At 43.5% G+C, this 56154-nt stretch overlaps 1 long non-coding RNA gene across 2 annotated transcripts; it reads right to left on the reverse strand.

The window, feature by feature from the left end:
• Positions 1-259: 259 nt before the first annotated feature.
• LOC146026014 (uncharacterized) lies at positions 260-20795 on the reverse strand. Of its 2 annotated transcripts, none has more exons than XR_014454341.1 (3): positions 20403-20795; positions 17093-17232; positions 260-1858 (listed from the first exon to the last, which is right to left on the reverse strand). It is a non-coding gene; the product is annotated as an uncharacterized LOC146026014 (long non-coding RNA). The 2 variants fall into 2 exon arrangements; XR_014454340.1 differs by lacking the exon at positions 260-1858 and adding an exon at positions 14464-15897 and having other exon boundaries at positions 20403-20790.
• Between the last annotated feature and the right edge of the window lie 35359 nt (positions 20796-56154).

Raw genomic sequence — 56154 nt, forward strand, 5'->3', positions numbered from 1 at the left:
TACAGCAAGAATATAACAAAATAATAAAAAATAAAAGACTATTAAAGAAATATAAAAATGAAAAAAAAATGAAAAATGGAAAATTCAAAAGTTTTTGGCAAAAAAAAGCCCAATTTATAATCCACTGATGTCGGTTAGTTAAGTTAAACTGTTATTAGTTGTTGGATTAGTGCACAAGCAGTATATTGAGAATGGTAACAGTCAATGATGGTAAAAGTATTGCAGATTTAATAATCTGTTAAAGTTACCAATCCTCCAATTAGATGACTGGATCGAACATGCAGGGAAAATGAAACTTAGATACTAGCTGCAGTGAGCTATACATATACTCTGTTTTTATCCCAGAGTACCTGGATAGTTAGAGACCATACCCTGGTGTTAGTCCAGACTCTTGTGTGACGGCCGGCGTATTTTGCCGCAGAAGCAGCGAGACTCGCGGCTAAATGCAGCGGCTCCCTGCATTAGCCGCAAGCCTCGCTGTTTGGCAGTGACAGCGAGGATTCCCCTGGAACATTGAATACCAAGAGAGACCAGCACTGGGGTTATATAGCGAGCATCGCTGGTTTTCTGCGATCCCCGCCGTTTCACCCCCTCGCCGGCCGCTCGCTCCTGCATTGAATACTGCCCTATATGTAAGTGGCAACTTTAATCATGTATATATAAAGCATGGAAGTAAACTATCTACAGTACTTTAGAATCTTTTAAAACTCTACTTAAATGTTTTACATATGCATATTTATTATATCTCTATAAATTCATGAATATTCCTAGAATTAAGATATCCTATACAGCCTGTAAACATACTGTACACTTTAGCATTTTAATCTCTCTTTCATATTAAAATTGTGACCTTTATATAAAAACTATGTCTCTCTTCTAAAAGGTCTTATGAGTTGTTTTTAAGTATAACGTTTCTATTATTCAAATTGATTCAAATGGATTCAGATGTAATACTGAGATTTCAGAAATTTAAGATGTTTATATTATTTAAGCAATAGTATTTTTGAATGTATAGCACTTTATGAAAGAAAGAAAGAAAGAATGTATTTTGGTATTTTCTATAAAAAAAAGTCACTATAAATACTGTATATTCAAGTTTTTGAAAAGTATTAATGGATAACAGAACTTTAGTAAATAGACAAATGGATGATTTGTGTGAGGGTTGTGCTATTGAAAAAGTAAATCCCGTAGGCTATGGAGTTATCAGGGGATTCTTCTGTAAATTTAGACCAGGACCTATTTAGAGAATGAATAACTCCCTCATTAAACTACCAAAATAAATAAAACATTAAAATGAAATAATTAAAAGATTACAATCAGTAAGTAACAGACAAATTGAATAATGCCTATATCTAATTACCCCTCAGAAGTGCATATGGTTTTTTTTCCTCCGGCCCCAACATAACAGGGGTTGAGTTCCTAACAATATGTGCATTTTTTTTTAAATAAATGTTTTTCTAAATTTCTACTTCTACCGTTTTATTTTAAACATATGTTAAAGCTAACCTCCTATCTTAAGGGCAATACATCAAGGGAATTATTCTGCGTAATTCCTTCGCATGCAAATTCGAATGCAGGGATGATGTAGTTGAAGAGCGCATGCACATTTCTGAGCATGTGCATGCACTGGCCACGGCAAACAGATTGTTCGCCAGGTGCACATACCCAAGATTGTTGGTGGGAGCATGGGGCGGCAGGCCGGGAGATTCACCCATGGGAATTCCTTTTTCTCCTCCTACTTCCTTCTTCTTCATTCTTCTTCCTCTTCCTCCTTCTTCTTCCTTCTCCGCCTTCTTCTTCTTCCCTCTCCGCATTCTTCTTCTTTCTCCAGATTACTTATAGGAAACATAATTAGATTCTAAACATAAAAATACATTTATTTTAGTCATGTTGAAGGAAATGATTGATGTCCTTGCATATGACTGTAAAGTCAATTGATAGTGTTGACTACCGAGAGAAGAGGGGTCAAGATCCTCTTTCAGAAATTCTAAATTAAATAAGTTGTTATGGAAAAGGTTGTATCAATTGATGAGTCAATACCAATGCTTTTAAATTGGTTTAGGTTTATTGAAAACTCTTTGCAAACAAACGCTGTATTGGAAAACATCAGTTTAAATATGGCATGGAATTTGGTTTACATAAGTTGAATATTTGGTTTATGCAAGTATTTTTTTTTTAAGGCCTTGGATCTGCAATGCAGGAGGACGTAAATACATTGATATGTTTAAGCACATCTCCATTGCAATATCAGAATCTAACATTTTGCTAAAAATAAAAATTATGCCAAATAATAATTAGAATATTATGGGGAACACCACTTTTATTTCTGAATGTACAGTATTTTAACTAAATAATCAGAAATGGGACAGAGTACTAGGAGGAGGCACTTTATTATGACAAAGTGGCACAGATATGTAGATTGCAAAGGAGCCTAGGCCTCCACCAACTACAATGTTGGGGAATTTCCATAAAATTTATAATTTGCCTTAAAATGTGTGTAATTTAGGCAAAGGAAATAACCAAACATCACCAACAATTTCAGTTTAAAGTCTCCAGACTGATGGATAATAATTCATTTTATAGGATAAAAATTGCCATTGATGTCAAGGAATATGTGACCATTTCACTCCTACTGGAAGTAAATTCCCCCTATAAGTGTAAAAATATTATAATTCTATAAGATGTATATAATGGTAATGGTGCCTTATATAAGTGAATTCTTGCAAACAATTTAAAAAAATCTGGAAAAAACAGTTTGAGTAAACAAGAGAAACCTTGAATAACCAAGTTTAATGGTCTCCCTGGATGGAGACTATTTCTATAGCCCCGTTTCTTCAATCAATTTCTTGAATAAATGGTCTGTAACCACTTTTACTGGCAGTATTGAATCAAAACACATTTGTATTCATTTTATGTATCTTTTCTAACATATAAAATATGAATAAGGTAAATTACTAAAACTAAAGAGATGTTATTATTATTATTATTATTATTATTATTATATATTAATAATACATAATTATCTCTTCTAATTGACATGTCAGAGAATGAGAACTGTATTATTTCTGTAATAATGAGTGTTATGCTTCACTTTCAACAATTTCAGAGTTATGGTGTGTACACACGTTAGATGTGCCTTAAGATCCTATCCACGATCCGATCAGATAGGCTCGTTAATAGGATCTTAAGGCACATCCGATTTGCATCCTATCTTGACTATATATTGCAGATCTGCACTATATAGACAAGGCAGCCAAGACTTTCTGGCTTCCGATACGTGAACGCGCATCGGGATCGCAAGGGTTAAAACCCTTGCGATCTGCATCCGATGTTGATCCGATGCCGATCCGATGTTGACTATATCGTCAACATCGGAAAGGAAATCGGACCGTGTGTACACAGCATAACTCTACATGTTCCAATTAATAATAATGTATTTGTTCAATGTCAACAACATACAGTATGAGCTGGCAAGTCAATACAGAAATAAAAGGCACATTTTCCATTATTTAAAAAAGCAGTTGATTCAGAACTCAAGGGCCTTATTCAGATTTATTCGCTCCCCTGTGTATTAGCGCAGGGGAGCTATATTTTGTGACTGCGCATGAGCCTAGTCAGTTAGGCACATGTGCAGCTGCTGTGTGAGCACACAACAGCACGGCTGGGGGCATGGGTTTGTGGGCCGGTGGAATTCCCATGAAAATGCTGGGTGTTCTCATGGTAATTCCCCAATAATGCAGGTGCGGGCGGCTGATGTCAGTACTCAATTGCACTGCTCCTGGCGTGCCATTCAGCCTGCCACAGCACGAATGAGGCATGCGTGCATGTGAGACGCTTGTGCACCTCATTCGCGGCAATTTACTCATGAGCGTGGGAGAAGCTCGCACATCCCCGTTTCGTCGAGTGGCACGCCAAGATGGGTCGGCTCTACAGATGGGTGTGGCTTCATCTGTAGCTCATATTGGTGTATCAGGTCCTAGGTGGATTAGTAGCATGGAATCTTTTCCTTTGGATCGGCCCAGGAGAGTTCTAATGTGGTTTCAGGAGTTTACCTGGTACCTTATTGGTCGGAGAGAACAGACTCAGACACAGAGTGTGCTCATATATGTTCTCTAGCTTTCTGTGAGTACAGAAGATCATTATATAGTGCCCTAATCACGTTACACCTGTCAAGCAACAAATGATAGCAATAAATCATGTATACTGGTGTTGTTGTGTGGGCACACCACACCATTCCTGCATAGTTTCAAGATAAGGAAAAAGAAAGGGTTATACAATTTCTGCATAGTCCAGTCATTTACCAGAAACAGAACATTTTAAATAATAACAAGGGGGTTTATTCTAGTTCATTCTTTCTGACAAAATCCTTCTTAGATGGACAAAACCATGTGCACTGCAGGGGGGCAGATGTAACATGTTCAGAGAGAATTAGATTTGGGTGAGTTATTTTGTTTCTGTGCAGGGAAAATACTGACTGCGTGATTTTACACTTCAATATAGATCTCACTTTGAAGAAAAACTCCACCCAAATCTAATTCTCTCTGCACAAGTTACATCTGCCCCACCCGCAGTGCACATGGTTTTGTCCATCTAAGAAGGATTTTGTCAGAAAGAATGGACTAGAATAACCCCCAAGATGTCTGCTTTCCCTACACTAACTTTCACAGTTGAGCATCTTTTTCATTAAAAATGTGCATCTTATTCCCAAATAAAAAACAACTGGAAGCAACAAAACTACTTTGCTGGATTACACTCATCAATTGATATGCAACCCTTGTTCCTCTGTGTGCAAATAATTCTGCATATTTGGGGCGATTTCAGGGCATTTTCTAAGCGATCTTACTAGATCACTTAGAAAATGCCACTACTGTACATCACTCCATGGGCCTTATTCTGATTGAGTCGGATTGCTGCGTGTTTGTTCGGATGGCCGATGTATTGTGCCGTGCACGTCAGAATACGCACACATTGCACAATGTGCAATTACTCCCCCATATTACATTATATACAATTCCCTCATACTATAGTACATTATATACATTCACCCCATAATACATTATAAACAGCCCCCCCCCTATATTACATTATAAACAGCCCCCCCCCACACACACACACACACACACACATTGCACAATTTCTCTTCCATATATAGCAGCCCACACTCCCCAGTACACACACAGCACTCACCTGGCTGTGTTGATCCTTCTAGGGGAGTGCAGGGACCCTGTGTGTGGTGGAAGCAGGCAGTTTGGTGAGGGGGAAGCATAGGGCAGCCGGTGACAGGAGCAGGCAGAGCAGCAGGAGTAGGGCTGAGGCATGGAGTGTGGTGGGCGGAGCCAACCCCGGAAGCCCTGGCTGCTGCTGCTGCTGCTGCTGCTGACTCTCCTGCAGTGCTCCTTCTGACTTCCTCAAAGTGACAGCAGCTCACCACCCATATCCCCACGGTGGCCAGCAGTTATGTTACCAAGCAAGCCCTTCCCCCTACATTTTTGGACGCGCGCAAGCGCAGTCCAGATTTTATTGAGGGACCCAAAAAAACGGGAGGTGCCGGTATGGTTTCCTAAAGCAAATAGCAGGAGCCTCCCGCTGAATGTGGGAGGGTAGGCATGTATGCATAAGGTATATTAGGAATTTTTTGATGTGGAACTGTAGTTAGCTCTCTTGAGTTGCAACAGAACATATACTAAAGTTTTCATGATGCAAGAAAGAAAAGACATCTAGAGATTCTTTAAAATTACATAGCACAGCACATGGTAATTTACCCTATTAATCTGTCTTTAGAACATCTCTCCATGCCTAACAATCAGGCTAATAGCCGACCCCAAGAGAGCAGCAGCTGGAATACATTTCAAGCCCAGAACCAGCTGGACTTTAAAACTCTCACACAGTAAAAAATGTTTATTTTTAAAAAAAAAGTTCCTTAGTCTAAAACACATTTAACCATGTACAGTATAATATAAGGCCAGATGAATTGCATTGTATTTTCTAACACCATTCTTTCTAATAAGTACAAGAAATACACAGTATGCAGGTGTGTGTGTGTGTGTGTGTGTGTGTGCGTGCGTGCGTGCGTGCGTGCGTGTGTGTGTGTGTGTGTGTGCGTGCATATATATATATATAAAGATATAAAAGAATGTCACTCCCGGCTCTTAAAAGGTGCAAAAACAAGATTTTATCTGTGTTGCCAACGGCGTTTCGAGCCTGTGGCTCGTCTTCAGGACAATAACAGAGTATACATAAAAAGACATACATTTTATACCTTACCTTGAACAGATGCCTCCACGCCGCCAGTGCCGGGCAGAGGCAGGAGCAGGGGACAAGCGCCAGGAGGTCAGGAGCGGGAGATTGGCGCGGCCATGAGCAGGGGACCAGTGGTGCTAGCGGGAGTCGGGCACAGCTGGGTGGAGGGGAACGGTGCAAACAGGTAAATTATAATTAATTATAACAGTGGTGGCAGTGGCTGTATGAGCGAGGGGGCCAGAGGCTGCAGCCATGTGGGCATGAGACCAGCGCTGGGGTGAAGAGCAGTTGACCAGGAAGGGAGGAAGGGTAGCAGGCGACCAGCATTACAATGGAAGGGAATAAGGAGTGGTAAAAAGTGATGCCTGCCTCTCACCCTTTCAAACTCCTTCTCCCACTCCCCTTCCCTTACTCGCCCCCCTTCCCTTACTCACCACCTCACTCTCTCTCACCCCCCATTTCCCATCTTGGTCCTCTATTTTGGCCATCCCCCCTCTCTCTCTCACAGCCTCTCCTTTTTTCTCTGCCCCTAGTTTTGCTATGTGGCCATGCTGAAACTGATGCAAGGCATGCTGGGATGTGCAGTTCATCAACATCTGGAGGGCCGCAATTGCCCAGCCCTGTTCTAGCAGGTACTAAGAGACTAAGTAGAATCTGGCTGCTACGGGCAACATCCCATCTTCAATAGAACTCCCATTTTAGTCATTTTAGCCCTATGTTGAGATCGGGGCTCTGTGGGCTCCATATCTTTATTTCCAGGACTCCTTGAGCTTTTTTAATGACATTGGCTGTACCTTTTGAGGTCATTGTCTTGCTGCAGAATACATTTGGAGTCAATCCAATACCTCCCTGATGCCTACAGCCTGTTGAGCACTCAACAAACATTGATCAGTTGAAATAACATGATTGTTATTTATTTTGCCAATTATAAAATGAAAATCAATGTGACTTAACCTGCTGGATTTACTTTTTTAATTATTTTGTTTAAACATAATTGGCTCTGGTCTTCTCTCAGCACAAGGCGCATACAAGCAGTTTGTTCCACATATCACATGCTGATCTGATAAAGGCTGCCAAGTCGTCATTACACTAGTGGCAAATTTGACATTTCAGCTATGGGATTGCTGTCCCCAGGTAAAATGGTTATAAAAGGGTTGACAGCATCTAGGCCGACACTCAATATGTCGACATTCACAAGGTCCACATGAGCAAAAGGTCCACACAAGCAAAAACTTTTACATAGAAATTTTCGACACATGAAATAGTTGAGTTTTTCAGGTTTTATTGGTGTAAATTTTTTATTTCGTCATTTGGACTCCAATTTAGTGTACCACTTCCTTCTCCATGATTCGGGGAAGGTACCTTGCTCAGCTACCACTATGCTTAGCACATGCTACTGTTCCCAATTGGAGTTCACTTGGGTGGGAAAGTATGAAAAAGTTCAAAAAAGAAAACGAATTCCAAAAAAATGTGCAGTACAGTATGTGCCTATGCACATCCTTGCTGGCGGGTCGCCAGAACGTACGCGCTGGCGACCCGCCAGCATCCTCGCCAGCGAGGAGACTGAGACGCGCGTGCGTCTCACGCGCACGCGCGTCTCAGTCTCCGTCGCTAGCGTGGCGGAAACCCTGTCCGTCTCCGCCTCAGGGAGACGGACGGGGTTAGGGGGGGTTAGGGGGGGTGCGGGCAGGCGGCGGGGACCCGGGGTTACCGCCGGCAAGCCGGCGGGGACCCGGGGAAACGTTTGGAAGCGCCGTCGGAAGGGGGCGCGCGCGCCTCTCGTGCGCGCGCGTCCCCTTCTCACGATCGCCATGGCGCTGGCGGGGGATGGCGGCTGGCGACGCCAGCGCCATCCCCTGCAAGGATGGGAACAGACCCATCTGTATGTCGACCTTTCTCTTGGGTTTTCCTTTTGTCTATGTCAACCTTGTCAGTATCAATCATATGATGTCAACCTATTGACTGTCGATGTAGAGACTTTTGACCTATCAACCAAATACACAGTAAAATTTGCCACCCTAGTGATGGGAATGGCATAGATAGATAGATTGATAGATAGATAGATAGATAGATAGATAGATAGATAGATAGTGATGGTTTGGCACTCCCTGTGACGTAGTAGATATGCCCGGTCAAATCAAAGCATATTTTGCCATTTTAATGGTAGAAATAATTGATAAAAGATTTATCTATTACAGATATGCTCTAATTTTGTACATGTATGTTAATTTAATCATTTCCGATTATATCTAACCCAAACAAATCAACTGTATTTACTGTAAGTCTGACTTTATAGAACTGTTTTGCGTGAGATTTGCTAACTCTGCCCCATTACCACCTGCCCTCAACTCTCAGCCAATAGTCGCCTTTGTGGCCAATAGTTGCGCCCCGCCACAATGTTGTACAGTTATTATGCTATGTAGATGCTCATTCAATCCCATGGACTCGTGGGGACATGTATGCCTATTTTTAATTCCATTCCCCTCCTCTCTCTGCTCTCATCTCTCTCGACATGCTCTTAGCATGTACACTGGCGTGACGAACACCCCTCCTCCCCCTTCCAAACCCTCTCCTATCTTGGTGCCCCCCCTGTAATTTTCTCCTGGATGCACCCCTATGTATTTGTATAAGAGGAGAGGTGTAATATGTCTGGGAAGGGGAGGGAGGGGTGTAATATATATGATTATAGAAGGGAGGGTGTGATATGTATGAGCATATGAGGGAGAGATGTAATATGTATGGGAAGGGGATGGAGGGGTGTGATATGTATAAATATAGGAAGGAGAGGTGTAATATGTATGGGAAAGGGAGGGGGTGTAATATGTGTGAGTATAGGAGGGAGGGGTGTGATATGTAAGCATACGAGTAAGAGGTGTAATATGAACGATAAGGGGAGGGAGATGTGTGAAATGTATGAGTATAGGAGGGAAGGGTTTGATATGAATGAGTATAGGAGAGAGGGGTGTGATATGTATGGGAAGGGGAGGGGGTGTGATATTAATGAGTAGAGGAGGGAGGGTGTGATATGTATGTGAAGGGGAGGGGGTGTGATATTAATGAGTAGAGGAGGGAGGGTGTGATATGTATGGGAAGGGGAGGGGGGTGTGATATTAATGAGTAGAGGAGGGAGGGTGTGATATGTATGGGAAGGGGAGGGGGTGTGATATTAATGAGTAGAGGTGGGAGGGTTTGATATGTATGGGAAGGGAAGGGAGAGGTGTGATATGTATGAATATAGGAGGGAGGGTGTGATATGTATGGGAAGGGGAGGGGGGTGTGATATTAATGAGTAGAGGAGGGAGGGTGTGATATGTATGGGAAGGGGAGGGGGTGTGATATTAATGAGTAGAGGTGGGAGGGTTTGATATGTATGGGAAGGGAAGGGAGAGGTGTGATATGTATGAATATAGGAGGAAGAGGTGTAATATGTACGGGAAGGGGAGGGGGCATGATATATATGAGTATAAGAGGGAGGGTGTAATATGTGTGGGAAAGGGGAGAGGGCGTCATATATATATAAGTATAACTGATCACCTTAAGGGGCCTACAAAAAGGGAGATGCTGAAGCGATCAACAGAGAACTTCATCTTTAAAATGGTACCTGATTTATCGATTTTGGTTAAGTATGAAGGGAGAAAAAGCAATTGTCATATTCACACAGGCCACCTAGTAGGTTTTACTTCTTTTTCCTTAAATACCTCAGGAGGAGCCCTTCCCCTCTTATTATAGAAGAGGGTCTCTGGGCGACCTGTCGGCAGAGACAGGGAAGGACATATCAGGGCCTGTGTATAGAGGCCTTTGCTGCAATCCCCACTGCTGGCTGCACCTGAGGTCTGGAAGGTTATCAGTCTGTGTGTGCTTATTCTGCTGTACCTGTATGGAGCTCCGGGTCTCTGCTGCCAGATGGAATATGGTGTCAGAGGCTTGCTCCTCCCCTGGTACCTGTCCTTCCCCCCCCCCCCCCCCTGGTACCTTGCAGCTGGTACCTTGCATCCGGGCAGCGGGGCAGCATGGTAGGCAGCGGGCATTCAAGGGCTCCTAGTCGGCAGGTCCCAGACTGATTGCTGAAAGCATCATGTAGGAGGAGGCTTGTGGACAGACAGCGGGGCACTGGGGATCCGGGCAGCGCTGTCCGTGCTCTGGAGGAGGAGGCAGAGGAAGGTCCATTAGGAGATTGTCATTTCATCGGCGGGGGTCCCTGCCGCGAATGGGAAATAGCGGAGCCATTCATTAAATATGCACATATTTAAATTAGTGGCTCATTAGATATGCACATATGTAATTTTCGGTCCTGCTATTTCCCATTCCTATTTCCCATCTCCTAATGGACCTTGCTCCGCTTCCTCCTCCTGAGCACGGACCTGCCCGGATCCCCAGTGCCCCCACTGTATGTGCACCAGCTGCAGCCTCTTCCTGAATCATGCCGACTAGGAGCCAAGGCATGCCGATGCCTACTACACTGCCCCGCTGCCCGGATGGATTGCTGTGAGGTACCAGGGGAGGCGGGGGGAGCAAGGTACCAGGGCAGGGGGGGAGGGGGGTACCAGGTACCAGGGCAGGGAGGGAGGGGGGTACCAGGGCAGGGGGGGAAGCGAGGGTACCAGCTGGCAGGTACGGGGGGGGGGAGGGGGGCAGGACAGGTACCAGGGGACACGAGGGGATAAAACGGTTTACTGCAATGTGAATGGTACTTAAACAGTATTTAAAACGGTAATCTACTGCAATATGAAAGCTAATACCGTTTTTTTGTTTTTTTTTAAATGATTTTTATTAAAGTATTTTTGTTCAGGCATAAAATACAAAAAGTAAACAAGTACATGTTTGTACATACTGTGACAATTTTACATAGAAATTACTATGTTAACTGTTATATCATTTGTCTCTTAAGCAACTTTTGTCGAAAATAAAGTTTTATCAATTCAAATAACACTTGGGTCTTTTTATTTCCAGACTCCTGTAAAGCAAATAACTAAAGCTCGTAGGATTATTTGTGCGTAGGAGATATCTAAAAAGATATATACAAAGATATACATTTGAAATATATTTGAAATACAAACATTTCTAATATTCTAAACATTTAGACATACAGACATATAGACACTACTGGGGGGGACAAAGGAAAATAAAGACGAAGACTATGAAATAAAAATGGGGGGAGAAAGCTAATACCGTTTTAAATAACGTTTAAAAATACCGGCTCTTTAAATGGCTTGGCAGTGGGAAAGCAGTAGGATTTTGCCAGAACCAAACCAAAACACAATGGGGGAAATTTACTAAGATGTGTATTCTACTTTACATATGATATTGCTATGGGCAACCAATTAGATCATGTCTACTTCTATATCTTCTAGAGGGTGGTAAAAAATTTTGGAAGTAGATTCTGATTGGTTGCCCATAGCAACATCACATGTGAAGTAGAATACACATCTTAGTAAATTTCCCCCAATGGGGTTCATTTACTAAGATGAGAGTTCTATTGAAGATGGGATCGCAACCAATCAGAATCTATTTTTTATTTGTTTGGTACTTTCTACAAGATAATAGATCAAATCTGATTGGCTGCCTATAGCAACGTCTCATGTGAAACAGAAATCCAATCGTATATAATTAAACCCAATGATGAACTAGAATAGAACTAACCACAAAGATGGGGAGCCGTGGACATTTCTAATAATGTTGTGACCTTTCAGAATGCAACCTGTGCAGTTTTCCTACTTACTGATGTGTTACATATTTTAATGTTTGTCATTTTGTTTCTTACTTTTAATTGACCATGTAAAATTCACATTTATAAAGGTCACAGTGACATTCATAACATAGGTACAGCTCTTTTGATTGGCAGAGGCCACATGGTCATTACATAGGCAGGAACTGTTCACGGTTCGTCTCATAACCATTTTAGTAATAATAATAATAATAATAATAATAACAATAAATGAAAAAGGAATTACCTATACATGTAAAAACCTGCTTCCAAATGTTCTCAGAAGAAATTCAGAGATGGGCAGGGAGGTTCTAAAAACATCATCCTGTTTTTATGCATTGAATACATACATACATACATACATATATAATGTTTACAGTGCATACTTAACATACAGTACATACATATATTATAATAACCATACCTCCCAACTGTCTAGATTACAGTTGGACAGTTCTGCTAATTGACACTGTCCCGATCTCCCAACTGCAGTTGGAGCTGCTGTGCACTGCCCAGCTAATCAGGGACACCATCAAATTTGTGGTGCTAGGTCATGCCCCTCTACCAAGGCCACACCCACACCTTCCATGTCCCCACCCCACAGCAGGTCCAGATTCCAAATAGACAGCCATTGGGATGTATACAATAACTATTAAAGTGGGTCCACACAGTTTTGCTTGCGATTCGAATGGTACGCAAAATTCGATTTGACTATATAGTACATATCTTTACTACATAATCTTGCCTGACAAGACTATTTTTATATTCAATTTATACTACACAGGAGCACGCATTGGGATTGAATCTACATAGAAACAAACATTTGATGCCCATTCAATTTTCTATTCAATTGTGCTTCTATAAGCAAAATCGAATAGAAAAATAGTGCATAACTCACCGTGTCCAGTGAGGCAGGAACCCTGGGGGAGTGGGGACCCCCAATAAAGGGCCCCCCCCCCCCTCCAGGACTAACCCTGCCCAGACTGAATGGTGGTGGGCTGGTGTCATATGTGTAAAAATATAATAATGTTAACTATATTATTTATATACAGTAGGAGCCTGTCTCATCTGTCTTCCTTTTGCCATGGCTCAGGATGGCTAGCCATGGCTATCCTATTGTTCTCAGCTGCAATACAGAACATAGAACAATAGAGTAGGGGATTACCATAGTAATCCAATTACTGACTTAATCCTATTATAGAGATAGATAGCAGTGGCTCCCACTCAAGGCACTTAACAGATAGAATGAATGTAATACAGTACAGAAAAAATGAAGTACAGAAAATATTTTCATAAACAATACTTAAGGGAATGAAGGAAATGTCACCTAATTATTTCACCAAATTAAATTAACTATTGGGTTCTGTTGTGCAACTATGAGTCCCAGCAAGTCTCCCCCGCATACTGGGACTTGGAGAACCACATCCCAGCATGCAGAGCATTAATGGCCATGCTGGGATTCTTAGCAGAACCAATATCCAAATAAAAAGACACACACAGCAGAGAAGTAAAATTTTATTACACACACCCTCCATACATAGTGATACTTACCTACAGTATCTTGACCTGAAGCATCTGCCCTCTTCGTCTAGTTTGGGTACCTGTAGGAGGAAATTATACTTACGAGATCCTATGGAATGGATCGGTCCTCTTCTTTCCAATGTAACATCCCAGTACTTGGCAAAAAAACAAGCACTCTACCCAATAACAAACTGTGAGAAGTGCTGAATGTACCTTTGGTGCTTCTCACCATGAAGTTCGCTATTGGCTGCCTAGCAGCCAATCAGAAGCTGAATTTTCAAAACTGCAATTTTAGAATATTGACATGTTGCCTGTTAACATTTTAACATCATAACTGTTTTTATTGCAGTGCTGACATTATGAATGTCTACATTGTTACTGTCAACGCTTTGACTAAATTCCCTCTCATTCTAACTCTCTTTATCTTATTAGTTGCAGGTACTGTATAAGGGTATACGGTCACTAGGTCGACAAGCATTAGGTCGACACCACTAGGTCGACATGCATGAAGGTCGACATGACTGAAGGTCTTCATGGGGTTAGGTCGACAGGGTCATTAGGTCATTAGGTTGACATGGGGAAGGTCGACAGCCAAAGGGTGGACATGGGTTCTTTAAAAAAAAATTTGGAGCCAACATGTGCAGTGTTTCATACCCTACCATCCACTAGGGTGTGGTGGGAGTATAAAATAGTGTGCCGAGCATAGCGGGGCACTGTGCCCGAAGCATGGTGAGTGCAGCGAGCCATGATAGGGGACCTGGTGCACTTTTTTAGTGTCTCGTCGACCTTTTGTCATGTCGACCATCATGCATGTTGACCTAGTGATGTCAACCTAATGCTTGCCGACATAGTTGCTGTCTATCTAATGATCCATACCTGGTATAAGGTGCAACCAAATCTACATAAATACATAAAATACAAATCCATACATAAAACGCCAATTTGGGTTTAGATGCTCTTTGCATGGCTTATTTTCAAATTGTATTATATTTATTTTCATGTCTGTGACAATCTCCTTAATATTTAAAATGTAATTATATTTCTGTTCCTCGTCCAGTCGATTTGCATTCCTTCGCCTAACAAGCTCCCAGACGTTGATGTAAAACCACAGAGTGTTTTGTTTTAATCTATTTTCCTTTAAGGTTTCACTTTCTACTGTATGCGAATGATCCTGGAGAACACTTCAAAAGACAATATATCTAAATCTGCACACTGAATTTATTTTGAAGTTTTAATTACAGAATATCAAATACAAAAAAAACCTGTAACAACTTCCTACAATGCAATGATGAAGTTTAACACAATTTATGTTCATTTCATGTAATTGCAATGCCAGCAAATTAAACTTGATGAAGGAGGGGGGAGGATCTACTAAAGTACATTCATAAATAGTGAACGTCATTGCTAATTGTTTGCGATTTACATGGGTATTTTCAAATCGCCAAATCTATTAAGAGAAATCACCATAAAAGTCATCAAAAACCAATCTCAGGGCCTTATTTTGGTTCACTCTTACTGACAAAATCCTTCTTAAGGTGCGTACACACGGGGGAGATATATTGCTAGCAATATATTGCTTGCAATATATTGCTGAGCAATATATTGCTCAGTGTCTCTTTTTCAACAAGCGACCAGAGATGGTCGCTGTTGAAAACGAACCTCTGCTGGCAGTGCTGCAGAGGTAATTAGCTGGTCGCAGGAGCAAGCTCCTGCGACCAGCGATTACAATGGGGTAGAAAACGGAAGCGCGCACCCGGAGATTTATTGCCGGGGCACACTCCCAATCACTGGCAATATGGTCGCCTGCGACCATATTCCCAGCGATTATAGCCCCTATCTCCCCCGTGTGTACACAGCATAAGATGGACAAAACCATGTGCACTGCAGGGGGGCAGATGTAAAATGTGCAGAGAGAATTAGATTTGGGTGAGTTATTGTGTTTCTGTGCAGGGAAAATACTGGCTGCTTTATTTTTACAATGCAAAATAGATCTCACTTTGAAGTAAAACCCCACCAAAATCTTATTCCCTCTGCACAAGTTACATCTGCCCCCCTGCAGTGCACATGGTTTTGTCCATCTAAGAAGGATTTTGTCAGAAAGATTGAAAAAAAATAAGGCCCTCAGAGATCATCAATTTTTGCTGTGTTAGTAACCTATAAAGGAGTAACCTAAAAAAGATGGCTTAAGTAAATCTTTGAAAACAAATTCCCTCGTTTTCGATAATTGATTTTGACTCATTTAGATGATTATAGAGTACCGGACTGTATGTCAATGCATTACATAGACCATTGTTGAAGGTCTTTCTTGTTAATGTCAACTAATTTAATTGCAAATGTGTCAGATTGATCATATCAATGTTCAATGGCAGATCTCGTTCTAAGAAGTGAATGGGAGATCACAGCAACAATAGAAGAAATATTCAGCACTGTTCCTAAAACAATACAGAGCAAAACATTATATACAAACATTATATACAAATATTATATACTGTAGATACTCTGGGTAAAGTAATCAGGGAGCAAAAAAATATTTAATTCAATTGGACTGCAAGTTGATCTATTATGAAACAATGTAAATTATTAGTACTCCTAAATTCAAAACATTTTATCAGATACAAAATGATCATTAATTGTGCGAACAATCCTGACATTGGCTCCGTTAGGAAACAAACCCTCTCCCAGTGCCTGATTAACCAATAGGTTTATTAGGCTGCAGCCTAGGGCACCAGGACTGGGGGAGTGGCTGGCAGATGACATCTGAGGAATAAAATGAAGGCCTAATTTACTCCAGGCTTGTTAGGTATCATTCATCCCGATGTACAGTGGGGGGTAAAGTTACTAAGGTGACTGCCAGATGCAGGGGCGGATTGGGAATTAAAACCAGCCCGGGAAATATCTTGAGGCAGCCCTGGGGGCGGGGAGGTAGGATGTTGCGCGCCGCAGGCGCGCCCAATTTTTTGGGGGCGTGGGCTAGCAATGTGGGGGTGTGGCCTATTTTAATGAGGCCACGCCCCATTTTTGACGCTGTGGGGCATGGCTAGTGGCTCTGAGCTGCTGGCTATGTCCCCGGCAAGGACAGAGAGAGTGACAGCAGACAGAGAGTGACAGCGAGGACACAGAGAGAGCCACATATGTATATTGAGTATCACTGTGTGTGGCAAATGTATAATGGGCATCACAGTGTGTGGCCTATGTATAATGAGTCCATTATACATAGGTCACACACTGTGATGCCCATTATACATATGCCATACACCGTGATGCCCATTATACATAATTGAAATGTCAGCCGAGAGGGGAGCATGAGTGCGTTCTGCGCTGCGCTCTCCTCCTGTCCCTGTCTCTCAGCTCATCATCAGTAGTTCAGCTGCTAGCAGCCAGTGGTGGGTAAACGGTGCTGCCAGATGGTGTGCCCACAGTGCAAATGCACTGTGGGCAAGGCACAACTGGCACACAGATAGTTACGTCCCTGTGTGGGACACAGATCAGGCTGCTTCTGCCTCCACCATACACAATATTATGTTGTTCACTAGTGTTTAATGACAGGGGGCATGTGTTGGTGTTGGTGCACTGCCCTCCCCTAAAACAACCACTGTCTGCCAAGATAATGATCTTTCTTTTACTTACCATGTTCTTGGTCTTCTTTCTTCTCCTTCTGTCTTTCTCTTTTCTTCTCCTTCTGTCTTTCTTCTCTTTTCTTCTCCTTCTGTCTTTCTTCTCTTTTCTTCTCCTTCTGTCTTCTAGGGCTCCTCGCTGTATGCTCCTCACTGAATGATGCAAAATGTTATGAGGTGGGAGGGGGTCTCTTTTCAAGTGTAAAGGCCCCCCTCCACTAGTGCACTTTGGAATGTTTAATCCGATGCAGAGCAATCAAATTAAATTAAAATGTAAAATGGAGGTAGAATCTACCTTCATTTTACATTCCCTCTCCCCCAGGACCCAGATAGCAGCATATTCTACCAGGTAGCAGCATCTTCTACATTCATACATACTACACCCACTGCCGCTCTCATTCATACATACTACACACACTACCGCTCTCATTCATACATTCTACACACACTGCCGGCCTCATTCATACATTCTACACACACTGTCACCCTCATTCATACATACTACACACACACACTGCCGCCGTCATTCATACATACTACACACACTGCCGGCCTCATTCATACATTCTACACACACTGCCACCATCATTTATACATACTACACACACACACACACACTGCCGCCGTCATTTATACAAACTACACACAAAGACACCGTTGTACATACATACTACACACTGCCACCCTCATTCATACATACATACATACTACATACTACACACACACACTGCCGCCATCATTTATACAAACTACACACACTGACGCCATCATACATACATTCTACACACACTGCCACCATCATTTATACATACTCCACACACTGCCACCCTCATTCATACATACTACACACACACACACTGCCGCCGTCATTTATACAAACTACACACACTGACGCCGTCATACATACATACATACTACACACTGCCACCCTCATTCATACATCCTACACACACTGTCGCCCTCATTCATACATACATACATACATACTACACCCACTGCCGCTCTCATTCATACATACTACACACACTGACGCTCTCATTTATACATACTACACACACTGCCTCCCTCATTCATACATACTACACACACTGACGCTCTCATTTATACATACTACACACACTGCCTCCCTCATTCATACATTCTACACACACTATCACCCTCATACATACATACATACATACTACACACACTGCCGCTCTCATTCATACATACTACACACACACACTGCCGCCGTCATTTATACAAACTACACACACTGATGCCGTCATACATACATACATACATACATACTACACACTGCCGCCCTCATTCATACATACATACTACACACACACACTGCCGCCATCATTTATACAAACTACACACACTGACACCGTCATACATACATCCTACACACACTGCTGCCCTCATTCATACATACATACATACTACACCCACTGCCGCCATCATTCATAAATACTACACCCACTGCCGCTCTCATTCATACATACTACACACACTGACGCTCTCATTCATACATACTACACCGACTGCCACTCTCATTCATAAATACTACACACACTGCTGCTCTCATTCATACATACTACACACACTGACGCTCTCATTCATACATACTACACACACTGACGCTCTCATTCATAAATACTACACACACTGCTGCTCTCATTCATAAATACTACACACACTGCCGCTCTCATTCATACATACTACACACACTGACGCTCTCATTCATACATACTACACACACTGCCGCCATCATTTATACATACTCCACACACTGCCCCCCTCATTCATACATACTACACACACTGACGCTCTCATTCATACATACTACACACACTGCCGCCATCATTTATACATACTCCACACACTGCCGCCCTCATTCATACATACTACACACACTGTCGCCCTCATTCATACATACTACACACACTGTCGCCCTCATTCATACTACACACACACACTGCCGCCGACATTTATACAAACTCCACACACTGATGCCGTCATACATACATACATACTACACACTGCCACCCTCATTCATACATCCTACACACACTGTCATCCTCATTCATACATAAATACATACATACTATGCACACATGTAGGAAGTGGTGCTTCCTCCTGCACCCACAGGAGACGGCGTGCACGAGAGGCAGATTCCTGGCACGGTCAGGAAGCTCCGGGTCCGCTGCTGTATCCAGGTCCGACCTCGGCTGTCTTCCGGAAACCCAGCAGCAGCAGTGCTGCAATAAGCCCCACCGCCTCTTCCTACCGCAATAACTTCCCTCCCAGTCCGCCCGGCAGTACACTGCCCCCCCCCCCCATCTGTCAGCCGGAAGGGGGATGACGGGAGCGACGGAGTTCCCATGGGCGGAAACAGACAGCTCCACTGAGCCGCGGCGCTGAGTAGACAGGGGAGCAAAGAAAAATAAGTAAATCAGTGCTCGAAGAAAGTTCCTGGTATACACATACACACACAAATACACTTCCCTGAGACCAAAAATTATTATTTCTGGCAGTGCCACTGCCATATACCTGCCTCCTTTGGCCGCCCTCAGACCTGCTGCTGTCTGCCTGCTTCTAACGCTGCTGCTGACAGTCGGCTCACCTGCTGTTGCTCGAGTCTTCAGCTGCCGGGTGGAGGGGGAACGGGCGCTGGGAGGTGCAGCGCGCGCATGCGCAGCAGCCCTCCCGCAGCCATTTTTTATTTGGGCAAAGTGCCCCTTCAAATGAGTTGTGGGAAATGGCCCAGTTTTCCATTGGGCCAATCCGCCCCTGCCGGAGCCTGTCTATTCAATGCCACCTCTGAACTGGGGAAAATGCAGAATTTTGTTGGGTGGGGGAAGGGGGGGTTCTGTGCATGTATTGTATGTACTGTACATCATTACACACACACTTTTGTACACAGACATACTGTACATACATGCTGTACATACATACATACATACATACATACATACATGGCATACTTACAAAAACATCACACATACTACACACTACAGACACAGACAGCACATATATACACACTTCAAACACACACACACACACAATCATCAACACACATAGCATATACACACATTACTTACATATATCATATACATACATACAGCATATACACATGGCATGCATAGACACAGCATATACACACTGACACACACACAAAGCATAACATAGCACACATATACAGCATGTACACAGACACACACATAATGTACACACTGACACATATAGCATACAGACACACACACTGCCCTCTCAATATCAGGAGAGCAAATGCCAGCATAGTAACAAAGCCCATAACAAAGGCATTTAACACTCACCCCTTCCCTGCTTGCTTCAGGTTCAAGAAACTTCCTGCATCCCCCGGCCTCGTGGAGTACAGCCTGAGAGGAGCTGAGCTGCACGCTGAATCCACAGCTAGCTCCCCCTGCTGTCAGCCAGCAGCACAGCAGTAAAAAAAAACTCACTAGGAGGAGGAAGCCGCCCGAAGCTGTCAGCTCTGTGAATCGGGCTGAAAGCACCGCGGGAGGTGCTGCGTGCGGCCGCACATGCGCACCAGCCCTCCCGCGGCCATTTTTAAATTGGTCACAGCTGAGGCCGGCCGCGGCCATCTTTGATTAGAGTACTTTGCTGCGGCCGCGGCCGGTAACCGCGGAGATGGCGGTTCGGCGGGCCGCGGCCCAGCCAGGGAGGGTGGGCGGCCGCTAAAACTTTAAAATGTGCCGGCCCACCGGGAAACGGCCCGGTTTCCCGGTGGGCCAATCCGCCCCTGGCCAGATGGCTGGGCCAATGTAACTTACTAATGGAACCATTACTAATATTAGTACAGTGCCGTCTATTGCTCATAATACTGTAAAATGTCTAGTGAAAAAGTAAGTACACACCAATGTCAAACAGCTTCTATAACTTCATACATTTCCTTCAACCTCTAAGTGCAGGTATCTTGCCTCCAGAACAGGTCTATCAAAATAAATGAGAAGCAGAGCATTGTGGGGTAGACAAATGAAGCAGTGATAAGGGAGGAGACGTGGCCCATGGCAACCAATCAGCTGATCTTTATCATTTTATATTATTCAAGTTATAGGTGTTACTTCAGTGCTGATTGGTTACCATGGGCCATTTCTCCTCTGGCTCACTTCTCCTCCCTTATAACTGCTTCATACATCTACCCCTAAGTCTGGAGATGAGCCAACTGAGTTGAGCCTTAATTTAATCCTTAAAACATGAGTCCATGAATTGTATTGTCTGACATTTTAGAGTATGACACTAATATGTTTTGTGATGTTTTCATTGCCGTCAGTTCTGCCTTAAGTCATAATGGTGCTCTCCCATTAATGTGCCTAGAAATTACCAGGCAGCTTTGGGTAGCACAATTTACAATCCTTGAACTTTTTTTCATTCTTATTTTTATTCAAGTTTTTTTTTAATTTATGTTGAGGACGCATTCAGCATGTATTTTATTACTCAATTGAAACAAATATAATATCTTGACTCATACACAAAACAAAAACTCCTCACCCTGGGACAGCTCTAAATAATTCTTATCCTACATTGACATAAACATCATTGAATAAAATATATGAGCAGTGACATTCTTTTGATCAATTAGTCTAGGTCTTTTGTCAAAATAGAAGGGCTGAAAACCTTGTCTATCTTTACATGCTGCCAAAGAATATATATTGCCAAGACGGCTTTCATGCCAAAGTGAATCAAATCCATGATCGTACCAGTGAGGAACGTATTAACCATCTATTTTACTAACATGTACCATGTATTATGTATTACACAATATACATATAATACTCTCTCTCCATAGCAGTATACTAGGGACTGTTTATGAAATATGGAGACATTTTTTTAAAATGTTTTTGTCTGTTCGTTCGTTCAGGCATCGCACAGAAACTACTGTATGAATTTCGATTGTGTTTTTCTTATTGTATAGCTCAGTAATCTAGGGCAAGATGCAGCAATGTTTTAGTGGTCAAACCTCAGAAAATGCCATTTTCGGAGGTTTGGCCATACTCTGCATAAGCCCGGAATGCGGTAGATCCTAGGACTTGGATGTGGTGGAAACGCCATCTTCATATTTGTCGAGAAAAACATGAAGACAATGACTGTGCCTGGAACACTGAAGCCCAAGATGCACCCGAGACTCCTTGGATCTCAAACACTCCACAAAACAAATGGTGATCTTAGGGCGCTAAGTTCCCCTTTATTCCACACTCCTAGGTTACGTGATCTCAGAATCTTTCCCGTGTCAGCACTATTGGTTGGATGGGAACAACCAGACCAAGGGAGTGCTGACACGGGAAAGATTCTGAGATCACGTAACCTACAGTAGGAGTGTGTAATAAAGGGGAACTTAGCGCCCTAAGATCACCATTTATCTTTATATTTGTGTTGACTTATAGAAGCCTATGGGATTCTATCACACCTCCCTGTGTGAGGGATCCAATCCGATTGCTCCCAGCATCCCTCACGGCGCACATGTGTCAATCGATACATGCACAGATAGGATGGAGAGTCATAAACCCAGATGTCCTATCATTGGAGAGCCAAAATCTTCGTTTACAGCATTAATATAGTAAACACAGATATTAATGCGGTGAGAGCAGAGTTGTGTGGCAAGAAAATATCAATTCTTGCTGCATCCTGCCCCTACAAAGAAAGTGTGTATTACATCCATGTGAGGTTACTGAGAGGAGCAATAAAGGAAAAACCAGGTGCTTGACACTCGGAACGTGCAGTGTCGTCTCCTCAAGTGACTCTGCCCAAGTTATTCAGATCTGATCAGTGGATTGCTAATTTGAAGAGCCCTGTGATCAGGTAATCACCATCCAGCCACACTGTGCAAGCCTGCAAATATCGCAGCCCCGCAATAGCCGAAAATCCATACGCAAACCCCGGACTTACTCATCCGATACAAACCCAGGACTTACTCATCCGATACAAACCCAGGAGTTACTCATCCGATACAAACCCAGGACTTACTTATCCGATACAAACCCAAGACTTACTCATCGGATACAAACCCAGGACTTACTCATCCGATACAAACCCAGGACTTACTCATCCGATACAAACCCAGGACTTACTCATCCGATACAAACAGGCTGTTCAGGGCCAGAGCTGGCATCACACCCCTTCCAATAAATGCCTGGGCATGCTTACATTTTTCCTGACTCTACAAGAAAACATCCAGTTACCACCAACAAACGTTGGCTTTCTGTCAATAACTTGCGTATGGCGAGTGATAAAAGAAAGTAGCATGATTTCATGGCCAGACGGCCTTGGGCATGAGTACTAGGAGCCATACACTTGTGCAATTGTTCGACTATTGCTCGGCCTGCAAATTTGAATAACCCCTTTAATTTGACTTCGCAGCAGAGGAACCTAATTGTGGCAGAGATTCTAAAGGGATTTAGCCTAGGTGAGACTATGTTTATACTAGGTATACCCCTAAAGGCAAGCATCTGCAGTTTCCATTAAGACTCAGGGTGAAACGCTCAGGGATGTAGGCATATATCTATCATACTGCAAGGTCTGATTCCAAACTTAGTTATAGTAGCCAATCACAATATAATCACAATATAGTATGGCAACTAGATCAGTGTTCAGGGCAGAAAAGGGGGCCACACATACCTGGAGCTGAAAATGATCAGCCTATTACAAGAAGCAGAGAAGCTGGGACCAGTACCTTGTGGCCATCTACACCCAATGCACCATGTTGTGCCCCAATGCCTCCTTAAAAACATTTAACCCTTTGAGTGCCAACATCTCTGTTAAAGATGTGCAAAATATCCACTAAAAATGCCAGCGTCTCTCACATTTGTTATATGAATTCAAGTAAAAAATGTGTAAAAAAACATTATGACTCCTACATAAGGTAAACAGTACAGGTCATTATGATGAATAAAAATGTTTACTGGCTAATTTTCACATTTATTTTTACACTTGGCACTTAGAGGGTTAAGACATAGGTCAAATATGTGGCCAGATGGGTGATTAGTCATCACTATATTTTATGTGGAGGTCTGGGGCCAGTAGCGCACGCGGGGGGGGGGGGGGGGTTCTGAGTACCCAGAAACTCCCCCAGGAATCTATGGGCCCTAGTCTGAAAGCTGAGGGAACCGGAGATATCTGACTTCAAACCAGTGGTCCCCATCCAAGCCTGTTAATTGCTCTTCCCAGTCAGATATTTCAGGTTCTGTCTGACTTTTTTCTGAGTTTTTCTGAGGGTATATTCCAAAAGCTGGGACTCTCGCCCTTTGATGGACACTAGTAGCTTGTCTCTACTATGCCCAGAACCAGAGATATCAGACTTCCAGCAGCTGTTTAATGCTCCAGCTCCACACACCTGGTATGTAGTTTTATATTCTCATTGGCAGATTGCTCTGCCTCCTGAAATCTAATCCCCTAGTCCCCAATACCATTTGGTAGGTGGGATTCTCTAGTTTTTAATTCCAATTAAAATCTAAGAAATCTTTTTACGGGAACTGGAGATATCTGCAGTCAAGCAAGCTGTCCTCCCACCAGAAAATTATGAATAATAAGCCCGCTCCACTATACACCCCTCCTCTGCGTATTAAACATCCTCTACCACAATGGAAGCTATGTATCAGGGCCCCTTCATTCAGCCCAATTCCCCCTTCTCCCACTCCATCTCCCACCATCTGTGCAGTAAAGGGGTAATTAGTGGAAATTACTGATCCAGGCCCTACATGCTGAGTGGTTGATATAATACTCCCTACCACCTGCGGGACATCAAAGCTTCCCCCACCCCTACCGCTGGAGGATCGGTAGGGGCCCCAATACATTGCTATTCCCAGGGGTCTACACTGCTGTTGCTGCCCCTGTATGTGTATAACCGGGACACCCCGGTTGAAACAGCTGTTGGGACAGCTGTCTGCACTGTTACTTTAACATGCCTGTATTGTAAATACACTTCATCTTTGCTTCACTTGAACTTGAGTGCTGATTCGTTTTTGCTCTCTCTGCTGCTGCTGCCGTGGATTGGGTGAGTGTGAACCTATATATATATATATATATATATATATATATATATATATATATATATATATATATATACATTATTATTATTATTTATATACATTTGGTCTATCTATAATACTTTAACTGACCCGGCATATACTGGGTCACCTAAGTATAGAGTAGCTTCCCAGCGCTGGTCTATTCTTCTAGGTGTTATCCTGTAATCAATTCAGGATATATTCACGGGGTGTGTTGCCCATGGGACCACACTGACCTTGGTGTTGGTCCCTATATGCAAAACAAGGTTTCTTTTAAGCGTTCCTCAAATCCGATCCCTCTGTTACACAGTGAAGTGGGATGAGTTGTGAACCAACGTAACTGACCTGATTGTTATTCCCTATATGCACATCATGGTATCTTTTATGTCTCCAAACACCTTTCGTTTGTTCTGCTATCCACAATTAGCAAGTTATGAAAACCGTACTGACCTGGCACCAAGGCCCTATGTTCATATCAGGGTTTCTTTAGTGTGTCCCAGGATGCGAAGCAGGTATCCAACATCAAACGTCAAAAGGTTTCCAAATATTGAATGATTTATTTAAAACATGGTATAAAATTCCAAAAAATCCAAAAAAAAAACTGATAAAAAGCCAGTATGGAGAGGGACGGAAAACTCCAAGACTACACCCAAAGACAACTCACTCTTCCGGAACAGAGGGGAATGTCCAGGGGTGGGACCGATGGAACAGGTCTTTAACAGGAAGTTGTCCATACCTCACCCACACCACACCAACGCGTTTCAAAGTAAATTCTTCCTCAGGGTCACCTAAGTGTCCATCTCCGTGCTTTGCTCCGCCCTTCTGGAAACCCCCTTCTGAAAATCCTGCGTTTGCCCCTGGGGGCTGTAGTCCCATCAACCCCATTGTTAATCTGGTCCTTAGAATCTGGTATTTGGTAACAATACTTTCAATCTAAATTAATTGTGTATTATATTACACTATAGTACATACTTTTTTATTTATTTTACTTATAGCATTGGATCCCAAACAGTCAGTGGCGTGCAGTGGGGTGAGGCAGGTGAGGCACAGCCTTTCCTGTCATACTAAGGTATATGCTGACACCCTGGGGTGTTGCGAGGCTCTTGCAGGGGGTGCCTCGATTTGGTGGTCCAGGACCAATGCAAAATATTTAGGATGATAGGCAAAACAAGTGCTAGTGGCTGCCAGTCATAAAACATGTGGACAATAAGAAACATGAATGTGCACACCGCATAACTGACCCGAAGGATAACAGTAAAGGCACCATTTACTTAATTTAATATTGTATGACAAATTTATCAATGAAGTATTTTATCCAATGAAAAAATTATGAAATGCTAGAGTGCCATGATTTAAGAAAATCTGGGAACCACTCAGTGGTGTAACTTATAAGTGGTAAACCCAGGTGCAAAAAATATAATTTGTGCCCCATCCTCCACCTCAACCCAAAGTCACAATGTGTAACACAGCAGTGGATGATAGGGAGAGGCAGAGGGTGACAGAGAGAGACAGAGGGTGACAAATAGACGCAGAGGGTGACAGGGAGAGGCAGAGTGTGACAGAGAGAGGCAGAGGGTGACAGAGAGAGGCAGAGGGTGACAGAGAGAGGCAGAGAGTGACAGAGAAAAGCAGAGAGTGACAGAGAAAAGCAGAGGGTGACAGAGAAAAGCAGAGGGTGACATGGAGAGGCAGAGGGTGACAGAGAGAGGCAGAAGGTGACAAAGAAAGGCACAGTGTTACAGAAATAGGGTGACAGTAAGGGCCCCTTAGGCTCATAAGCCAATGGTAGTTCCGCCTCTGGAACCATTGCCTTACTTGGCAAACATTCTCTATTTTATATGAATAATGAAAAGACATAAAAAAATGTAACACTATTCAGGTAATATTTTACAATATAAGTACCTAAGTACATAGAATATTCAATGCTTTCCATATAAAGCACAGCTGGGCTGGCTATGGAGGAACTGAATCCCTAACATAAGCTTGTATATAATAGACATTTTTGTAATTGCATTATGTTTCAATTAAACAGGTATTATTATTTTCCTCTCCAAAAATGTATCCAATACATTGCTGTATGCAGCTGTTCTGTTCAGTGGAGGTTTCGTGCTCCAAGTGATTACACAGGCCTTCCAGACAATCCCTTTTTATATGCATCAAGGATAACCGGAATAGTAAGGTCCCTAAAGCAATTTTTTATGTACATTTAGAGTATGTGGCACAGCGATTCAGACTGCTCGCTGCGTATTGCAGCACAGCCAGGTTTTCAGAGATGTCTGCATTTAATTCAGATACACAGTGTTTTGTTGATGACATGACCTGAATGACAGCTTGTATGGGGATGTTTGTCATAACCTTAAAACCACAAAAACATGATGGAAAAGGTATTCATTTTGCTGCTGAAACCCCCCAGATCAGCTCAGTGCATGTGACAATGCCTTCAGCCTCTCCTTTTTACCCTTCACTATCTACAATTTGCAAGACCCCAAGTACATTTGCTCACCTCCAGTTGCTAGGCAACATGCCGATTCTACCAATGGCTTTCTGTCTGTTACACAGATATAGAAAGGAGACTCGAAGGGCAATTATATGGTAACCATCAACTTATTCTACTCTATGTATTTTTTTTATTTTAATCTAAATCCCTGAATTACAGAAAAATAAATCATTTTCTTTAGTATGTAGTATAGTATATGGGATATTCCTTAAGCTCTTACAGTACAAAACAACATAGAATTAGCAATGCAAGAGTAAAGATTTGCATCTGTGAACACAGGATTTCTGATGGGGACATTCTAGAACACACACAGACTGTTCTTCTTCTGAAGGAAAGAATTATATTGTTAAGATGTATTTACACACATACACACACACACATACACACATTTTACTTTAAAAGAAATTGAAAAAGGGTATTGTCAAACCCTTTTTGCATTATTTTAGTATCACCTGAATGCATTTCCCATTACTTATAATTGGAAATGTGATCTGGGTCAATTGAATTTTAAAAAAGTAGTCAGCTGATCACTGTAAAAATGTAAATAAATAAAATACATCAAATAAAATAACTTATGCTGATCTCCCCTGGGTCTGCTGATTGATGGACCGGTCATTGGGGCTCTCTACTGCTACTGTGTATCCTGGTGCAGTTAAGTGATGCTGCAAAGTGGCAGCTCACTTTACAACCCCTGGGTCACAAAAGCTGGAAACCCCAAAGACTGGCAGCACTGCAGGAGCCATGCTGGGCTGCGGTGCACGAGCAACTCATGGTCGGTGTATTTTTTTGGGAAAAAATACCCCTATATATATATATATAGTCCAACAAAAGAGCACGCACCAGTCTTTCCATAATTTGCCAAATAGAAAAGATTTAATACATTACCAAGTGCTTCACATCATAGTGTCTGACGACGTTTCAGACTTTCAAGAGCCCTTTGTCAAGACCAAAAGCAAGATGGAACTCAGGCAACAGCAGACTTATCACATACAAAACCTGCATCCCCTAAATACCCTAGAGCCTAGAGCCAGGAAGCCTCTGTCAGCTCACCAAGTATACTTATGGGCACAGTTAAACTGATCAATTTTGCCCTGCATGGTTGCATGGCACAAACACTAACCTTGGTAAGGAGCTGTAGCGCCTTGGCACCTAGAGACACCGCTGGTCTGCCCGGCGTGCGTTCCACTGCACTGGTACGCATTACCGGGATTCTCCGCTGGATGTCACATCACAAGGGGGCCTTGCATTTGACACAATCACTGTGGAACGCATCAGTAACCACTGGGCAGCTTATGCTGTTACTCATGCACACAAAGCCTTCACACAAGTCAGGAGTACAAGCCTTTAAGCGGCCTGTGTCCTACACAAAAGACCACACAAAATGTTTACTGAATTGGATTTTGCACAGTTACCTTCTGTTCCCACTGTTGATCGGTTCCATAAGTTACATCCTCTAAAGAGAAGGGAAACAGATCTAACACTACATGGTCATTGGAGATTACAGAATATTAAAAATTATCTATCAATATCCTGAAGGCAGATAAATTAGAAGATTGTCTGGAATGCATCCAGACCCAAATTGAGAAATACAAATCAGATTTAATTGCCTTCAAGAGAAAAAAATTAGAAAAGGTAGAAAGTGATTACCTAAGACATCTGGGGTGAGATTTAATAGGATGAGAGATTCAGAAAGTGAGAGATTTGGTGAGAAATCTCCATTTTTTTTAAAGTGCCAATCATTTACACCAGTTGGATTTTGAAGTGTAAATGATTGCCGCTTTAAGAAAAATGGAGATTTCTCACCAAATCTCTCACTTTCTGAATCTCTCATCCTATTACATCTCACCCCTGGTGTATCGTTGGCTAAGAGGTGATAATACATCACAAAGCCATCCTTACAATCTAGTTAGCAGAGGAATGCAGAGGAATAGATATCAAGCCCGCACGAGGGAGGCGGAGCCACAAACATCAAACAACTCTTCCTCAGAAACCGATACAGGTGACAGCTTACCCCCAGTTAGACCCAAGCACAGCACCAGCTCAGAGAGATTTCCTGAGCCGCCGCACAAAAGACCGCATCCGTGGCGGGGCAGGAAACCGAGGCAGAGGGCGCCCAAGGAGTTACCAGAGCTACAGGAATTGATATTTAATCTTTCTTCACATAAGCTTACAGAAGGTGAAAGATCCCTATTATTCAAGGGTTTCAATTTCATCCTGACTAACAAATTTGACTCATTTCAGTGGTCAATTGACCACTTTAAAATGGGGAGGAAACTTCGGCTGCGAGAGCATTTTGATAATAAAAGTAAATCAATCCAATCAAACAACCCCTATTGAGAAAAAAGCCAAGCCAGTTGACCCTATCAGCTCTAATGCTAGTTTGAAAACTTTTCTTAGGGTTGGAGACCTAAAATATAAAGAACAAGATAAATCTAGTCAAATTTATGACAATTTGACACGTACAGAAAGAGAGGCACTTAAATCGTTAAGATACTATGGTTGTTATTCGTAACACTGATAAAGGCAGTTCAATTGTGCTGCAAAACGTCTCAGACTACAATGTAGAAATCAAGAGGCAATTAGCATATAGTACCACCTATCACAAGCTAGATAGGAACCCGTTGAGTGATATCAATCATGAAGTGGACTATATTCTGAGAATGAGGTTACGACAGGGGTGGGTTGATGAGGACATTGTGGACTATTTGACTGTGACATATCCGATATGTCCTGTTATCTACTGCCTAAGGTACACAAGTCGCTCATCAACCCCCCTGGACGCCCTTTAATTTCCACCAGAAGTTCGATTTTACAACTTCTGGATAATTTTTAGATTATTATCTGAAACTGCTGGTGCAAACCACGGAAACCTACTTGAAGGATAAGTCTCAGTTCCTGAATGATATTAAAGATCTAGGTGTTCTGGACCAAGAGTGCTTACTTTGCACACTAGACATTAAGGGGGAAATTTGCTAAAGGAAATTTGTAAAAAATAGGTGTATTTGTATCCAGAAATACACTTATTTTTGACATTTACTATACCGAAAATATGTCAATTCGTATTCGTATTGATAACACATCAATACGAGTACGAATTGCCGTATTTTTGGGATAGTAAATGTCAAAAATAAGTGTATTTCTGGATACAAATACACCTATTTTTTTTACAACTTCCCTTTAGTAAATTTCCCCCTAATTCACTGTATACAATAATCCCTTATAAAGACGGGATTGAGGCAATTACAGCAGCTATGACTAAAGGGCCATATTCTGGTCCACCGATCGAGTTTATGCTGTTTTCTGGAACGCGTCTTGCAATACAATCATATTTTGTATCAAGATGAGTTCTATGTTCAATTAGTGGGGACCGCCATGGGGTCTAATATGGCCCCTGCCTTCGCCAATTTATACATGGATCAATATGAACAGCAATATATCTTTCCATTTTACTCAGACAAATTGAGCTATTTTAAAAGATATATTGACGATGTATTTGCAGTTTGGCTGGAAGATGAGTTACCTCACTCAATACCCTACTGACTCCTGTGTCAGCATCCAATCCAACATCTATGATCTTTCTGGACAATACGGTGCTCAGAAGGGTGCTTTCCTTGAATACACACTGTATAAAATACTAACAGATAGAAACACCCTATTGTGGGCCATGAGCCATCATCCGGATGCTCTCAAGTCCAATTTACCCATCTCACAATACCTACGGGTCATGAGAAACAACTCTGATCCAGAGATGAGAGAGCTTCAATTAACAGAATGCACTCAACGTTTTCGTGAGAGGGGGTATAGCCAGGAAATTACCAAAAGATGCCTCACCAAAGCCCGGAAAAAAGCAGACACACCAAGTTAGAAGGGCAAAGAGTAAACTAAATGATACATGGCTAATAATGAATATCCATTATGATACGAATATAAAGAACACGCAAAGAATCATTAAACAACATTGGCCATTGGGTACTTCCGACCCAGCTTTTAATAAAATGGGGACTGAGCCACCTCTACTGAGTGTCTCCAGAAGTCGAAATCTACAAGATCGTTTACTGCGCCCCAATATGAAACCTGCCAAAGAGAACAAAGAGGGGTGGCTTTCGAAGAAAAATGGCTGTTATAAATGCCTGGGTCACGTGTCGGGCATTCATCATCGGCACTTACTTTTGTCACCCACATAGCGGGTCCAAGATATTTTTGAAACATCGTTTGTACTGTCAATTGGACTATGTTATCTACTACTTGATATGCCCATATGGACTAATGTACGTGGGCAAAACCATTAGGACACTAAGAGAAAGGATTAACCAACATTGTTTGTCTATCAGACTGGCGTACTCAACTGGTACTACCAATAAGCCAGTAGCTACACACTTTGTGAGAGAGAAACACCAGCTAGCTACTTTAAGATATATGGCAATAGATTGGCGAGGTGGAGATCAAGGACTTATGCTGCTCAAAAGCAAGGCGCTCTGGATCCATCGCCTGGATACTGTCTTCCCAAGAGGACTTAATGAGAAGACACATTTAAATATTTTTCTCTAAATATTTTTTTCTGCTTAAATGTTTCTCTAATAGAATTTGCACTTTATGCCCACTAAGGTTACCCAGGACAATTGGTGAGGCCTGTGTGGTACACGGTCTCCTCCAAACCAGCGGTCCCGCTGGACGGAGTGACGCCCGGTACACATGGCCTTGTTTTTAAATGTGTGATATTTGTTGTTTGTCTTATCGGCTATGACTGTGTACCCTGGATACTCTGGAGCCTCAAGGGGGCCTGTGATTAGCTAGGACATTTAATATACAACCCAATTTACCTAATGTATGTACATTTGATCATTGATATGGTTCATACACAAAACATTATGATTATAATCAAAAAACAGGAACTTGGTGGTATCTATGCTGTACGAGGAGAATTACCCTCAAGATAGTAATGTATGTCAACTTGTGACAATATGAGTTCATGAGAATGGACATAAGCTAAATATATACCACTAATTATAACATTTTTAGCAGGAGTTTACCAGTAAGCTATGCATTTTAAGGGAGCATTATATGCAAAGCTGAAAGTATTAGTGTGTAGTTGCCAATCCATTTAAGGTTATTGCACTATAATAAAGATGGCTGCGCGTTCCACACGTCCTATGTGTGGGACGCAAGCTGCCTAAAGAGGATGATACTAAAGATGGCCGTGCGTTCCACGGGTCTTTTGTGTGGGACGCAGGCCACTGAAAGTACAATACTCCTGACTTGTGTGAAGGCTTTGTGTAATAGCATAAGCCGCCCAGTGGTTACTGATGCATTCCACAGTGATTGTGTGGAACACAAGGCCCCCTTGTGATGTGACATCCGGAGAGGAATCCCGGTAATGCGTTCCAGGGCAGTGGAACACACGCCAGCAGACCAGCGGTGTCTGCCAAGGCCCTGCAGCTCCTTACCAAGGTTAGTGTTTGTGTCATGCAACCATGCAGGGCAAAATTGATCAGTTTAACTGTGCCCATAAGTATACTTTGTGATGTTTTGATTCACAAGGGCAAATGGGGGTGGTATCATGCACAGGACAAAAAAAAAGTAATCGACAATAGTTAAAGAACCAACTAGAGAAACAATATGGTTGATGAGATACAACAATTGTATGATGTTGGAGGTGCCCCCAGGAATAAAGTACTAGTATACTTAGAAATAGAGAGACGGTGGTCCACAGAGAGTGGGCAGCCGTTCGCAGAAAAAATTCCTTTTTGGAGGCACACTCTCTATTTCTAAGTATGTTTTGATTCACTTCCACCCTTAATTGGTGAGCTGACAGACGCTTACCGGCTCTAGGGTATTTAGGGGATGCAGGTTTTGTATGTGATAGGTCTGCTGTTGCCTGAGTTCCATCTTGCTTTTGGTCATGACAAAGGGCTCTTGAAAGCTCTAAACATTGACAGACACTATGATGTGAAGCACTTGGTGATGTATTAAATCTTTTCTCTTTGGCAAATTATGGAAAGACTGGTGAGTGCTCTTATATATGGCTATACCCCCTGGATATTGGCCTGAAATTCACACCCCAGCAGCTGTTAATGTGGATTGAGTGTGCACACATACACACACACCACACATAGGATTTGACTGTCAAGGTGAATTACACACTGGGCTTCTATGTGTTTTTTACATGCATATACACAGCATATACACATACATACATACATACATACATACATACATACACATACATAGCATACATACACATAGCATACCTACACACATACATATTTACACACATACAAAGCATACACACAGTACACACAGCATACATACACACCCCACCTCAATAACACAAAGCAAAAACATCCCCCTCCCTGCCCCTGCACAACCATCCAACTGCTGCTCACCTCACACTGCATAGGCAGTGTGCCATCGCCCACCTCCCTCCGCTCCACAGACCTTTCATCCAGATCTGTAGCCAGGGAGCAGCCACTGCCCATGGCATTCATCCTGCAACCCCCAGCACAGCAGGCCACTGACCACACCGCGTCCCTGTGACCCCGTGGAGCTGGCTAGCCGCTCCTCCTCCTGCTTGTCTGTCCTTGCCGCCAATGATGTCTCACTGCTGCTGCTAGAGCTTTCAGCACTAAGGAGCTGCTGGACACTCAAAAGCAGCAGTGGCAAGAGGTCGGCAGCCTACTAAAAAAAACCTTGGCCTGTCAGGGGAGGTTTCTGGGCAACTAGAATCCCCCTCTGCATGCACCACTGACAAGAATGTCGCTAAGGTAATAATGCAAAGAGAGACTGCTTTCTATGCCATGAAGCCTACACACAGCAATTATAGTTATGATTTAGAAAACACTGCAAGAAAATAATGTCAGTGCACTATGTTTATTTCTAATGAATTTTGTGAATTAGTAAAGCCATAGGTGTAATGAGCTAGACTGTACCAATGTCCGGCATAAAATAGGACAATGATCGGAAGAACACACAGATGGGGAGAACGGGTATGGGTCATAGGGTCGAAAGAACTTAGGTCGACAGTCATTACGTCGACCACTATAGGTCGACAATCACTAGGTCAGCACATGAAATAGCTTGACATGCATTAGGTCGACATGGTCATTGAGTCGGCACAAGCATTCGACATGAAAAAGATTGACAAAGAAAAGATCAATATGAGTTTTTTTGTATTTTTGGGTGTCAGTGTTGATACACCGAATAAGTGTAACTTGTCACCTCTCATGGTGCTCCAATGGTCCCCCGGCATCCACGGTGTCCCCTGGAATTCATGGTGGCCTTCATGATCCTCTTCAGCGGTCCCAGGGGAGCATTACGTGAGTTTGCAGGCGCGCCGGTGACGTCACTCGTGCAATGCACCTCTGCCGTGGATGCCGGGGGACGTGGTAAGTATCAAAAAAGGGGCAGGGGGGGACTAAATATTCTGAAAAACCATGGTTTTTGGAATATTTCTGTTTTTGGATATTCGGATAGAGGATACTCCACCTGTATAGTAATTATAGTACTCACTATACACGTTTGAGAAGACTAATGTAGAATTACACAGATATTTCCCTTGAAATAATAAAAAATAAAAAGCAATTTAATTCACATGCAGAATACATTAGGACTATTATCAGTATATATCCATTACTTCTTTATAAATAATACAATTCAATTCATGTTTTAGGAGGTGAAACATATTTGACTGTTTTAATGAAATAAAAATCATAGGGAACTACATAACTTCCGAAAGAAACAAGTTATCCAACAGAAATCTTGCTAAATCGGGACTGCCTCATGAAAATCAGGGTGTCTGTGGGGACCAGATGACGGGAATCACGTCATCGTGACCCCATCCACCGCTGTGCGATGCCTGTAATACTGGCATTACACAATGGCTCCCCAGATGCAATCACAATGGTCATGCCTAATCACATGCTTATTTGGATAGCTCCGCCCCCTTTTGCAGCTCGGCTGCTGGCCCCACCCCCTACCTCCTGGAGCTGGCTGCCCACTCCCTGTGTTGACAACCCTGAGCTATACAGTATTTACTAAGCATTTAAAGCTGCTGATTTTCAGCAGTTTTGGCCCTGAAATGTAAATCTGCAATATTATACCACACCAAGAATATTTAGCCACAGCACAGTAAGGATTTCTTCACAAAGTGAGGGACCATCTGGGGCGGCACTGAGGAGAGGAGGCAAAAAGTGTAACCATGGTGGAACCATTTCTGGGGCACATCTTAGACTAATACTGTGATCCCAATCACAGAAAACATGGCACTGTCGTATTGAAGGGTTGTGCGAGCATGACTGCACATTTGCGTGCAGTTGTTTGGATCTGCGAAGCTGCCAGCAAGTGTTGCAATCAGGGCCGGTGCCACCACTAGGCAGGGGCAAACGCAGGATTTTCAGAAGGGGGTTTCCAGAGGGGCGGAGCAAAGCGGGGTCAGTTAAAGTATTTATATACCAAATGCATATAAATAATAATAAATATATATAGTGGAGTGGGCTTATTATTCATAATTTTCTGGTGGGAGGAGAGCTTGCTTGACTGCAGATATCTCCAGTTCCCAGAAATTGATTTCTTAGATTCTAATGGAATTAAAAACTAGAGAATCCCACCAACCAAATGGTATTGGGGACTAGGGGATCAGAGTTCAGGAGGCAGAGCAATCTGCCAACGAGTATATAAAACTACATACCAGGTGTGTGGAGCTGGAGCAGTAACCAGCTGCTGGAAGGCTGATATCTCTGGCTCTGGGAATAGTAGAGACAAGCTACTAGTGTCCATCAAAGGAGGAGCGTCACAGCTTTTGGAATATACCCTCATAAAAACTCTAAGTCAGAAAGAACCTGAAATATCTGACTGGGAAAGGCAATTAACAGGCTTGGATGGGGACCACTGCTTTGAAGTCAGATATCTCCGGTTCCCAAGGGCCGATTTTTTAAAATTCTTGTACCCATGGAAAGAGGGGACCCTCAGCTTTCAGCCTAGGGCCCTTAGATTCCTGAACTACTGTTAGGCAGGACTAGGCATTTGCCTAGGGCGCCGGCCTCTGGAGGGCGGTACTGAACCGCCGAGGTACCATAGAGAGGTACCAGGGAGCAGGTGAGTATGTCATCCTCCTCCCCGACCCCAATCCCACCCGTTAATTAACGCTGCCCCCTCCGCGCCGCCCGCTTCCTGCTCCCCGCTGGGGGGATTTCAGTGCGGCAGTATCGCCCGCACACACTCCCCCCCCAACCCCCGTGCCGTAACGCACCCGCCGAACCACCCCACCCCCCACTATCGCTCGCACACACTCCCGCCCCCATGCCGTAATGCACCCGCCAAATGTCCCCTCCGCCCCCCCGCAGTATTGTGCGGCGGGCGGCACGGGGGGCTTTGCCTGGGGCGGGCGGGGGGCTTGCATTGGCCCTGGTTGCAATACGTTTCCAGCCAACTAGAACAGTAGCATAATTTTGCGCATCTACTCCATAAGGGATTGCAGCTGCGAACGCATTAGCCTACATCTCTGAATTATGCTTTCTGGATGGACCACTAGTCCAACAATAGTTGATGACTTCCAAAGATTTTTGTTGGGTAGAAATCAGGGTGTTTAGAACAGATGACATACAGTACCAATGTCAGTTTCCCAAGCATTGCACATTTCAAACGTCGTTTCCAACTTCTTAAGATAGAGAAACGTGGAAACGTGGTGATGGTCAAAGTAGAAAGCTCATTCATGCAACTCTCGGTGCATGCATGTGCTACTCTTGCACACCCCATTCGTGGCAATAGACACTCATGCATCTGTGTATAAGCGATCAGCGCACAGAGACGGATCGTCTCGTCACGTCTACACTACAGATGACCATGGCTCCATCTGTATAGAGAAATTATGTAACCAGCTATTTTTTTTGCTCTAGTGTAATGTTTCTGCTCTGCTCACACTACCAGATGGGCATGAAACACTCAGCAGCAGAAATATATATTGGAACACCTCTCCACAGATAGAGACCTTGCCCTCAGACTATTCTAATTCTAAATTTGACCTATTATGGACGAAAAGTGCAGATATTTCCAACTTTCTGAAATATCGGCAGTGATTGAATACCCCTAATACCGTGTCCACAATGAAATACAGAAAATTCACCCGCAAGCAAAGTTCTACACCTCAATGCACCCACTCCACCCATATCCATACACTTGGGGCTTGATTCTAGTTGCTTCGGTCCCTGCAGTGTTCACGCGGAGACCCATGTGCTGGTGCCTTCAGCAACTTGCACCTGCCTGCCGGGGGCGGGCAGTTGACTTCACAAGACCCTGCAAGTCTAAGTCAACCCAGACTGACTTCGATTTGCGAGCAGGGTAGAAAACCATTCGATAGTCCTTGACCAATGATTGATTTCGGCCCTGTACACTACCCTGCGAATGGAGGTTTATGCAAAACATCCATTCGCAAATCAACGGGGACATTTGCACTGCGGCGGGGGGCAGGCATTCCCACACCTGGCGGGCGGTGTGAGAAGACTTGCTAAGCAGCAAATTTTTGCTGCTTAGCGAGCCAATGAGAATGACCCCACTGCTTCCATTTCTGTTATAGTTATCAGTTTCGCACATTCCCCAGACACCAGTGATTCAATGGTGTTTTTAGCTAAAGGCCATGGTACATGTGTACATCTAATACAGCCAGAAAAATTATTAGAGCAGAAATTGTTCTACTGTATATCAAGTACACTGTACGGGGGATTATTGGCTTATCCATGCGTCAGCTGAATGCTACAGTACTGTACATAAAAGTAGAAGAGCTGGAGACTCCGAACCCAGTGTTATCATCGCTATAGAAGCTACACAAAATGCGGCTGCAATCATTTTTTTCATTTGGTTCATGGCTCCGCGGTCACATATATTGTCCAAATTGGATGATGTGTGCTACAAATGCCAAAGCAGGACACGCTTCCACAATTACAGGAAAGGCAGATAACAACAATACTGTAGGACAACCGCTGAAGAGATCATCCCCCCCCCCAGAACCGATATTAGTATTACATTCACCTGAATTGGATCTTAGCAGTCTACAGTATTTTGCAGAGAGCCTGATTCTTGGATGCAATTGAGGCTGTGTTACTTAAAATCATTACACATTTGCAATGTGCAGGCATTGCAAGGTGTGTTTAGAACTGACCCAAAGGGACAGAGCTGGGGGGCGCTCACCAGGAGTGGAATCTCCTGCAGATGCTTGATGTGTGGGATAGTTAGTAATGCGTATGGGCCATAAAGGGAGTCCTCTCACAGTTTGATTTGCACAGAGAGGAAAGTCCCTTTGATGGATTGGAATAATGCGTATGGATTTGTCTTGCACAATTTAGCAAGGGGCCTTTATTCTTTCTGTCTAGGAGACGGCTTTCTCCTTGCAGGAAAATGGCAACTTCTAGGGTGCATTGATTCAAAATAGTTTGGTAACCCCTGGAATAGCATAAGCACAAAATTGCAGACAGGATCATCTTAACATATGGGCATAAAGGGGTAAGGCCCCACGATTCTAGAAGCATTCAAGCATGGACAGGCTGGTGCCTCTGCACCTTCTTGGGAGGCAGGTAGAGAATTCTGCCCAGCAGCTCTTATTATTACAATTACAAAAATTAGATTCTCCGCACTCCGCACTCCCCCCAGCCTGCTGCCAAAGTGATCATGACTGTGAGTATGCTAATGGGTGGATGGCTGAAGCTCTGCACCAATCAGTTGTTGACAGCCATTCACTGTACAGAAGCCCATGAACCGATGGTGCTGGACCACAGGAGAGTTTTTTTTTTATTATTATTATTATTATTTATTGCCATTAATGGGTTCATAGGGGACCTAGGGGAGATGTTCTAAAGCGAAAATGTGGTAAAAACCTTGATAAAGGTTTTTTTACCAGATTTACACATGCTCTAATGTCCACACGCCCTATAGAAGCCTATGGGGGAAGTCCAGGGACGGCGCAAGAGCTGTCCTTTGCTTTACTAATCGCATATGCTAGAGCATACAGTATGCGATAAGTATTGATGCGATAGCTGGCAGAGGGGGGTAAGGGTCTGCAGATGTTAGAGCATCCCGTTCCAGGGCTGATAGTGATGTTAAGACGGCCCTGGTCACAGACAGGACTATGGCACAAGATGCTAATAGTACCAGCGTGCAACCCATAACCCTTATTCTAAATAGAGTGAATCTAGCAAGTGTCTCAGGGGTCATGTTGATCATCTATGGGGGGGGGGGTAGGGTAGCTGAAATCCCACCAGCGCAATCTCTGCCCAATGTCAGTCATCTGTTTCAATCAAGTAGTACAAAACAAGTTTCAAGTAATTATATTAACATATTTGCTAATCAATTTGATCAAAATGGAAAAATGTAAATACTGTGCTGACCAGCCCCTTATGCTGGGTACACACCAGAACGATGCAGATCGTGAGCAGATCGTAAAACGATTGTACGATCAGCTCACGATCTGTTGGAGCACACAATCTGCTCACAATCTGCATATGATCTGAATCCGATCCGATCATGACCTGTACCCAGCTGAATGGTTGTTTACAGATCCTACCTGATGCAGATCAAATGACCAGCAGGGATGCATATCGAATCGGATCTGATTTGACCCAAAACATGCCCAATTTACATAAAAATTGGTCAAGATTGTATAGAAATTGGGTGGATTGAGGCCAAATTATTCTGGGGTGTACCCTACATTAGATGTTCTCAATTACTGGCTCGCAAATAATAAAAATAATATTTACTAATATCATTTTTAGCCATAAAGTAACAAACATGTGAGTCATTAATAATGCATTGGGTGTGATAGCAGGAAACCTGGAATGTAAGCTTTCTACCATTTATAACATTTCCATGCAAAAACTTAGAAAAGATTTATTTATTTTTCAGATCAAATATTTATTTTGTTGCTTTACCAGCAAACAGCGAGGCACGTGCAGAAATTATAGATAGCTAATTAGAGGAGAAAGCAATAAAGCGACAGTAGCTTTTCCTCAGTGAAATATACTTGACGCGCTTCAATGCCTTGAGTTCTCAGGCAGCTCTGCAGGCTGAACACTGATCGCATTTTACAGCTACTGGGACTAGTAATGCTCGGTGAGGCGGCATGTGGAGTATGCTTACAAAATGGATGATCATTACTTGGAAACATCCTGTAACTGAAACAGCAAGGTGACTAGAAAGTAGAAACACAATAGTATTCTGTATACTGTAAATACAGGTTTACTTCCAATAAGTAAAATACTGTATACTGTACCTAGCAGAACACAATTACAGGCAATGTACAGAACGTCAAATGCCTAAACCTCTTTTTGTTTAAAAAGTGGACAAGTTTGAACCCCGTATTGCGTTTAAACCACGTTTGCATATGGACCAGTCTGGAGATGTTTAGGATGTACAACCGTACATAAAAATGGCGGTGGCCAGTTTAGGATGGAATCCGGGCAGCGGATGGATGGGGCTGAGTTCGACTATACTATGGTCAACCATTTAAGGTCGATGGCATCTAGTTAGACGTCTATACGTGGTCGACAAGGTTTACATAGAAATTGACGCTGGATCGACGGGACGCAAGCTTTGACAGCAACCTGGTTGACAGTAGCAAGGTGGACACAGGTTTTTTCAGGGTTTTTTGGTGCCATCCACTTGGTTCCTACCCTACTTTCCAAGTGCACATAGAGTGGGAATATAATAGTATGGACACAGGTTTTTTCGGGGTTTTTTGGTGCCGTCCACTTGGTTCCTACCCTACTTTCCAAGTGCACATAGAGTGGGAATTTAATAGTATGCCGAGCATAGTGAGGCACCGTGCCCGAAGCATGGTGAGTGCGGTGACCGACATACACACTGTCCACAGTCACCCCTGATATTTGATTTACCACCTTGCTACTACTGACCAGGTTCCTTTTGATGCATGCCTCCCATTGATCCAGCATCACTGTCTGCGTAAATCCTGTCAACCATGTATAGACATCTAATTAGACGCCATTGACCTCTAGTGGTCGACCATGGTATAGTTGACCTTGTCGACAGCTAATCCATGACCGTTAGGAACAACTTCCTGCATATCTCAACTGCCCAAAATACACAACATTATGTAGAATCCTTTCTGGCTATATAGTTGCTTTTCTTTTTTACAAACTATTTTCCAAAAACACATTTCCAGACCATTCATCAGCGACATCCAATCCTGCCAAAGCAATATGGGAACAAGGACATGGCTGACCCCAGCAGATTAATTGTACCTAGTTTTAGAAAGAGATGTACAGTATGTACCAAGGTATTGTACCAAGGGAAAATGTCACTACACTAAACAAATGTTACCAGCACCTGGACATGGTGTAAACAGAGGAAATGGCATTTTACATCTCGGTATACAAATTACTCATTAAGGGTCATGTATGAGAACAAAGCGCTTGATTTAATTTGCACACCATGCCAATGTTTCTGCAAATGGCCAATGTTCTGTGTTCGGCACAGATGTGTGACTTGCACAGCGTATGCATCATGATTTTGGGCCTAATTCAGACCCAGATGGCGCGGGAGCAGGGAATGGCGATGGCGACGCCATCGCCATCCCCTGCAAAGATGAGCCCGGCCCCATCTGTATGTGATAATTGTTGCAAAGGACAGCTCTTGCGTTAAGAGCTGATTGTGAGCAGATTATGTGCTCCAACAGATCGTGAGCTGATTGTACGATCGTTTTATGACAAGGAGAGCCTGCAGTGGACTCGGCGAGTGTTAGCTGACCCCCCCCCCCTGGCGGCAGTGCGCGCCCCCACCCTGGGCAGCTCCAAAATTTCCCCGGGCCGGATATCGGTACCAGGGCCCCCTTGCAATAGTGGTGGCATGATGGTGGTCTTGGGGTGAACTTTCGACCAGGGTACTAGTCCTTAATTGGGTCTGCTGTAGGTTCAACGCATTTTGGTGTAGCATACACCTTCTTCAGGAGCTAGATCCAGCTTCTATTCATTTTATATATGTCTAAAAAACTTCTGCCTAAAATGTGGAAGGAAAAGTCTGGAGCGGAATTTTGGAGAGATTGAAGGCAGCAGGCAAAATTTAAGCAGCCCGAGAGGCGTATTTTTCTCACTGATTTAAACCAATACTCTGAACTTTGTAAAAAGCTTCAGAAAGTCTGATGTGCTGATGAAATTGGAGAGATGAAAGAAACATTGTGTGTCTGCTTATCACACACACTACAGTATTCCTCAGAAAGCTGGCTTTTCTGCAGTAGCAAATGTTTTAGAGTCACTGAAGCTACTTAATTATAGAGTGGCCAAACAAGAAGAAAATATAAAAAAACCTCACAAGGTAATTTTTCTTGTTTAATTGAACAGTTGTTAATGTCATTGGGGAAAGGTAGAATGGGCTGAAGCGCTGCCTCTATGGAGGTGTGGTGTTATAGGTTAGAGTATGAGAATGGCATTAAAGAATAAATGGTGTTTATTAAATGAAATGGTGTACAATTAGTCAATACCTGGAGTTGTACTACACAGGTGAGCCTGTACAGTATGTGTTTATTTGCTGTGAGCCCCGAGGGGGCTTCTTACCCTGTCAACGTCGTGGGGGAGAGAGGTGGTGTAGTGGCACGTGCTCCCGCACTTGGATGGATCCCGGTGCCTGACTTTGATGCGGGCGCCAAAACTTGCCTGGTCCGGGAGTCACTGCTCCCTTAGGGCCAGATGCACTGAGCTTCAAAAGTGATAAAATGTGATAACCTGCCAGCCAATCAGCTCCTGACATTTTTAAAACACAGTCTGTGACATGGCAGGTAGTAGCTGATTGGCTGGCAAGTTATCACTCTCCATTTTACCACTTTTGAAGCTTAGTGCATCTGGCCCTTAGTCTCCAGTCTGTTTGGAGGTCACTGCAGGATGGTGGCCGGGAAGCGCTGCAGCCACAGCATCCTTCGTCCAGGTACTGGCTGGGACGTGATTTCCGGGTATCAGGTCTCAGGAGACCAGTGAAGATGCCCGGAATGACATCACTACAGTGCCGGTGCGTTCAACTCACAACGGAGGAGACTATGCTTTGGGGTTGTGGATATGATTCCTATGTTGGTGTAATGGTAAACGCGTTTCGGCTAATTAAGCTTTTTTCGAACCTTGAAAAAATAGACTGTACAGGGAGCACAATATTGACTAGAAGTGTACAGTCTTAAATGAGCTCTTTCTAGTATACTGTAGCTAAATTCATCCAAACATAAAATCATATACCAAAATCACAGCATCGGCCAGGTGTAATAGCCTCTGTGTCCTGCGGCTGTGCGGGATGCTGGCCGAGCTCTGAGGGTTTTTTTTTTTTAAGGGGCTATTGCCGCTATTACATTTTGCCACAGGTAGTTCTGGGCTATTGGGAGTTCAAGGTGGTTCTGGGCTCTTGGGGGTTCAAGGAAAATGCATAGTCAAGATCAGCAATAGCCAAAATCTCACCGTGTATGTGCACCTTAAGATAATTGAGGTAAATGTATTATAGTGGCGCTTATCACGCTGCTGTAACCCTTCCTGCTTCGCCTTATTAACATCTTGTCCACTGAATCGGGGGAGCATAAACTCCCCTCTTCGGCGATGTCCCCTGGAGCAGGCAGCACATCAGCTCCTTCCTCCCGACTGGCTGTACTGGGCATGTGCGAGATCTCCCTTCTCACATGAGATCTCCTGTGCAACCCGGTACCGGCAGCAGGGACAGTGTTGTTTAGGACATCGCCACCCTGCAACTGTTGAAGTCGATAGCGGTAGGGGGTGGAACAGTCAGTCCTCCTGTCCTCTCATACTTTTGCCCTGTATATCGGCTTGCTACATTATCTTTTAGATAGCGGCACCAATATGGACTGGGACAAACACTGGTTCTTTTACATGGGGGAAAAACGGTATCAGTGCACATAACGTGCACTGATACTGCTTCTCCCCAGAACGGTATTTCAAACATCTACCCATAGTGTGAGGACGCACAGCTTTTCTTATGGTGTCTGAAGAGGTTGTGTTTGCATTTGTATTATTTTTGGAAACATAAAAATAACACTTACTATATAAGCATGGCTTTCAGACTACGGTTTTAAGTGGAAAGGTTATGCAAGAAGCACCATACCAGCTCCCCAGCTATTAACACTGAACCACCATTAGAATAAATGACATTTAGCCCTGTAAATTCGGTTTTGCGTTTAATGATCCAAGAGCCTATACTCAATGGTGTTTGAACAAAAATACAGTTATTACGCTATATTGTTTATGAGTATATAGAATGCAAAAATAATTAGCTCATTGCTACAGTCCAGAGGGTTTGCCAATTTAAAAATGTTATGGGGGGAAAGGGATCTTGGACTGCACACCCTAATTACACAGGCATTAAGAGGTGCTTATTATAATTACAATAATTTTAATAAGGTCTGTTATCCAATATTGATCAATATTTAGGTTCTTGGTATATTTAGTGAGTGAGTTAATAAGAAAGAAGCAAAAGCAACATTTTCGATGTTCTAATGCTCTCATTTTAAAGAAACCAACAGTATTTACACTTTGTGACATCAAATGTTTAAAATACAAGTTAAAGGTACTTTATTTCCCAAGTTAACTTATGACGGCAGATTAAAGCAAACACATACAGTAAATGGAGATAACACGCTTTAACACTGGGCTTGATGTAAGTGTTGAATCTGATTGAAATTCACACCTTTGCGTGTCATATATGCACCGCCCGCACGATCGCCCGCTCGCACGCCAAATATCTCCACACGCAATGTTCTTTGATCTAAGACACGTCTATGGTGGTCTACCGGAAGCAGGCAGGCAGCTGACAAAGCGGCTGCACATGCGCATACATGTCTATGAGCATGCGCAGTCGCCAACTATTGCTCCCCTGTGTGACCGCGCAGGGGAGCCTATGGATTAGAATAAGGTCCATAGAGAGGTACGCAATGCCGATATTTATGTATTCAAGCGGTTATTATCAGGTGATTGAGCATGCGTCACAGTCTTGCTGTACACGTGTTGAGGTACCTTAACAATGCTGCTCGCGGTGAGGATTTCTTTGCAACGTGATTGCCAGTTCAGGGACCATTGTCAAAGGTTAAGGGTGGTTTAGTTATTTTTAAAAATAAATGACAATTGCTCAGGTCATTTTAAATACATTGTACACTTTATACATTGTCTTAAGCCTGTGCCCAGCACAGGCTTCATCCCCCTGCAGCACTGCAGCATGGGACCTGTAGTCCCAGCTCAGTGCTTGCACATATAATTTACAATATGTGCTTTTTACTTTGTTCTTGTGCCCCAGAACTTGGCTCCTTGAGCCCTGCAGCCCAGGAAAGTCATCCTGGCTGCAGGGGCTCCTTGCCACTGGGCTGGCTGGTGGCTCCCTCCCTGGAGCCCAGAGGCAGCATGGCACTACCGCCATCTCCTGCCCCCCGGCACGAAAGGAGTTAACTCTGCCGCCTCGCTGCAGCCACCGGAGCTGCAGTGCACCCTGCCCGTGGCCAGCTCCCCTGTCATGCCCCTCCGGCGCCCGGCGGTAATGCAGCACTGTCTCCTGCCTCCGGTGTGCCGGGGCTTCAGCTCGCCTCACTGCAACCGCCGGAGCTGACCCCGGGCTGCAGCATAAGAGTGTCCCCGCTCCCCCGTGCTGGCATCGCACGCCAGGACTTCCAGCGGCAGCTCCCCTTCCCCTGGGGGACCCAGGGGTGCATATAGATAGAGGATGGTCGCGGCCGCCGGAGAGGGACCGGTGCCGTGGCGCCCATTCAAACACAGAAAAACATGTACATTTGAATTTGGCACCAAGCGCCCATTGTCCAATATGGTACTGCAGGACAGAGGGTTAACCCATTCAGTGCTGTGGCCACCACTATCCACGTGTGCCGGGCTCTCCGACCACGGTCGACATGTGGGAAGGTAAAAATGCAGGAAGGTCGACATGACTATAGGTCGACATGGGTTAGGTTGACAGGGTCATTAGGTCCACACAAGCATTATGTCGATATGGGGAAGGTCGACAGTCAAAAGGTCGACATGGGGTTTTAAAAAAAAAATCCCGAATTTGGACACTGAAACATAGCACCGTGTCCCCTTGCATGGCTCGCTGAGCTTGCCAATGCGTTGGGCACGGTTTTATTCTCCCACCACGCCCTAGTGCAGGGATGGGGAACCTTCAGCCCTCCAACTGTTATTGAACTACGCATCCCAGCATGCCCTGCTACATTTTTGCTATTTGGCAGGTAACTGATAAGAAAGGTTTCACCACAGGTGATGGCAATCCTACATTACCAGGGAAGTCCAGGGACAGAGCATTTTCTCCCTGAAGGAGAGGGTCAGGTAGGCAAGGCAACCATGATATAGATAAGAATTTGTCTTGAAATATTTCATGTCATTATCACAATTAAGCTGCACCTGGCTCTGCACTGGAGCATCTGGCAGAAATACAGTGTGCTTCGCGTGACAGATGATCGCAGCCAGCACACTGGCCAGATTGAGGACCTCGGGCCAGCAAATATTTGCTAACTAGTTGGAGCTGGTTATCTGTTGGCACTAAAAAAATCAGTGAAAGGGAAAATCCTTTTAACTGCTTGCAGCTGATTACATCTTGTACACATGTTAAGTTATTAGTATCTGCAATAAATTCTGACAGTTTGAAATTGACTATTTCACAGCAGGTGATCTCAAAACGTCTGCGATTCCAGCAGTGCTATCAGTATCACATGCACCAGCAGCATTAGGGGATTTGATTTGTTCCAGATTTCCAGCTGCTACTGATATTCACTAAACATTCCACCCCCACCACCACTACCACATCCACCACCACCAACTGCAGCAGGTAGGATCTCCAAAACGACCAAATGACCGACAGGGATGCGCATCAGCGAAATGTAATAGAGTGCGATTTTTTAGACATGTGCGATTTTTGGTCAAAAACAGCCGAAATCGCACATTTACCGAAAATCGCACATTTAATAGGTTGAAAATCGCGGTAAAAAAATCGCACTTTTTACCGCGAAATCGCACTTTTAGAAGTGCGATTTTTAGTCACATTTCAATTCGCATCCAGATGTTTTCCCATTATAAAGTATACAACTCGCAAATGTAATAGGGTGCGATTTTTGGTCAATGTTACCAAAAATCGCAAAAAAAATAGACCAGGTTCTGACAGGCGAATTTGACAGAACCATGCACAGATCATTGAGATCTGTGCATGGTTCTGTTAATAAAAATGTGTAAAAGTGTTTTTATAAAAAAAAAAACGGCGTGGGGTCCCCCCTCCTAAGCATAACCAGCCCCGGGCTCATTGAGCCGGACCTGGTTCCAAAAATACGGGGGAACAAAAAGCATAGGGGTCCCCCGTATTTCTGAAACCAGCCCCGGACTCTTGGACCGGTCCTGGTTCCAAAAATACGGGGGACAAAAAATCTGGGGGTCCCCCGTATTTTGAAACCAGCACCGGGCTCCAACAGCCCGCGGTGTCATGCCACAGCCGGGGGACACTTTTTATACAAGGTCCCCCGGCCAAAACATGAGCACCGTGGCTGGTCAGCCTTGGACGGGGTACCTGGAGGAGTGGGGACCCCCCCAATAAAGGGGTCCCCCCCCCCCAGGCTTCACCCGTCCAGGGCTGAAGCCCGGGGCTGTCACCGGCGTCCGTGGCCAGTGGACGCCGGCCTGATAGGGTTAAATCCATCATACATATCATTACATTGCTTTTTACCGGCGAACTACAAGTGCCAGCAGACCTCCCCCGCATGCTGGGACTTGGAGAACCACAAGTCCCAGCATGCAGGGCATTAATGGGCCCGCTGGGACTTGTAGTCCACCTGTAAAAAGAATGTTTATAAAAAACACACACACAGAGAAGTACAAGTTTATTACACACACACACCTCAATTTTACACCAGCGTTACTTACCATTCCTGGATCCAGCGCTGGTCTGGCTGCTTTACAGCCGGCTCCCCCCGCACTGACAGGCAGCGGGGAGAACCGCTTTCTCCGTTGCCTGTCACCGGCTTTCTCCGTAGCTTCTGTAGCTCTGTCTCAGTGCTACAGAGGCTGAGAGCGTGATTGGCTGAGCTACAGTATGCGTCTCCATGGAGACGCATAGCTCAGCCAATCAGGACTGAGCTATGCGTCTCCATGGAGACGCATACTGTAGCTCAGCCAATCACGCTCTCAGCCTCTGTAGCACTGGGACAGAGCTACAGAAGCTACGGAGAAAGCCGGTGACAGGCAACGGAGAAAGCGGTTCTCCCCGCTGCCTGTCAGTGCGGGGGGAGCCGGCTGTAAAGCAGCCAGACCAGCGCTGGATCCAGGAATGGTAAGTATGCTGGTGTAAAATTGAGGTGTGTGTGTGTAATAAACTTGTACTTCTCTGTGTGTGTGTTTTTTATAAACATTCTTTTTACAGGTGGACTACAAGTCCCAGCGGGCCCATTAATGCCCTGCATGCTGGGACTTGTGGTTCTCCAAGTCCCAGCATGCGGGGGAGGTCTGCTGGCACTTGTAGTTCGCCGGTAAAAAGCAATGTAATGATATGTATGATGGATTTAACCCTATCAGGCCGGCGTCCACTGGCCACGGACGCTGGTGACAGCCCCGGGCTTCAGCCCTGGACGGGTGAAGCCTGGGGGGGGGGACCCCTTTATTGGGGGGGTCCCCACTCCTCCAGGTACCCCGTCCAAGGCGACCAGCCACGGTGCTCATGTTTTGGCCGGGGGACCTTGTATAAAAAGTGTCCCCCGGCTGTGGCATGACACCGCGGGCTGTTGGAGCCCGGTGCTGGTTTCAAAATACGGGGGACCCCCAGATTTTTTGTCCCCCGTATTTTTGGAACCAGGTCCGGCTCAATGAGCCCGGGGCTGGTTATGCTTAGGAGGGGGTACCCCACGCCGTTTTTTTTTGCACTTTTTTTTTTTTGCACAAAAGCGCATTTATAAAAATGCGCACATTTTCATGACTGAAAATGCGCACATTTTCATGACTAAAAATCGCGGCAAATCGCGGCAAATCGCATTTTTTTGCCGCTAATTCGCATCTCATTACATATGCGAATTCGCGGCAAAAAATGCGATTTTTAAAGGTGCGATTTGGTGCGATTTTTTTTTAGTCTAAAAAATCGCACCCTATTACATTTCGCCCCAGATCGGAATCGGATCTAAAACATACCAAAACATGCCCGATTTACATACAAATGGTCGAGATTGTATCGAAATTGGAGAAATTGAGGCTACATCATTATGGTGTGTACCCAGCATTACCCAGTATTTGTAAAAGTTGTAGGATGGTACAGTAACTAAGATAAAGTAAATGAAAGGTGGAAAACTGTTAAAATACAGTTCAGGTTCTGCACCATGTCTGAGTGTGCATCATTACGTCGACAGTCAAGTGGGTTTTTTAAATGGTAATACTTTGTTTTGGGGTTTTTTTTTGTTTGTTTTGTTTTTTTACCCGTAGTTGTTACATGTATTAACTATTAAGGGGCATACAGACAAGGCGGCCCTGGCTGAGTGAAGTGCTTCAGCACGATCGCTTAAGGTGCCCATAAACGGTGCGTTTGCACCATGCTATGCACGGGCATCTCATCGCACAGTACAAAAAGTATGTGCTGCACATACTTTTTGTACTGCCCTCGGATCACATTGCATCGCATGCTAAATGCATGCGTTGCGATGCGATCCAGCCCATAACGGGTGCGATCATCACACCAAGTATTTGCACCTTTAGTACTCCCACAATTAGGGTGACCAACTCATCCCTTTAATCCGGGACACATATTAATTACACAGGTTCTGTGGCTGGCTTTCACCTGGTTTTAAACTGCCACACCTCAAGACTCCATTTCACATTTAAACTGCCACAGAACCTGTGTAATTAATATGTATCCCGGATTAAAGGGATGAGTTGGTCACCCTACCCACAATGCTGTGTGCTAAGCGATCATGCTGTAAGCCCCGGCTTTCCCTGCGAGCGATAGCGTGGGGGCCACGCATCTTCATCGCTGCAGGACATACACACAGAGCAATCAGTGCTCCATTTCTAATGGAGTCAGATCGCTTAGAAAAGGGGCTGAAATCACCCCATGTGTATGCCCCTTCACATTTATAACACAACAACATTTTGCTCTCTGCATTCACAAAATAAACAATATTGTCCCAGCTGAACGAGATCTGACGCCCCCCAGGGTCTTCATTTTGGCTGTAGCAAATCTCATTTGCATTTTGATTGCACATGAGTGGTACAATTGATCTCCCCTCAGTCATGCTGAACACATGGATGGCTGGAGAAACAGTGAGGATTGTGCCGTTGCTGCTTTGTTTAATGTAAGGATTCCCATTGCATGCATTTTATATTTTATTTGTACTATATGATATCCGACATAAAAAAACCTTAACAGTTTGGAAAAACACAATACAAATCCAGCAAATCCACTTCTAAGGGTTTCTGATTAATACCTAATAAGTTAATATATTTTTGCTGAAATAAAATCCCTGACTGCGTCTACAAAAGAAAAAAGGCCACATTAACAAATCCAGGAACATTAAAAGGAAGATTAAGCTAATGAGAACATTAGTGAGTTCATTGTCTCTGTGCGAGTTATTACTTCAGAGGAAATGGAACGATGGCATCTGCAGCCCATAAAGCACCACAATCCTGATTGGAGGATCTGATAATTCCACAAGTATCTTCGAGTAAAAGAAGCCTCATTGATTTACTTATACGATGTGAATTGCCAAAGGACAAGAAATAAAAACAAAAAGACGGAGGAATAATGAAGAAGCTGATAAGACTAGGAATCATGGGAAATTCGGGCAGCTCAGAGAAAAGAATAACAATGTGCATTCTAATACTACATAATAAAAGGTTAACACCGCTCCTTAGCTCTATGGGGGGAATTAAAGTGTTCTCCGCAGTGGTGGCCACTAGATGATGCCTAATGGAGCAATTCAAGTCTTGCTGTGTACCGGCGCACACAGCATACAACATGGTTATGTTGTTCTGTCATTTTAATGGGCTAGTTATCATCTACTGTATACATACTGTATGTCTAGTGTCTGTGAGTCTCCGAAACACTGCCATCTGCTGGTAGGGAGTGAAACTACATCTCTTTCTCAAACATGCACAAAATTGACCTTCGAGCAGGCTTACTAGTTATTAAAATTCAACTATTCAAAGTAACAGGAGGCGATGGAAAGTGATAAAGGGTAGAGAGGAATAATGTACCAGTAAAACAGTTCCTGTCTGCCATTTTATATGATGTGTTTGGAAAAGGAGAGGAGGCCAGATGCACTAAGCTTCAAAAGTGTTACAATGGAGAGTGGTAAACAGCCAGCCAATCAGCTCCTACCAGTCATGTCACAGACTGTGTTTGAAAAATGTCAGGGAGGTTCTGATTGGCTGGCTACTACACCTCTAGCATTTATCAGATGAAGGCAGAGCACCCAGCAATTCCCGGAAGTGCGGATTATGGGAGCGCTGGTGTGCTATGAGCAGTAACTCCCTGGCAACAAGCATGTAATCCTCCCTGGCAATGAGCAAGTAACTCACCTGGCAATGAGCATGTAATCCCCTGGCAATGAGCATGAAACCCCCTGGCAGCGAGCATATGTAACCCCAGGCAATGAGCAAGTAACCCCTGACAACAAACATACTGTAAGTAAGAGAAATTAAAATTAATGTATGGGGGGGGGGTCATTTATGTATACGCCAGGGCAGCCGGAACCCTTATTTAGGACTTGTTAAGGTGATGTGTTATAGCACACTGGCAGTCGGAATTCCAACAGTCATTAGCCCGACGTCGCTACGCTCACCACCTTTCTATTCTCCCTCTATGGGGGTCGTGGACCCCCACGAGGAAGAATAACCGCTGCCCTTCTGTTGGGCTTTTAACAGTGGGGATTCCGACGTTGGTGTAATGACACATGGCACCTGTTTAGGTACATCTCTGAAAAAGGCCCTGTGCTAACTCATTTTTCTAGGAGTTACAGTCATTTCTGAAATGTTTATTTTCTCGCTATGTCTAATTAAAATGTCACGATGAAGCAGTTGCGAACAGTAGTTTTTAAACATTGCAGTAAATGCACAAAATAAAAATGTAAAACGTATGGATTTACTGTCTCTTTTAGAATGGAATTAAATTTGTAATGGAAGAAAGATTTAAAGCAGCCAAGGTGTACGAGTTTGTACATATAATAAGCATTACAAAGATCTATGACAGCTCAGTAAACATACAGAAGATTCTTTGAGTGGCCATGAATATCATTATGTAATATAAGGCCGTCACTATACATTACGTCTCATTTGCCCGTAGGATACATCACTGAGAACGAATGTCAGTGTACTGCAATCTTGAACTGTTCTTTTATCTATTTAGCTATGCCATTTCCCCATGCATGATTAGCTAGAAAAATAACCCTTTTCTTACTTTGTGAAGCATTCTGGCCAGAGTTAATAAATTGTTAGTTATTTAAGGGTTTATTATTGTCCATGTGATATTGGTATATTGTGGGCAGAATCCTAGGGCTCGAATTCCATTACATTCTGATCAAAAATGAGGGACAGAACTTGAGCAGAGGTGACAGAGGGTCAGAGATGGATAATTGATCTCCATAATGAGAAACCGTGTGAATGCAGACAAACAATAATGAACGATGGAAGATGGAAAGGCTCAACTCACTCCCCTTTCACGGTCAATCTGCTCTAACTCCAGTTATTATCGGGAACAGAGCATCGCCTGGCAAATCATACTATTGTGTCTGCTGGCAAAATAAGCGATTATCAGCATGTACAGATAAAATAGGCAAAGTTGGACTGTCCACCAGACCCCCAGTGGGTCCCATTGCCCGGAGGACCCTACCTTCTCTTGGGACTATGGTGTATTATCTAATGGACATTGCCAATATTAATTTGGTACATTATCATGCATTCACTAGCATATATTATTATATATATTTATCAAAGGACCCAGACTGCACTCTCTAAGGGTTATCCACCACCCCAAATACACCCATTTCTGTTTAATAGATATACAGTACATGGAAGCTGTTCCATAGAGACTGAATGATGAGCTTTGGGCTATCTCCAATGACCAACCTTTGGCAACGTGCAGCTCCTCACTTCAGTTAACAAGAAATCTATATTTTATTGTGAATTTTTTGAATGAGTGGAGCCTGCGCTGATCTAAACAGGTGATTACAGGTCTGAGCTACAGAAACATTTGTCATATCATTTCTATTTATTAAAAGATTACCTTACACCAGGCATTCCCAACCACGGTGGTTTAATCAGAATCCCTCAGATACTAATTAAGTCACCTGTGCTCAAGCCTGTATATCTACAAACCCTGCACTGTTGGTGTGCCTTGAGGACCGTGGTTGGGAATGACAGGCAGGTCTGACTGCTCGCTGTCACAGCTCGCAGGATCAGTATTCAACTGACCCCCTGCACACGCCATTAACCCCCTAGCTAGGTTTTTTTTTTTTTTTTCGGGAGAGAAACGGCAAATGCGGCCACTAAAACAGCGAGACTCACGGCTATATACAGCGGGCTCCCTGCATTAGCCTTGAGCCTCACTGTTTGGGGGAATCCTCGCCATCCTCTGACAGCAAGGATTCCCGGCAAGTTGAATAGGGTGAGTGGCCGGCGTAGGGGTAAAACAGCGAGGATAGCTTGTTTTTGGTGATCCCTGCTATTTAACCCCTTCGCCGGCCGCATTGAATACACCCCATTGTATTATAAGGGCACAGTCATGCCCTTATTTTAAGGCTGAATCAAATGAACGGAATTATCCCATAGGGAATTGATGAGATGGGGGCATGGTGTGTGAGGGGCTACAATTCAAAAGCGGTTAGATGTAATGAGTTTAAATTTGGCAGGGGTGCGTAGAACTGTCACTGCTGCCTGCTAATATCTATATACAGTAATGGCCAAATGAGTAAAGTGTATATATAAAGTCCGCCTTTAGAATGTTAAATGTAATAACTATTGCTTAACCAATCCAGTGTAGCAGTAACATTGAAGTTATTGCTAATCCAGCGTAATTTACCAATGGTGCCGCACATGGATTGAGTGCAGGTGTGATACCTTTCACTCTTTCGAAAAGCTCCTGTTGAGCGAATCGCGTCTACTGCACATTCATACCCTCCAACATGACCCATTCCATTAGGTACAAAATGTTCTGTTCCTGGACTTCCCTGCCAGTGGCAGTTACAAAGGTTGGACTCCAGCACAGTCCAAAATTCAAAGAGGGGAGCCACATCAACTGTCAGTGAGTCCAGGACAGTCATATTTGGAGTGGCATTAGGTGTGGCTCCCCTTTTTGAATATTGGACTGTGCTGGAGCCCCAACTCTGCAACTGCAACTGGCAGGGAAGTCCAGGAACAGAGCATTTTGTACCTAATGGAATGGGTTATGTTGGAGGGTATGCACATGCACTAGCTGGCAAAGTGAAAACAGGGCTGAGATGGTCAAAAACACGTTTCATTAACCTATGTGTTTTTGGGAGAAAATGTGCTTTTATTAGGTGAAATAATTGGATATCCCAATAAAAAAAAACTGAAAAACTGAATTTTTTTCACTATCATTGTTATTGAGGGTAATTGGTTACCCCCTACACAGTAATGCTACTGTTTTATCCAAGCATAAACCTGACACATATTCAACTATTGCCTACTGTATCTGGATGCATCTTTAAACACTCAGCATAGTGTGCAAAATATAATGCAAATAAATACACTAAATAATAGATATTGAATATTTTATATTCATTTCATCGACCTCCTACTTTACATACAAACAACACCATTAATGATAACAGCAAGTGATATGTACAATTAAATGTAACCATTATTATGAACAACAAAATAAATCCACAAACCGAAATGATTCATAAAAAAAATCCCATCAGCATTAACAGTTTTGGGCTGGAAAGTCAGCAATCTATCAGATTTTACTGTGGTTCATTTATTCTGCCTGAGGGCTTTATTCTCATTGCAGAAAAAGGTCAAATTCTAGGAGCAGAGCAGAAATAAAGGAGCATAATTCAAATACAGAGGCACAAAGCAAACAGAGGGATCTAGCCAAAAATGCATGTCAGTAAACACATTATTATCACTGCGGGCTGCTTGTATTTTAGGGACAATTGCATGTTAAATGGATGGACCTTATCTTTGCAGGTAATTAATACGGGGGATGTTTTTCAAATTCATTCTGACACAGGACAAAACTAGAGAACATGGCACCATGAGTTTACACAATACACAATATATGCAAGAAAACTGCAATATAATAGCATACATACAGTATATGCATATTTATGTTATATTCCTGTTCTATCTTGCATTTGAGCTACTTTTCTCTTCTAGGGGCATATTTACCATATTCTACATTTTTAACCCTGTGAGTGCCAGCATCTCTGTGCTGTGCAAAATATCCGCTAAAAATTCCAGCGTTGCTTACATTTGGTACAGGTCGAGTATCCCGTATCCGAATATCCGTTATCCGAATTATTCCGAAAACCATACATTCCAGAAAGTGAAGAATTTTTTTTTTTGGGGATAAAAACTCATGGGGACA

This window comes from Crinia signifera, chromosome 8, assembly GCF_055691185.1.
Source record: "Crinia signifera chromosome 8, ASM5569118v1, whole genome shotgun sequence".
NCBI lineage: Eukaryota > Metazoa > Chordata > Amphibia > Anura > Myobatrachidae > Crinia > Crinia signifera.